The sequence below is a fragment of the Chiloscyllium punctatum genome, chromosome 21 (assembly GCF_047496795.1).
Source record: "Chiloscyllium punctatum isolate Juve2018m chromosome 21, sChiPun1.3, whole genome shotgun sequence".
Lineage (NCBI taxonomy): Eukaryota > Metazoa > Chordata > Chondrichthyes > Orectolobiformes > Hemiscylliidae > Chiloscyllium > Chiloscyllium punctatum.
The window spans coordinates 37,649,080-37,721,168 of record NC_092759.1 but is presented as its reverse complement, the minus strand read 5'-3'; positions in this window follow the sequence as shown (position 1 = coordinate 37,721,168).

Below are 72,089 nucleotides of genomic sequence, written 5' to 3'. Positions count from 1 at the left end.
ACTGTTTTGATCATTTTCAGGTCACAGGATTATTCCCACACAATATTGACCATCCTCAAGAAACAGGAACGTTTACACAAAAATATGTCCATCCTCAGGCCATGGATCATTCACACTCAGTATTGACAATCCTGAAGCCACAGGATTTTTCCTACACGGTATTGACCATCCACAGGAAACAAGATTATTCACACACTGTATTGACCATTCTCAGGCCACAGGATTATTCACATACGGTATTGAACGACCTCAGGCAACACGATTGTTCACTCACAGTATTGACCATCTGCAGGCCAAGGGTTATACACACACAGTACTGATAATTCACAGCCCATAGCATTATTGACTGCCCTCAGGTCACATTATTATTCACGCACAGTATTGACCATCCTCCGTCCACATGATTACTCACACACAGTATTGATCATCCTCAGATCAATGGTTATTCACACACAATATTGACCATCCTAAGGCCATTAGATCATTCACACACTGTATTGACCAACCTGAGGCCACAGGATAAATGAACACATTCTCTTTACCAACTAACAGGTCACAGGAATATTCCCACACAGTACTGACAATCCACAGGGCACAGGATTATTCACACACAGTATTGACCACCATTCAGCCACATCATTAATGAACACACTGTCTTGATCATTTACACGTCACAGGATTATTTCCACGCAGTATTGACGAGTCTCAGAGCACAGGAATATTCACACACAATATTGACCATTCACAGGGCACAGGATTATTCACATACAGTATTGACTAGCACACGGCACAGGATTAATGAACACTTTGTCTTGACCATTTACAGGTCACAGGATTATTCCAACACAGGATTGACCATCCTCAGGCCATGGATTATTCATACACAGTATTGATAACCCTAAAGCCACAGGATTATTCCAACACAGTACGGATCATCCTCAGGCAACAGGATTATTTTCACACAGTATTGACCATTCTCAGGCCACAGGATTATTCCCACACAGTATTGACAAACACACGGCCACAGGATTAATAAACACATTGCCTTGACCATTCAGTACAAACAGTACTGAACATGCACAGGCCACAGTTCATTAACACCTAGCATTGACCATCCACAGGCCACAGTTTTATTAACAAACAGTATTGAACATGCACAGGCCACAGATTATTGATTCACAGTATTGACCATCCACATCACAAAGGATTATTATCACACAGCATTGGCCATCCACAGGCCACAGGATTATTATCACACAGCATTGGCCATCCACAGCCCACATTAATATCCACTCACAGTATTGCCCATCCTTAGAGAAAGGGTTATACACACACAGTACTGACGTTTCACAGCCCGTAGCATTATTCACACACAGTACTGACTGCCCTCAGGCCACATTATTATTCACACATAGTATTGAACATCCTCCGTCCACAGGATTACTCACACACAGTATTGATCATCCTCAGATCAAGAGTTATTCACACACAGTATTGACCATTCACAGGCCAGAGGATTATTCACACAGTATTGACCACCCTAAGGCCATAAGATCATTCACACACTGTATTGACCAACCTCAGGCCACAGGAGTATACACACACAATATTCAATATTCTCAGCCAACAGGATTATTCCCACACAGTATTGACCAGCCTACGGCCACAGGGTTAATGAACACACTGTCTTGACCATTTACAGGTCACAGGATTATTCCCACACAGTATTGACCATCCTCAGGCCATGGATTATTCCCACACAGTATTGACAACCCTCAAGCCACAGGATTATTCCTACACAGTATTGAACATCCTCAGGCCACACAAGTACTCACACACAATATTCAACATTCTCAGCGGACAGGATTATTCCCACATAGCATTGACTCGCATACAGACACAGGATTAATGAACAAAATGTCTTGACCATTTGCAGGTCACAGGATTATTCCCACACAGTATTTACCATTCTCAGGCCACAGGATTATTCACACACAGTATTGACCATTCTCAGGCAAAGATAATTCACACACAGTATTGATGATTCACAGATCACAGAATTATTCACACCCAGTATTGACCATTCTCAAACCACAGGATTATTCACACACAGTATTGTCCATCCACAGGCCACAGTATTATTTGCAATCAGTATTGACCAAGCACAGGCCAGAGATTATTAACACATAGTATTGACCATCCATAGCCCACAGGTTTATGATCACACAGCATTGAACATTCACTGGCCATATTATTATTCACACACAGTATTGTCCATCCTTCGCCAAAGGACTATTCAGACACAGTCTTGACAATTCACAGGCCACAGGATTATTCACACAGTGTATTTACCATCCTCAGGCCGCAGGATTATTCATACAGTGTATTTGCCATTCACAGTTCAAAGGATTATTCACACACAGTATTGACCATTCTTTGGCCAAGGGTTATTCACACACTGTATTGACAATCCTCCGTCCACAGGATTACTCTCACACAGTATTGACCGTTCACAGTTCACAGCATTTTTCAACACAGTATTGACCATCCTCAGACCACACGAGTTTTCATACACATCATTGATTATCTTCACGCCACAGGATTACTCCCACACAGAATTGACCATCCACAGGCCACATTATCATTCACACACAGTATTGACAATCATTAGGCAAATGGTTAATCACACACAGTATTCAGCATTCACAGTGCACAGGAATATTCACACACTATATAGACCATCCTCAGTCCACAGGATTACTCACAAGCAGTATGGATCATCCTAAAACCATAGGATTCTTCACACACGGTATTGACCATTTACAGTCCACAACATTACTCATACACAGCATTGACCATTCACAGGCTAGAGGATTATTCACACACAGTATTCTACATCCTGAGGCCTCAGAATTATTCAAACACAGTACTGAGGATGGTCAGTCGACAGGATTACTCACGCACAGTACTGATGATTCAGAGGCCAGAGCATTATGCATACATGGTACTGACAATTCACTGTCCAAAGGATTATTCACACACAATATTTACCATCCTCTGTCCACAGGATTTTTCACACACAGATTATGACCACACTCAGGCCACAGAATTATTCACACAAAGTATTGATAATCCTTAGGCCACAGGATCATTCGCACACTGTCTTGCCCAACCACAGGCCACAGAATTATTCACACACAATATTCAACATTCTCAGCCAACAGGATTATTCACACACAGCATTGACTAGCTTATGGCCACAGGATGAATGAACACACTGTCTTGACCATTCTCAGGCCATAGGATTATTCGCAAACAGTATTGAACATCCACGGAGCACAGGATTATTCCCACACAGTATTTTCCATTCGCAGTCAACTGGATTATTCCCACCCTGTTTTGACCATCCTCTTGCAACAGGACTTTTCACACACAGTATTGAACATCCTCAGGCCACAGGATTATTCACACACATTATTGACCTTTCTCAGCCCAGAGGATTATGCACACACTGTATTCAACATCCTCAAGCCACAGGATTATTCTGACACACTATTGACCATGCTCAGGCCACAGGATCATTCACACATAGTATTGATCATACTCAGGCCAAGGTATAGTCACACACAGTAATGACCATTCACATGCCAGAGTATTATTCACACACAGTATTGACCAACCTTAGGCCACAGGAGTATTCACACACAATATTCAATATTCTCAGCCCAGGATTATTCACAAAGTATAGACCAGCCTACGGCCACAGGATTAATGCACACACTGTCTTGATCATTAACAGGTCACAGGATTATTACCACGCAGTTTTATCCATCCTCAGGCCACAGGGGTATTCACAAAGTATTGAACATCATCAGGCCACAGGATTATTCCCACACAGTATTGACCATCCTCCGTCCACAGGATTACTCACACACAGTATTGATCATCCTCAGGTCAAGGGTTATTCACACACAGTATTGACCATTCAAAGGCCACAGGATTATCATACACTATATTGATCATGATCAGGCCACAGTATCATTCACACACTGTATTGACAAACCTCAGGCCACAGGAGTATATACACAAAATATTCAATATTCTCAACCAGCAGGATTATTCATACAGAGTATTGACCAGCATATGGACACAAGATTAACAAACACACTGTCTTGACCATTCACAGGGCACATTATTATTCCCACACAGTATTGACTATCCTCAAGGCACGGGATTATTCACACACAGTATTGACCATCGTCAGGCCATGGATTGTTCGCACACAGTATTGTCCAACCTTCAGCCACAGGATTATTCGCACACTTTATTGACCATTCTCAGGCAACAATATTTTTCACACGGTATTCACCATCCTCAGGCCGGAGGATTATTCAACACAGTATTGATCATCCTCTGGCCACAGAACTATTTACAGTATTTCATAATCCTCAGTCCACTGGATTATTCTCACACAGTATTGACTTCTTAGGCCAAAAGGTTATTCCAACACAGTATTGGCCATTCTCAATCCACATGATTATTCGCACACAGCATTGACTACCCTCAGGCCACTGGATTATTAACACACAATATTGACCATCCACGGCTCACAGGATGATTATCACACAGTATTGACAATCCACAGTCCACATTATTAGTCACACACAGTATTGCCCATCCTTATGCAAAGACTTATTTACACAGTATTTACGATTCACAGGCCACAGGATTAGAGACACACAGTATTGACTGGCCTCAGTCCACAGCATTATTCACACACTGCATTGAGCATACACACAGTACTGAACATTCACAGCGCACAGGATTATTCACACAATGCATTGACCATGCACAGTCCAAAGGATTATTCCCACACAGTATCAACCATCCTCCGTCCACAGGATTGCTCATACACAGTATATACCATCCTAAAACCATAGGATTATTCACACAGAGTAATGACCATTCACAGTCCACAGCAATATGCACACACACCATTGACCATTCATGGGGCACAGGATTATTCACACCCAGTATTGAACAACCTCAGGCAACAGGATTAATTACATACAGTTCTGACCATCCTCAGGCCACAGGATTATTCATACACAGTATTGACTATCCTCAGGCCAAGAGTATTTTTTTTACACACTGTATTACCATTCACACTGCAGAGGATTATTCACACACAGAATTGACCATCCTCATACCACATGATCATTCATTCACTATACTGACCAACCTCAGGCTACAGGAGTCTTCACACAGTATTCAACATTCTCAACCAACAGGATTATTCCCACACAGTATTGACCAGCCTATGGCTACAGCATTAATGAACACGCTGTATTGACCATTTACAGGTCACAGGATTTTACACACAGAGTATTGACAAAACTCAGGCCACAGGATTATACACACACAGTATTGACCATCCTCAATCCACAGGATTGTTCACACACAGTATTGACAAACCTCAGGCCACAGGATTATACACACACAGTATTGAACATCCTCAGGCCACAGGAGTATACGCACACATTATTGACCAGCCTCAGGCCTCAAGATTAATCACACACAGTATTAAACAACCCCAAGCCAGAGTAATATTCACACACAGTACTGACTATCCACAGAACACAGGATTATTCCTACACAGTATTGTCCATCTCAGGCCAAAGGATTTTTCACACACATTATTGATCATCCTCAGGCCACAGGATTATTTTTATACAATATTGACAGTACACAGGCCACAGGATTACTCACACACAGTCTTAACCATTCACAGGCCAAAGGGTTGTTCCTACACAGTATTGATCATCCTCAGGCCACAGGATTATTCACACACAGTGTTGACCATTCACAGGCCACTGTCTTATTCACACACAGTATTGGTCATCCTCAGACCAAAGGCTTATTTACAAACAATATTAACCATGCACAGGCCACAGGATTACTCACACATAGTATTGACCATTCACAGGCTACAGGATTATTATCACACTGCATTGACCATCCACAGGCCACAGGATTATTCACACACAGTATTACCCATCCTTCGGCAAAGAGTTAGTCACACACAGTATTGACCATCCTCGGGCTGCCGGATTATTCACACTGTGCATTGACCATTTACAGTCCAAAGGATTATTCACACACAGTATTAACCATCCTTAGGCCAATGGTTATTCACACACAGTATTTACAATTCACAGGCCATAGGGTTATTTACACACAGTATTGACTGCCCTCAGGCCACAGGATTTCTCACACTCTGTGTTGAGTATTCACAGTGCACAGGATTATTCACACATAGTACTGAATAACCTCAGGCAACAGGATTAATTACACAAAGTTTGGACAATCCTCAGGCCAAGGGTTATTCACACACAGTATTGACCATTCACAGTCCAAAGGATCATTCACAAACTGTATTGACCAATCTCAAGCCAAAGGGGTATTCACACACAATATTCAACATTCTGAGCCCACACGATTATGCACACACTTTATTGACCAGCATGTGGCCACAGGATTATTCCAACGTAATATTGACCATCCTCTGGCGACAGGATTATTCACATACCATATTGTCCATCCACATGCCAAGGGTTATTCACACAGAGTACTGGCCACACAAAGTGAGAGCGTTAGAGGTGCTCGGAGGAGCAAACAGAGATGTGGAGTGTTGTTGTGACTGGAAAAGGGTCTGAAAAGGATTTTACAGTGACAGTGTGGACTGTAGTTATTGTGAAAAACTACAGAAATAGCGATTATTGTACTGAGTGCAGGATGAGATTATTGAGATTCGGCATGTTAGCAAGACTAGAGCAATTTACAAATATGAAGAATCATCAGTATTGGAGTAGGGATCAAATTAATAGTGGGATTGTGGGCAGGGTTAAGGTTACAGAAATAAAAACTTTTCTGGGAATTACAAGCATTCAAGTCCCTGGCACAGATGAGTTGGACCGAAAGGTATATTCCCCCTCCAGATCTGTATCGATATCATGTCTTGTTAACAGAGGTTTGGAGCCTTCTCATTCCTCTCTTCTCAGTTATCGAAACTGGATGAAGTTATCAATACTGAGGGTTGAAGAATTAGTAAGGACTCTTCAGACTGGCCAAGGTTACAGGTAGAGAGAGCTGTTGGGACTGGAAGAGGTGACAGTCCTCAATAGGATGGTACACATTCACGGATGATTTTAGTGACTGCAGGAGGTTACAGAGTTAAGAAGGCTAGTGGTGATGGGAGGAGGTCACAGAGATAGATAAGATTGCAGAGATTGGCCAAGGTTACAGATCTGGGGAACGGTCATGTGGCTTCATAATGTTACACAAAGGGAGGATGGGCAGGAATGGCTGTGGGAGCTGGAGGGGTTTACACAGATGAGGAGGTTTATAGGGATGGTAGAAGGTTCATGGGAGTGAGGTGCTGTAGGATAGGATGGAGGAGTGCTGTGTGGACTGGAGAAGTTTGCAGTGATATATGATGGAAAGGCTTGAGGAAGGTACAAGCCTTTGGTAACGGCTGGAGGATATTAAAGAGACAGGGTGGGCTGTAGGTACTGAACATTTTGACAGAGATAAGGATAAGGTAGTGTTTGGGGATAATGACCATAATTCTGTACGTTTTGAAGTCATGATGGAAAGAGCTAAGGATCATGCAGAAGTTGTGTGTCCAAATTTGGGGAATGCTACTTATCATTTCATTATCACTATCACTGATCATTATTACTAGCATTAGACAGGATTTGAAAAATATAGACTCAGAGGAACTATTTGCAGTCGAGCCTACAATTGGAAAGAGGGAGTATTTTCAAGTGATACAGTGAGAACTCAGGGCCAGCGTGTACCATGAACAGTGAATGACAAAGGCACCAAGTTCAGCGAACACTGACCAAGTGATATTGTGAGTTTGGTAAAGAAAATACAGTGCAATAAAACCAGGTGAAGCCCTTCAACAACTATAGAGAGTGCAAGGGGGTCCTTAAAAATGAGGGGCACTCAATGGCCATGAAACCTCCTTGGCAGACACTAGTTTGGAAAAGCTACAAGATATTTTATGACGAGAGTCAGAGTAAGAAGATTCCCAGCTAAAGAGTGCGGCCTGTTGGAAACCAAAGGGACGATCTGCGCATGGAGCCAGAGGAAGTAGCTGAGGTCTTCAATGTATGATTCCCATCTGTATTCACACAGGAGAAAGACACTGTAGCTGGGGATTTCAGTCGGGATGGTGAGACTCGAGAACATGTTCAGATCAATAAGGAGGCATTAAATGCTTTCATAGGCATAAAGGGGGAGACATCCCCAGAGCCCACTGAAATGTATTGCAGGCTGCAGTGGGAGGTAAGGGAGGAGATTGCTGAGGCCCTTTTGGATCTTTTTAATACTTTGCTGGCCACAGGGATATTGGGTAAAAATTGGGAACAATTCTGAGGGTCAAGATGTATCAACATTGAAAAGGAAGGAATAGATTCAGGACAGATTTTGTAAAGGAGAATCCTGTCTGATGAATTCAATTGAGTTTTTTTGAAAAGTTATCTAAAAATATTTATGAGACCAGTGCAGATGATGTGGTTATCATGGCGTTCGGGAAGGCCTTTGACAAGGTCTCAGTCAATATGTAAATGGCCCAACTGGAGAAGGGAGCGAAACCTGACCTCCCCTTTGGAAACAAGGTAGGGAATAGGACTGAGGTGTTAGTGAGGGAGCACTTGGGCAAAGTGACCACAATTCTATTACTTTGAAAATAGCTTTGCTGAAAGACAGACCTGATCCAAAAGTTAAAGTTATAAAATGTGGCAAGACAAATCTTGATAGTATTAGACATGAACTTTTTTTTAAAGTTGATTAGAGAGTCTATTTGCAGGTAAAGGGAATTCTGACAATTGGGAATATTTTAAATGTGAGATAAAAGGACCGTTCAGCACCAGCATGTTCCTGTTTGTGTGCAGCTCAATGCTGACAGCTTTCGGAAACACTGGCTGTCGACTGAGATTCTGCTCAAGGAAAAGGGGGCACATGTCAGGTATAGCCAGCTGGATCAAGGGAATCCCTGAGGAGCATAGGGGCTGTAGGAATACTCTTTGGATGGAAATCAGGAATGCAGAAAGAGGACATGAAATAACTTTGGCACATAAAGTTAAGGAGAATCCAAAGTGTATTAAGAGCCAAAGAAGAGCTAGGGACAAAACCGGTATTCTTAATGATCAACAAATCCAACGATGTGTGAAACTACAAGATCCTAAACAAATATTTCACTTTGGAACTTACTGTGGATAAGGTCTGGGGCGCTCAGTGTTTGGCCTGACCACTATTGGAATATTATGTGCAATTCTGGTCTCAATGCCATCGGAAGGATGTTGTGGAACTAGAAAAGGTTCAGAAGAAATGAATAAGGATGTTGCCAGGGTTGGAGGGTTTGCGCTACAGAGAAATGCTGAAGAGACTGGGATTATTTATACTTTAACATGGGACGCTGAGGAGTTATCTTATAAAGGTTTCTTAAAATCATGGTGAGCATGGATAGGGTCAATAGATAAAGACTTTTCTCTGGTCGTGGGGGGTGAGTCCACACCTACAAGGCATAGCTTTAAAGTGAGAGGAAAAGATTTAGAAGGGACCAAAGGGACAGCTGTTTCCTGCAGAGGTTGGTAAAAATATATGATATAAACTGCCAGGAGAAATGGTGGAGGCTGACAGAAATATATTTAGCAGGCATCTGGATGTGTATATAAATCGCAGGATTTTAGAGGGATATTGACAAAGTTCTGGCAAATGGGTTTGGAAAACGTCATGGAGGAGTTGGACCAAAGGTCAGTTTCCGTGCTGTACATCTCGATGACTCCATGTCTTGAAATGAGTCCACATTATAGAAGAGGCGGTGTTGGAAGTTTTAAAACATAGAGGTAGATAAATCCTCAGGACCTGATCAAGTGTATCTCAGAACATTGTGGGAAGCTGTGGAAGAAATTGTAGGGGCCTGAGCAATGATATTTGTGGCATTCTGGGCAGTGATGGAGGTTTTCTGAGTTTACAAAGGGATCTTGATGAAATGCGTGAATGGCTGAAAAACTGCAGATGGAGTTCAATTCGGGTAAATGCGAGGTAATGCATTTAGGTTACAACAAACAAGGGTGGAGCTTTCACAATTAACGGTAGGGTCTTCAGTAGTGTTGTACGCCTTGGGGTTCAGGTACGTAGTTCTTTGAAGATTGCCACATGGAGAGACAGGATGGTTATAAATGGTACTTGCCTTCATTGTTCAGTCATTCGAGTTTAGGAGTTTGGGAAGTCGTGTGTAGATTGTACAGGACATTGGTAAGGCCTGTTCTGGAATACTCTGCCCAGTTATAGGAAGGATATTAAGCTGGAGAGGGTTCAGATCACATTTACCAGGATGGTGATGGGTATAGAAGGTTTCAGTTATAAAGGAAGGTTGTACAGTCTGGCACATTTTTCACATGAGCCTGGAGATTGAGAGGTGAGCGTATAGAAGTCTATAAAATAATGAGGGGTATGGATAGAGTTAACGTGACTTGTCTTTTCCCAACAGCAGGTCATTTTAGAACTAGGGGCTACATTTCTTAAGGTTAGAAGGGAGAGATTTAAAATCAGAAAACATAAGGAGCAAACTGTTAGAGTGTGTTTTGTGTGTGGAATGAAATTCCCAAGGAAAGGGTGACTGTGTGTACAATTACAAAGCTTGAAATATTAGTACAGGAATAGGAAAGGTTTGAAGGGATGTGATCCAGGAAGAGGCAGGAGGGACGAGGTTAGTTTAAGATTATGGTCGGTATCAACCCAACAGTCAGTTTCTGTGCTGTATGACTGTCTGACTATGAAAATAAGTTTGTGCCCTTATTTAAGAAAGACTGCAAGGGGAAGCCAAGGAACTGCAGACTGAGGAGACAGAAATCAAGGATGGGTAAGGTGTTGGAGATCATTCTGAGACGTAGGATTTACATATTCATTTGGAAAGACAGGACTGATTACAGACAGTTAGAGTGGCTTTGTGCGCAGGAAAACATGTCTCACAAACTTGCCTGAGTTTGTTGAAGATGTGACCAAGAAAATAGATAGAAGCAGAGCAATAGACATTGTTTCTGGGTTCAGCAAGGCCTTTGACAGGGTTGAGCAGGTTTCATGGGTTAGTAAGGTTCGGTCACATGGGTTCAGGGAGAGCGACCCAACTGGATGCACAATGGGTTTGATAGGAGGAGGTAGAGGGTTGTTCAGACTGGAGGCCTTCGACCAGCAGTGTGCTGGAGGCCTTCGACCAGCAGTGTGCTGTAAGGATTGGTGCTGGGGACACTGATGTGCATCATTTATATAGAGGATCTGGGTAAAAATATAGGAGTCACTGTTTGTATGTTTGCGGATACCAAAATTAGTGGAAGAGTGGGCAGGGAATATAGTTATCGAAGGGGATGGTAATCAACTGGGCCAGTGGGACAAGGAATGAAAGATGGAATTTAATTCATGTGTTGGATTTAGTTAAGACAAACCAGGGAGGACTAACACAGGTAATGGTCGGGCCCTGGACAGTGTTGTTGAACAGAGAGAGACCAAGGGGTGCAGTTACACTGTTTTGGAATGGAAGGGGGCCAGGGTGGGGAAAGCAGCATTTGGCACACTTGTCTTCATTGGTCAGAGCACTGAGTACATGAGTTGGAGATATTTGTAACATTGTCGTCAATATTTCTCCTGGGAAAAGGAGGCTACGGGGTGGCCTTATAAAGGTTTATGAAACCATATAGAGCCTAAGTAAGGTGAAAAACCAATGGTAGGCGAGTGCGAAGCTTGAGGCATAAACGTGAGGTGAGAGAGCAAGGATTTAAAGAGGGAGCTGAGGGGCAATATTTTCCACAGAGGATGGTGCATAGACGGAATGGACAGCCAGAGGAAATGGTAAAAACAAGTACAATTACAACATGGAAAAGACACTCGGGCAGGTACATGGAGAGGAGAAGGTTTAAAGGGATAAGGGCCAAACACAGGCAAATGCAAATCATTCCATTTAGGAAACCTCGAACAAAGAGTCATGCAGCACAGAAACAGACCCTATGTCTCCAGTTGTTGGAGGAGGAGACTATCGAGACAAGGCATGTTGTAGAGACTGAAGCAAGTTACAGCGATACGGATGGTCGTCTGGACTGGAGGTTTCAAATATGTCAATTAATTGGTAAGAGGGAAGGAGATGACAGAGATAGGAACTGTTATAGGAGTTAGAATGATTGAAGACACTGGTCCATAAGATGACCCATAGATACAATGTTGGAGAGGGAATAGAGAACAGAAAGATCCCAGGCAGCATTACCACTCTCTCATGTGAGGCCTGCACTCCCTTCTTTTGTCCTGGTGCTCACCAAGATAGCCCACGTCTAGATTGAAAACTGGGAATTCCCGATGCTGTCTCATTACAACAAAACTTAAAGTAGGGGTGGTGATTGAGCCTGGGGTGTGCCTGTACTGTGCTCCCCCTCCAGCACGATGTCTATGTCATGTCTTGTTAGCTGATGTTTGGAGCCCTCTCATTGCTCTTTTCTCTGTGCACTGTGAGTGATCTTACCTGGCAGCAGGATTTATTAAAGGCTCCCGACCTCCCTGACCTTCATCTCACTGGCTGACCAATCATCTTTCCAACCAGCAGTTGGCAAGTCTATTGAGTCAGGAACTCCCCGAGTACCTCTAGAAGACACAGAAATAAGCAGAATTCGGAAATTAGACTGATGCTGTGAGGGTTACACATGTAGAATTGCCCACAGAGATCTGGGAAATTCTAGTCTCCATCCCTGGCCTGTGCTGCCTCATCTCTCTGGAGTGGAGAATTCTGTTGGCTCAGGATCTGGAATAGGTGCAAGAGTGAGAGACACTGACAGAGGCAGCAATTAGACGCATACAGTGAGGGTTCACACATGGAAAAATACTGACTGATATCACCAGAGTTCAGGATCAAATAATTGTGTGGGAAGAAAGGGTTTTGATTCATGTTGCACTTAGATATACAAACTGTGAGCAGGCGAAGTGATGGCCTAGTGGCATTATTGTGTGACAATTTATCCAGAAAGTCAGCAAGTGTTCTCTGGACACAGGTTCAAATCCCACCATTGCAAATGATTGAATGTGAATTAAGTGCTTCAAAAAAGATGTAATTAAAAACTTGTAAGTGAGTATTAAACAATTGCTGATGTTAAGAAAAATCCATCGGGTGCATTTAAGTCTTTCGTGAAGTAATCAAAGATGGGACTGGGATATCACAGGTATTACAGAAACAACAGCTGATGGAGGGACAGGACAGGCAGCTCAATGTTCCAGGGGACAGATGCTGCAGGAAGGACAGAAGGGGAGCTGAGAGAGGAGGAGAACTGCTGGTTCTGATGGGGTGAAACATCCCAGCAGGACTGAGAGAGGATATTCCTGCAGGATCGCCCAGTGAAGCTGTGTTCGTGGAATTAATCAACAACAATGGGGCTTCCCTTTCCTCGGATTGTTCTACAGACCCCTAGAGCCCCGCCCTCCTGCACCTTGACCTTCTCAAGATGGCGGCCCTCAGGCCCGCGCTCCCTCTTCCCTCAAACAAATGGCGGCCGTGACCCTGGGCCCCTTCCCTGATCAGAGACCGCCGCCTCCTTACCCGGGCCTGGAGGGTCTTTTCCAAGATTTTTTTTTAACCTTTATCCGGGATTTGTGAATTCTCTCCGCTCCTTTCTCCCAGCGAGGCTCCCTCACACCGGCTCTGAGCGCCGCTCTCTGAAGCTGATCGCAGCCGCTGCCGGAGAAAGTAGCTCCATGTCTCTCTCTGTGCCCTGACCAATGTGACACTGCGCATGCTCTGCATAGAAACCAAACTATGCGTGCGTCTGAGGTTATCAGTGAGTTCATAGAGAATATTCATAACTGCACAGACTGATGGGTAAAATATTAGTCATTAACAATTGCTTTGTCGAGTTATAATCATGGAGATGTATAACATGCAAATTGTCTGGTCCAAATCAACCATACCGGCCAGGTATGTAAATCACTAACTGTTCTGGGAGTTTGAAAAGAAGTTTCTTACTCGAGTTGTGCAAATCGATTGGAAATATGTACATTATCAGATTTACATTTCAACTACAGTATTTTTAAAAATCTCACATTGATTTATGAGAGACGTTTAATTCTCCACGAGGTCGTGAGAATGATCAATCATGCAAAATAGTTTGCTCTCTGACCAATCTTGAAGCGTTCACTCCCGAGAATGCTTTGGCCCCTCTCCTCATTCACTCTGGTTGGAGGACCGGCCACTCCTCGGTCCTCCTGTTCCGCCCCTTCCTCCCAATTGTAGAGTTGATTCGGGCGTGACTGAGCAGGCAAGGGACAAAGGAAGTTCGAGTCGATGTTTTTTGACGCGGTGAATATATCCCGAATCTTGAACGACAGGCCTGGGTTCAATTCACAGCTTGTGCAGATGTGTGTAATAATAACTTTAGCAGGTTCATTAGGAAAACTAAGGGAAGTCAGGAAGACAGTGAAAACAAGAGAAAATGCATGCAATGTGATGGGGCTTTCAATGCTCAGATGATTTGACTCTTTACCAAGCGTTTCAGGGTCCCAGTACAGACTGTTGCACTGCTCTTCGTGCACAGCCAGATACCACGATTGTGGGGGCAAAATGTTGTGGTGGGATATAGAGATGCTTTTCTGGAAGGCGCTCGGTTTTTGTGGTGAAAATAGTTGAGAAGGAGTCGGGTTTTGGATGGAGCTCCCTGTCTCCCTCCTGTTGCAGCCTCTTATTATTGCTCTGACTCTACCTCGTACGTGGAGAAAGTAAGGACTGCAGATGCTGGAGATCAGAGCTGAAAAATGTGTTGCTGGAAAAGCACAGCACTTCAGGCAGCATTCGCTACCTTGTACATGTTTGGTTGAGATCAGTGACACTTCGTAAGCTCACAATACAAGATCCATCACTCTGTTTAAGACAGTAAAAATCTCTTGTAGCACAATAGCCAGAGAAAAACACAGCGCAGAACAGGCCCTTCAGTCCTTGATGTTGCGCTGACCTGTGAACTATTCTCAGCTCATACCCCTACACGATCCTGAAATCACCCATGTGCTTATCTAAAGGACTGTTTAAATCTCACTAACGTGGCTGAGTTAACTACATTAGTAGGTAGTGGATTCCACGCCCTAACCAGTCTCTGAGTAAAGAACCTGCCTCTGACATCTGTCTTAAATCTATCACCCCTCAATTTGTAGTTATGCCCCCTCGTACACACTAATGTCATCATCCTAGGAAAAAGACTTTCACTGTCTACCCTATTTAAGCCCCTGATCATCTTGTATGTCTCTATCAAATCCTCTCTTAGCCGCCTTCTTGCCAATGAGAACACGTTCAAATTGCTCAAACTTTCCTCATAAGACCTTCTCTCCAGGCCACACAACATCCTGGTAAATCTCCTCTGCACCTCTTCCAATGCTTCCACATCCTTCCCGAAATATGGGCATGAGAACTGCTCACATTATTCCATATATGGCCGCACCAGTGTTTTGTATAGTTGCAGCATGATATTGTGGTTCCAGAACTCAATCCATCTACGAATGAAACCTAACACACTGTATGCCACCTTAACTGTACACCTGGGTGGCAACTTTCAGGCATTTATGAACGTGGACTCCAACATCCCTCTGCACATCTACATTACCAAGAATCTTTCCATTGACCCAGTACTCTGCCTTCCTGTTATTCTTCACATCGTGCATCACCTCACATTTAGCTGCATTGAACTCCATTTGCCACCCTTCAGCCCAATTCTGCAGTTTATCCAAGTCCCCCTGCAACCTGTAATATTCTTCCACACTCTCCACTATTCCACTGACTTTCGTGTCATCTGCAAATTTACCAATCCATCCACCTATGCCTGCATCTAAGACTTTTATAAAAAATTACAAACAGCAGTGGTCCCAAAACAGACCCTTGTGGCACACCACTAATAACCGCACTGGAGTCTGATTATTTTCCATCATCCACCACTCGCTGCCTTCTTTCAGAAAGCCAGTTTCTAATCCAAACTGTTAAATCACACTCCATTCCATGTCGCTGCATTTTATCTAAGAGCCTACCATTTGGAACCTTATCAAAGGTTTTACTGAAGTCCACGTCAACTGCCCTACCCTCATCTATATGCTTGGTCACCATCTCAAAAGTACTCAATGAAGTTTGTGAGACACGACCTGCCCTTGACGAAACCATATTGACGATCTGAAATCATATTGTTGTTTGCCAGATGATTACAAATATTGTCTCTTATAATCCTTTCCAAAACCTTTCCTACAACAGAAGCAAGGCTCACTGGTATATAATTACCTGGGTCATCTCGTCTGTCCTCCTTGATCAAGGGCATAAAATTTGCAATGATCCAGTCCACTGGTACTGAACTTGTAGGCAATGACAGCTCAATATCAAAGCCAAAGTCTTTGCTATCTTCTCCCTAGCTTCCCAGAAAATCCATGGATAAATTCCATCCAGCCCAGGGGAATTGTCTACTTTCAATCCTTCTAGAATTGATAACACCTATTCATAACTAACCTCGATCCTTTCTCATCTAACATCTTCTACCTCATTATTGTCTGCAATATTCTCATTTTCCTGAGTGAAAACTAATGAGAAATATTCGTTTAGCACCTCTCCAATTTCCACAGTGTCCACACTCAACTTCCCACATCTGTCTTTGATTGGCCCTATTCCTACCCTATCCTTTATTCCTCACATACCTGCTGAAAGCTGTAGGGTTCTCCTTTATTCTACTCGCTAAAGACTGTTCGTGCCCTCTCTTTGCTCTTCTAAACTCTCTTGAAATCCTTCCTAGCTGATCTGTAAGTCTCCATCACCTCATCTGTACCATTTGCCTCATCAACACATAAGTCTCCTACTTCTTCTTAACAAGAGATGCAATTTCTGTGCTAAATCACGGTTCCCTTACCTTATCACTTCCTCCCTGCCTGACAGGGACATACCTATCAAGGACACGCAATATCTGTTCCTTAAACCAGCTCCACATTTCCATTGTCTGCATCCCCTGCATTTTGCTACCCCATTCTATGCATCTAATTCTTGCTGAATTGCATTATAATTGCCACTGCCCCATCGATAATTCTTCACCTGTGGCACGTACCTATCACTTTCCATCGCTAAACTAAACATAACTGAATTGAAATCACTCTCTCCAAAGTGCTCACCTACAACTAAATCAAACACATAGTCCGGTTCATGACCAAGCGCCAGATCCAATGTGGCATCCCCTCTTGTCGGCCCTTCGACATATTGTGTCAGGAAACCCTCCTGTACACGTTGGACAAAAACTGATCCATCCGATATACTAGAGTTATAGCATTTTCAGTCAATGTTTGGGAAGTTAAAGTCCCCCATAATGACCACCATGTTACTTTCACTCCTACCCAGAGTAATTTTGCTAATACTCTCTTCCCCCTCCCTGGAACTCTGCAGCAGCCTATAACAAAATCCAAGCAATGTGACCTCCCCTCTCCTGTTTCTAACCTCAGCGCACACTACTTCAGTAGAGAAGTCCTCATCAAAAGTTCCCTCAGCTACCGTTATCCTATTCTTGACTAATATGACATGAACGGGCCCATTGCGGTGCTTCAAACTCCATGAAGCAGCCATACTCTCTATGACAGACAGACTCAGTCCAGAACCTCCTCTGTCCTTAAGACCTTATGCACTGCCTGCACTCCTCGTTTTCCCGTTTGCACGTTCCCTTTTCAACCCACCCCACCTGCATCACTCCACGATTGGAGCTGCCAAGGACAGAAATCTGTGGAATACATCCCTAACCTTCTCAATCGTCCGTTAAGATGTATTTTAAAATCATTCTCTTGAATCAATGTTTTGATCATCCATGAAGCACCTTAGGAGATTTGCTATTGTGAAAGTTCCATACAATGCAAGCAGTTGTTGTTATTGCCATACATTAGGAGAAACAGGAATGATCCTTTCAAAATGTTAACAAGAAAGTCACTGATAGGCACAGTGTGTAGGCCAAATAATAACGTCACGTTGGGATGGGCAATAAACAAAAAAATAACTAAAGCCTGAAAAAATGGCATGTCTATTACCATGGGTGATTTTAATCTACATGTAGATTGGTCGAACCAGCTCAGTCAGGGTAGCCGTGAGGAGTTCATTAAGTGTATCCATGATAGTTTTTTTGAACAGTATGAAATGGAACTGACAAGGAGCAAGCTATCCAAGATCTGACCCCTGTGCAATGAGACAGGAATAATTAATGACCTCAGTGTTAGGGATCCTCTTGGAAGAAGTGATCACTGTATGGTTGAAGTTAGAGTACATATGGAGAGTGTAAAGATAAAATCTAATACCTTGGTCCTGTGCTTGAACATGGGGAACTAATATAGAATGAGGGAGAACCTGGATAAAGTAGACTGGAAACAAAGATTTTATGGTGGGACAGTTGATGAGCAGTGAAAGATTTTCAAAGACATTTTAGGAAGTGCTCAGCAAAGGCATATTCCAGTGAAAAGGAAGGACTGTAAGAAAAGGTGGTGGACAAAAGATAGGGAATTCTACACCAGTTAGTTTATTCTCTGTAGTTGGAAGGATGCTTTGGTCTATTATCAAGGAAGAAATAGCAGGGAATCTCGACAGAAATTGTCCCATTGGGCAGACAGAGCATGGAATCATAAAGGGCAGGTCATGCTTGACAAATCGTTTGGAATTCTAAGAAGATATTTCGAGCAATGTGGACAACGGGGACCCTGTGGATGCGGCGTGTCTGGATTTCCAAAAGGCCTTCAACAAGGTGCCACGCAAGTGGCTGTTGCTTTATATAAAGGTGCATGGGATAGAGTATTAGCATGGATAGAAGATTGGTTGACTAACAGGAAGCAAAGAGTGGGGGTAAATAAGCCTTATTCTGGCTGGCAATCAGTAACTAGTAGCATGCCTCTAGGATCAGTGTTGGGACTGCAATTATTTAGAAGTGATTCAGATGATTTGGAGTTGGCGACCACATGTAGGGTGTCAAAGTTTGCATCTGACACTAAGATGAGTAGCAGAACAAAGTGTGTGGAGGACTGGGAAACTTTGCAAAGGAACAGAGATACAGAGAGTGAGTGGGCAATGGGCTGGCAAGTGGAATATTATGTACATAAATGTAATGTCATACTCTTTGGTTGGAGTAATATTAGTAAAAAGAGTATTACTTGAATTTTTTTTTAAAATGCATTATTTGCTATGCAGAGGCAACTTAACATCCTTCTGTAGGAGGGTTGGTCACCAGGTACAACAATCAATTCAGAAGACAAATGGAATATTGTCCTTCATTGCTGAAGGGATTGTATTTAAAAGCAGAGGTGGGCCATAGTGGGTACTGGTGAGCCCACACCTGGAGTACTGCAAGTAGTTTTTATCTCCTTTCTTGCTCAAGGATGTACTGGCACGAGAGGGGATGCAGAGGAGGTTAACTATGTTGACTCCGGAGGTGAGGGGTTTGGCTGAACAGAGACTGAGTAGATTGGGATTATATTCATTGGAATTCAGAAGAATGGAAAGATATAAAATAATGAATGGAATGGATAAAATAGAAGTAGAGAGGATGTTTCCACTGGCAGACGAAGCTAGGACAAGAGGGCATCACCTCAAGATTAGAGGCAGCAAATTTAGCACTGAATTGGGAAGGAACTTCTTGACCTCTATGGAATGCATTGCCCAAGGAAGTAGTTGATGCTAGTTCAGTAAACGTTTTTAAAGCAAAGTTAGTTTTTAAAAAAAAAATAATTAATTAAGGAATACGGTAAGAACGTGAGTAAATGGTTCTGCACCCACAAAATGATCAGCCATGATCTTATGAATAGTAGAGCAGGCTCGAAGGGCAGGACGGCCTTCTCTTTTTCCTAGATCTTTTGTTTTTATATTATGCATGCCTCCATCACTCGTGACTTGAAGGTGCTGGTGTTGGATTAGGATGGACAAAATTAAAATTCACAGAACACCAGGTTATAGTCCAACAGGTTGATTTGGAAGCACTACTTTGCTGGTCCTTCATCAGGTGGTTGTGTGATTTTTAACTTTGTCCCTCACTCTTGTTACTGAGAAATAGCAACAAAAGCCACGAAGCAGTGCGCAAGCTCCAGGCAACAGTTGGTATTGTGGACAATGAAGAAGGTTATCTCAGAATACAATGGGATATTGATCAGATGGGCCAATGGGCTGAGGACAGGCAGATAGGATTTAATTTAGATAGATTAGGTTAGGATAGCTGGTTGTCAGAGACAGGTTGGACCGAAGAAGTGATTGGTCCGCCGCTGACATCAATGCCTAGGAAGGGGCGGAGCTGGAGGACCTGGCGGGGCAGTTGGTCCTCCGGCCAATCAGTGAATGAGAGGGGGGAGTAGACTTTCTTGGGGCGCGGATGTTCAGAGTGTGTGTGTGCGGAGAGCTGTCGGTAAGGAAAGAAATAAAAGCAGGAAGCGGGAGGGAAATGGTGTTGGTATGGTCTGAGAGGTTTTCCAATCATTTGGTACACATCGGAAAATACAAATTTGAAACTTTTGCAGCAAACGGGAATATGCCTCGTTGAGTAATCGGTAAGGTAAAAACAATGACTGCAGATGCTGAAAACCAAATACTGGATTAGTGGTGCTGGAAGAGCACAGCAGTTCAGGCAGCATCCAACGAGCAGCGAAATCAACGTTTCGGGCAAAAGCCCTTCATCAGGAATAAAGGCAGTGAGCCTGAAGCATGGAGAGATAAGCTAGAGGAGGGTGGGGGTGGGGAGAAAGTAGCATAGAGTACAATGAGTGGGGGAGGGGATGAAGGTGATAGGTCAAGGAGGAGAGGGTGGAGTGGATAGGTGGAAAAGATAGGCAGGTCGGACAAGTCAAGGAGACAGTAACTGAGCTGGAATTTTGAAACTCGGATGAGGTGGAGGAAGGGGAAATGAGGAAGCTGTTGAAGTCCACATTGATGCCCTGGGGTTGAAGTGTTCCGAGGCGGAAGATGAGGCGTTCTTCCTCCAGGCGTCTGGTGGTGAGGGAGCGGCGGTGAAGGAGGCCCAGGACCTCCATGTCCTCGGCAGGCCCGATTGAGCGCCGCCATCTTTATTCGGGGCAATGATTCACTGGACACGTGGGCGGCTGCCAACTTTGTAGTGGGCAAAGTTCAGCGGGATGTATGTGCAGCCTTCCCTGGTAAAAAGAGTCATAGGGCAGGATTTACACAGAGCACATTCAAACCCAGAGAAATTGATTTATTTTTCTGGATTTATTTAGTCATTCATTTAAATGATTTGGATGTGAATAGAGGCCGTATAGTTAGTAAGTTTGCAGGTGACACCAAATTTGGAGGTATTGAGGACAATGAAGGAGGTTATCTCAGAGTACAGTGGGATATTGATCAGATGGGCCAATGGGCTAAGGAGTGGCAGATAGGATTTAATTTAGATAGATTAAGCTAGGATTTCTTGTTGGCATATGTTGGACCGAAAAAGCCTGTTTCCGTGCTAGACATAGAACATCGAAGAATACAGCGCAGTCCAGGCCCTTCGGCCCTCGATGTTGCGCCGATAAAAGCCCACCTAACCTACACGAACCCACTATCCTCCATATACCTATCCAATGCCCGCTTAAATACCCATAAAGAGGGAGAGTCCACTACTGCTACTGGCAGGGCATTCCATGAACCTACGACTCGCTGAGTGAAGAACCTACCCCTAACATCAGTCCTATATCTACCCCCCCTTAATTTAAAGCTATGCCCCCTTGTAATCGCTGAGTCCATACGTGGAAAAAGGTTCTCACTGTCAACCCTATCTAACCCCCTAATCATCTTGTACACCTCTATCAAGTCACCCCTAAACCTTCTTTTCTCCAATGAAAACAACCCCAAGTGCCTCAGCCTTTCCTCATAGGATCTTCCTACCATACCAGGCAACATCCTGGTAAACTTCCTCTGCACCCGTTCCAGTGCCTCCACATCCTTCCTCTAGTATGGCGTCCAAAACTGCACACAATATTCCAGATGCGGCCGCACCAGAGTCTTATACAACTGCAGCATGACCTCAGGACTCCGGAACTCAATTCCTCTACCAATAAAAGCCAGTACGCCATATGCCTTCTTCACTGCACTATTTACCTGGGTGGCAACTTTCAGAGATCTGTGTACATGGACACCAAGATCCCTCTGCTTATCCACACCACCAAGTATCCGACCATTAGCCCGGTACCCCATCTTTTTATTACTCTTACCAAAGTGTACTCTTACCTTACACTTACCTACATTGAACTCCTTTTGCCACCTTTCTGCCCAGCTCTGCAGCTTATCAATATCCTGCTGTAACCTGCCACATCCTTCCTCACTGTATACAACTCCTCCAACTTTCGTATCATCCGCAAACTTGCTCACCCAACCTTCTAACCCTTCCTCCAGGTCATTTATAAAAATGACAAACAGCAATGGTCCCAAAACAGATCCTTACGAAACACCGCTAGTGACGGCACTCCAAGATGAACCTTTGCCATCAACTACTACCCTCTGTCTTCTTCCAGCCAGCCAATTCCTAATCCAAACCTCCAACTCACCCTCAATGCCATATCTCTGAATTTTCTGCAGTAGCCTACCATGGGGGACCTTATCAAATGCCTTACTAAAATCCATATATACCACATCTACCGCTTTCCCCTCATATACCTCCTTAGTCACCTTCTCAAAGAATTCAATAAGGTTTGTGAGGCACGACCTGCCCTTCACAAAACCATGCTGACTATCCTTGATCACATCATTCTTATCCAGATGTGCATAAATCCTATCCCTTACAATTCTCTCTAAGACTTTGCCCACAACAGAAGTGAGACTCACTGGCCTATAGTTACTAGGATTATCCTTACTCCCCTTCTTGAACAAGGGAACCACGTTTGCTAGCCTCCAGTCCTCTGGCACTACTCCTGTAGACAAAGAGGACACAAAAATCAAGGCCAATGGCTCTGCAATCTCCTCCCTTGCTTCCCAGAGAATCATAGGATAAATGCCATCAGGCCCAGGGGACTTATCTATTTTCACCCTTGCCAGAATTTCCAACACCTCTTCTCTACATATCTCAAAGCCATCCATTCTACTTATTCGTGCCTCAGTATTCATATCGACAACAATGTCCTGTTCCTGAGTGAATACTGACGAAAAGTATTCATTCAGTGCCTCCCCAATCTCTTCAGCCTCCACACGCAACTTCCCATTACTATCCTTGATTGGACCTATTCCTTCCCTAGTCATTCTTTTATTCCTAACATACCTATAGAAAGCCTTAGGGTTTTCCCTAATCCTACCAACTAAGGACCTTTCATGTCCCCTCCTTGCTGCTCTTAGCTCTCTCTTCAGGTCCTTCCGGGCGACCTTATAACTATCAATCGCCCCTATTGAACCTTCACGCCTCATCTTTACAAAGGCCGCCCTCTTCCATTTAACAAGGGATTCCAACTCCTTATTAAACCACGGCTCCCTCACACGACCCTTTCCTCCCTGCCTGATAGGTACGTACTTATCAAGGACACTCAATAGTTGCTCCTTGAACAAGTTCCACATATCAATTACGCTCTTGCCTTGGAATCTACTTTTCCAATCCACACATCCTAAGTCATTCCTCAACGCATCATAATTTCCCTGCCCCCAGCTATAACTCTTGCCCTGTAGTACACACTTATCCCTCTCCATCACTAGAGTAAAAATCACCGAATTGTGGTCACTGTCCCCAAAGTGCTCACCTACCTCAAGTTCTAATGCATGGCCTGGTTCGTTACCCAGAACCAAATCCAGTATGGCCTCACCTCTTGTTGGCTTATCTACATATTGTGTCAGGAAACTCTCCTGCACACATTGCACAAACACTGACCCATCTAACGAACTTGAGCTATAGCTTTCCCAATCAATATCAGGAAAGTTAAAGTCTCCCATAACAATCACCCTATTACTGTCACTCTTCTCCTGAATCATCTTCGCAATCCTTTCTTCAACGATTCTAGGACTATTAGGAGGCCTGTAAAAGACTCCTAACACGGTGACCTCACCTCTCCTATTCCTAACGTCAACCCAAACTACCTCAGATGGCAAATCTTCGTCCATCTTCCTTTCCACCGCTGTAATACTATCTTTGACAAGCAAAGCCACACCCCCCCCTCTTTTACCCCCACCTCTGACCCTACTAAAACATTTAAACCCTGGAACCTGCAACAGCCAATCCTGTCCCTGATCTAGCCACGTCTCTGTAATAGCCACAACATCGAAGTCCCAGGTACCAACCCACGCTGCGAGTTCACCTACCTTATTTCGTATACTTCTGGCATTAAAGTATACACACTTCAAGCCACTCTTCTGTTTACAGGCAGCCTCCTTTAAGATTGATGCCATATTCCTAAACTCCCAACACTCCAGGTCCTGCAACCTAAAGCTACAGTTTGGGTTCCCATGCCCCTGCAGAGTTATTTTAAACCCCCCCCCCCCAAGAGCACTAGCAAACCTCCCCCCAAGGATACTGGTGCCCCTCAGGTTCAGGTGCAGACCATCTTGTTTATAGAGGTCCCACCTTCCCCAGAAAGAACCCCAGTTATCCAAGTACCGAAATCCCTACCTCCTGCACCATCCCTGTAGCCACGCATTTAGCTGTTCTCTCTCCCTATTCCTCGACTCTCTATCACGTGGCACGGGTAACAAACCAGAGACAACAACTCTGTTCGTTCTAACTCTGAGCTTCCAACCTCGCTCCCTAAAAGCCTGTCTAACATCCTCAGCCCTTTTCCTACCTATGTCATTGGTGCCAATATGGACCACGACTTCAGGCTGCTCCCCCTCCCCCTTCAGGACCCGGAAAACACGATCAGAGACGTCACGTACCCTTGCACCTGGGAGGCAACATACCAAACGTGAGTCTCTCTCGTTCCCACAAAACTGCCTATCTGTGCCCCGAACTATCGAGTCCCCAGTTATTATTGCTCTGCTCTTCTCCACCCTTCCCTTCTGAGTAGCGGGTACAGGCTCCGTGCCAGAGGCGTGAGCCCCGTTACTTACCCCTGGTAAGTCCCCCCCCACCCCCCCAAGTATCCAAAACGGTATACTTGTTCTTGAGGGGAACGACCACAGGGGGTCCCTGCACTGGCTGCTTCCTCCCAGTCCCCCTCACTGTCACCCATCCATCTGCCATCTTCAGCTGCGCGCTTTTAAAGGGGAAACAAACCTACCCAGGTAAGCTTACGTTCTACCTGCTTCCGGGTCTCGGCTGCCTCTCTGGTGGTCGTCACTTCCCCCTGCTGCTCCTGCTCTTTCTGTGAAGAGAGAGTGAAAAAAAAACACCGCTGCCCGCTACCGGTAAGTACTTTTAAAACAAACAGTCTTACCCTAGCTGCTGCTCGCACATCTTTGACTGTGGGATCATAAAAGTAAACTCTGCTCTGGTTCACCTCTGGGTTCTCTGATATCCACTTGTTCATTATCTAGCTTCCTCAGTCTCTCATGGGTGTATTTTTGCTCTGTATAGTATTTTACTATTACTTTCACAGCTGTTTTGTAAATTAATTGAAAAATGTAGAGCAGGCCAGGCAGAGGTTGAGGAGCAGGAGTATCAACGTTTTGGGCATAAGCCCTTCTTCAGGAAGGTAAATGAATTGTCCACTGCTGCCCGGCTCCTGACCATACGCTGTTCCATTATCAGGTTATTTTTTTCCACAATATCTTTGACAGTCAAGAATCCTTTTGTCCAATAAGCGAGTGTATTTTCCTTCCATTTCTGACAGTCAAATTCTGCACCATTTTCATTTCCTGTAATTCATATTGCACTCCCTGAAACATCAACTGTGTATTTCCCCTTCCACAGAAACCAGTAAACAATGGCAAAGCCTTGTTGCCTGTGGAGAGGGTGATGTTTGACTTCCTTGTACTGCTGCACTTTGTATGGTGAAGGTGGTTGGGTAAGAGACATTACAGATTATTCACTCAGCGATATTGAAGAGTAGAAGATATCTGTACAAATCATCATGGTTTTAATTTCACAAAAATATTATTGAGAAGTTTTGACATAAGGCTACAGATGGAGAATATTGTGTCCAGTGACCACAACCATTGCCAAATAAGCAGTTTTTCAAGAATGCCTTAACGGAAGAAAGCAGATCTTAGGGGGTTAGAGTAGGGATTCCAGACCATGTTCCCTTGCAATCTATAGAAACAGTCACACAGGTGAACTCAAAAATAAACACATCATTGAGAGTCTGAACTAAAATGAGTTATTGAGATATGAAAGGGTGTGTGGTGCAGAGAGATAGGAATGATTACAGCCAGGAATTAATTCAAAGGTGCGAAAGTAAATTGTTGTTGCTTATAAATGGGAGTCTTTTGATTGATCAGCAAGTTTTGGTACAAGTGAGCACTTCGGCAGTAGAGTTTTCAATATTCTTGAGATTATCGGGAGGGTGAATGTGGAATGTTGGTTTAGATAATGAAATCTAGAGTTAATAAATGGAATGAATGAGATTTTCAGCAAATGAGCTGAGACTGTGGTAAGGTCTGGTGATATCACTGAAGTCGAAATAGTGGACTTGGAGGGGGTCTGGCCTGTCATCCTCACCTCATTCAGCTGTTTGTCAGTTTGTGAATCAAGTCTGTAACAAGCTCAGGAACTGAGTGGCCCTGGCATAACCCAAACTGGGCATCGCTGAGTAGGTTAATGCTGAGCAGGTGCATCAGCCTTCCATCACTTCACTGCTGAGTGAGTGTGGACTGATGGAGGGGAATTGCCTGAGTTGGATCTGCCCTGTGTTTTTGTGTTGGAACATCCCTGAGCAATGTTCCACAAAGTCAGTCGGTGCCAGTGCTGGAGCAGTACTTGCCTTGGTGGGCAGCAGGTTCTGGAGCACAGCCAACAGTATTATTGCCAAAATATTGGCAGGGCCCATACCTTTACACTGCTTATCCATTTCTTGATCTGATTTGAAATGAGTTTTCAACCAAGTCGATTCATATCTGTGATGTCAGGGACCAATGGAGAAGGCTCATCCACTTGGCACTGCTGGCTGAAAAGCGCTGCTAATGCTGTCCTCTTTTCTGTTGCATGAATGTGTGAGACCCCTCCATCAGTAAGGGTGGGGATATCTGTGATGCTTCCTCCAGTGAGTTGTTTAATTGTCCATCACTATTCTTGACTAGGTGTGGCAGAACTGCAGAACTCACATCTAATCTATTGGCTATGGGATCACTTAGTTCTATTTAGTGTTGCTTGTGCTATTTGGCATGCCGGTTTGGTAGCTGCACCAGGTTGGCACCTCATTTTTAGGTATGCCTTGTACTGTTCCTGACATGCCCTCCTACATTCACCATTGAACCAGGGTTGATTCCCCTGCCTTGATGTTAATGGTTGAGTGGTGGATATCAGGCCATGAGATTTCAGATTGAGCTGGAGTACAGTTCTGCTGCTGTTGTTGGCCCACAGTGAGGCGGAAGTTGCAGGGTCAAGAGGGCTGATTGTGTGGTTGTATTTTCCAGTGCATTGGTAGATGTAATGTGGTCCATCCAGTTTCATTCCTTTGTTGAGACTGTGCAGTGATTAATACAATGAGTGATTTGATGGCTTACTGTCGGGTTTCTTTCCCTCAAGGACATTGTCAATGGCAGAAAAACATCCCCAATGGTTCCATGGCAAACGGTAGATTCTTCATTCCAGTTATTTTTTTTCTTGAATTCAGAGCCACCCTCTACCGATTTGGGATTCGAACCTGAACTTCAGTTGTATATTTTAATATTCTTGATAAATGATAAATACGACAGGTTTGTTCACTTATTTTTAGAATCACTATCAAGGTTTTGTTTATTGTTTTGGAAATAAAAACACTGTCCATTATCCTGTCTCCTCCATCCTCCCCTCCAACATGAGTGAGGGGCACATGGAGTTTCTCTGTCCATAACATTGAGACAATCCGATCAGCTGCCTCTGCTTCTTTCCTCCCTCTCCACGAGCCCACCGAGCCAAACTGCCTCACAAGGGTCCTCCCCATTTTAGTCCTAAACTTGCATTTCCTCGAGTCCCTTGTCAAGCCTTATTAGAGGTCATCTTGACCATTTACCCTAGTGTAGCTAAATCATGGACATTCCAAATCTCTGTCTCATCCTCCTGCTTGTCACCGCCCTCCCAACTCCCCCTCACAATTCACAGATATTGTTCCATGATCTGTCTGTCTGTCTTTTCTAGTTATATCCTTCTCTCCCATTCTGCTAAAACCTAATATTTGACCTCACCATCATTGGAAAATCCTGCTCCGTCTCCACTCTCCCTTTCCTTTCTGAATTCATTGTATTTGGTGTCCCTCCAGGGTCTATCCTTGGCTTGTCCTGTTTCTCACCTACATACTGCCAGGAGGTAACATTGCCCAACAGCACCATGTTAGGTTTCACATGTACACTGACAATGCCCAGCTCTCCCTCCCCATCATCCATCTCCATTACTCCACTATTACTCAGTTATCAAACTGCTTACCACGCTTCGATTAGCTGCAATTCACTCCAATGAAACACTGTAATTGTTAAACCCATTGCCTTCAGTCACTATTCCAAATTCATTTCCCTTACTGCTGTGTCCCTCCCTTTCACTGGGAAGTGTCTGAGGCAGAACTACATTCTTCACAATATTGCTCTCATATCTGACCCCAAGGTGACCTTCTGATCAGACATCTACACAATCACAAACACCACGAATTCCAATCTCTAAAACGTTGCTTGTCTCCTTCTCACCCCAGCTCCATTGCTACTGAATCCCTAACCTGTGTCGGTGTTGCCTTGAACTTGACAAATCTGAAACAGAACCCTTGATTCCGCAACTGACCCAGAATCTGGTTCCAGACTCACCCGATATGGGACACATCCTCTCCATATTTACCCTGTCAAACCTTGACAGAATCCTGTATGTTTCAAAGAGATCACCTCTCATTCTTCCAAAGTCCAGTGAGTATATTCCCAACTTATTCAGCCTTTGCTTACAGGATAATCCCTTCAAAACAGGGATCATCCCAATGGATCTTCTCTGAAATGCCTCCAATAAACTGCTCTATTTCATGAACTAAAGTGACCAAATCTGTTCACGTTACTCCAGATGTGGTCTCACTTGCCATTTGTTTAGTTGCCCTAAGGTATATACTCCAAACTCTTACATTGCAAACTCTTTGAAATAAGGGACAGCATTCCATTACCCTTCCTGATTCCATGTTGTAACTGTGTGCTCGCTTTCTGTGTTTCCTGCTCATTTTCCCCCAGTCCCCTTGTGGTGCAGCTTTCTACAGTTTATCCCAAGTTATACTTTATTTGCCAACTAGTTGCCCAGGTTTCCTGTGAATATCTCTCTGTAAACTGTTTTATAATCCTTTTGGAACTTTCCTGTTATGCCTTTTCGAGGAGATTTCCCCCCTCATTATTCGAAACATGTACTGTGAGCAGTGGGCAGTGGGAAGCATGCTCAGTTGCTATCTTTCAGGGATACTCTGTTTAATGATTGGGAGGAGCTTGTTGCCCATTGGTCAGAATGGAGACAACTTGCCCATCAAGGTGCATGAGCCTTTCACACCCCATGTCTTATTGAGAAGGCACAGCGGCAGCACGGAAGGAAAGAAAAGGAAGCAAATCCTGCTCGCCACATCTCACTGAATCTTGGGACATTCTGTCTCATGTTCAGTCACATGAAGTCCCAAGGTGGAAACTCATAGAAACTCACATAGATTTGTCCTTGAAGTTCCTGCTAACCTCCACCAGGGGTAATGTGTACAGTCCTCCTGGGCCAGGAGGAGGGGATTGTATGAGTTTCAAACTTGAACTGACAGTGACGGATGTTATAAACTTGTATTACAGGCAGATATTCAGATGGAAATCTCAGTCATTGTAACGCCAAACTCTGACAGAATTACTCAACACATCAGGACCTGGATATTCATATTGTGTGAGAGTATTGTGTTCCAGATCAATACCATTTGCTGAATAAAAGTTCTCCTTTGAATCAAACCATCCTCTCAATAGATCTTCCCAAATCTTCAACCTGTGTCCTGTAACCCTTGTATAATGAGCTGATGGGTGTAAGGTTTATTATTACAAAGTGTAACTTTTGTAAACCGCTTTGTCACAACTCCCCAAATTTCCTTTGCTACAAGGAGAACACCTCAGTTTCCCCAAAGCCCTGATTCCCCAATGTCTGTTTGCTCTCTATAAGGTACACATCAGGATTGTGTTGGAACATTCTCCACTTGCCTGCATCAGTGCACCCCCTCCCCACCACCCAACAATATTAAGGAAAGTGAACATCCTCCAAGGGAAAGTACTGTACCCGAGCGGTTTCCCATCCACCGCCTTCAGCATTCCCTCTCCCGAACCTCGAGGCACAGTGGCATCACTGTGTAAAAGATCAAGTCAGCATTGTCCTACCTGACCATAGGACTGCTCTCTCATTAGAGAGAGATGTCTGGTAGTGGTTAACCTGAATATTATCACAGCACAGGCAAAGGGAGAGGTTGAAAAGGAGAGTCCATTAATTACGGATGGTTATTCTTGATGTGTATTAGCAACACACATGTCACGTGAACAATTAATGTTAAAAAAGCCCCACAAATTCTGCAACTAAAATCCCCCATTCCTTGAACCATCCTGGTAAATCTCCTGTGCCCTGTCTCAGGGACCCTGCCATCCTTCACAATGTGTGGGCGATCTGTGGTTCGCACAGACCCAGCTGCTCTGAACTGTGTGGGTGATAGCATAGAGCAACAGTTGCACTTAACCTCACTGTCTGGAAGAGAGTGAGAGACCGAAATCCCGAAGGCATTTAAAATCTATTTAGGAACATACTTGCAAGCCCAAGGCTGACAGGTCGATGGGCTCTGTGCTGGAAAATGGGATTAAAATAGTTAGCTGGGAGATTTCTTTACAGCATAAACCCAATGGACCACAAAACCGTTTTCGGTCATGTAGACCACAGACACGTAGTATAGGAATATGACAAGCCACAATAGAAACCAGGTCAGAGAAGGTGATATTAGAATAGATGATACGTGATTGATTAATGTCTATTGGAGGAAATATGACAGAGGTTAAGCGGGACATTGTGGAGCTCTGGGTGCAGGAATCTGAAATTAAAATGGGTTCTCCTGAAAGCTGGAATTAAAGAAAGGCACATCACAGAGATTTGAGAGGGTGGACAAGATTAAAGATAGACAGTGTGTTGAGACTGGAGGAGATTAGAGATTGGAGGATGTTGCAAAGATTTTAAGATGTCTTTGATACAGAGATAGTGATAGTTCTGAGGCTAGAGATGAATTATAGAGATAAGGATGAGTTGTTAGTTTTCCCGACACTACCTCTTTACTGATAATGATTGTTTCTCTGTCCTCATCTGCCATTGCCTCAATAGGCCTGTGACAATGAGAGTATGCAGATAGTATGTTCCCGTTAAGGCCAATGCTGGGAGGCATCGAGAATGCTGCATGACCTGAGAAATTGAGGCTCTGGTCAAGAAAATGAAGGAAGGATATGTCAGGTACAGACCCCACTGTGTTTGTGTGAATCCATAGAGGATGATAAGGGCAGTAGGAGTATACTCGCAGAAAACCAGGAGGCAAAAAAGGGGACATGACATAGCTTTGGGAAATAGGTTTAAGGAGAATCCAAAGAGATTCTACAAATACACTAAAGACAAAAGAATAACTAGGCAGAGAATAGCGACCCTCAAAGATCAACAAGACTGTCTATGGAACAGCAGGAGCTGGGAGAGATCCTTAGTATTTGATGTCAGATTTTACTGAAAGGGGATATGAAAGTTCGAGAAGTTGGAGAAATAAATAGTGATAACTTGGCAAGTGTACATATTACAGAGGAGGAGGTACTGGATGTCTTAAAATGCATAATGGTGGATAAATCCCTGATTCTGATCAGGTGTATCCCAGAACTTTGTGGGTAAATAGGGAAGCTTTTGCCGGACCCCTCGCTGCAATATTTGTATCATCGATCACCACAAGTGAGGTGCTGGAAGATGGGTGCCATTATTTGAGAAAGGTGGTAAGGAAAAGCCAGGGAACTATAGACCGGTGAGCCTGAAGTCAGTGGCAGAGAAGTTGTTGGAGGGGATTCTCCGGGACAGGATTTACATGTCATTGGAAAAGCAAGAAATGATTAGGGAGAGCCAGCATGGCTTTGTGCATTGAAATCATTAACTTGGACTTGAGAAAGACACAAGGTTTCACACAACACACTGGTTAGCAGGTTCAATACCATAGAATTCTGGCGGAACTAGCTGTTTGGATATGGAATTGGCTGGAAGGTCAACGAGTCATAGATGGACAGCACAGAAACAGAGACCCGTTGGTCCAACCAGTACATGCTGATCAGATATCCCAATGCAATCTAGTCCCCCCTGTCAGCACCCGGCCCATATCCTTCCTATTCATATACACATGAAGATGCCTTTTAAATGTTGCAATCGTAATGGCCTCCACCACTTCCTCTGGCAGCTCACTCCATACACGTACCACCCTCTGTGTGAAAACGTTGCCTCTCAAGTCTCTTTAAAGTCTTGCCCTCGTACTATAAACCTATGTCTTCTAGTGCTGGGATCCCCCACGCCAGGGAAAAGACTTTGTCTATTTATCCTATCCATGCTCCTCTTGTTTTTATATACATCGATAAGATCACCTCTCAGCCTCTGACTCTGCAGGGAAAACAGCCCCAGTCAATTCAACCTCTATTCAATCCCCAGCCTAGCTCAAATCCTCCAACCCTGGCAACATTCTTGTAAATCTTTTCTGAACCCTTTCAAGTTTCACAACATCCTTCCAATAGGAGGGAGACCAGATTTGTACGCAACATTCCAAAAGTGGCCTAACCAATGTCCTGTACATCTGCAACATGATCTCATAACTCCTGTACTCAATACTTAGTCCGATAAAGGCAAGCATACCAAATGGCGCCTTCACTATCCTATCTACCTGCACTCCAAGGTCTCTTTGTTCAGTAACACTCCTCAGGACCTTACCATTAAGTGTATAAGTCCTACTAAAATTTGTTTTCCCAAAATGCCAATCCTCAGCCATTCACCCATCTGATCAAGATCCCATTATACTCTGAGGTAATCTTTTTCACTGTCCACTACACCTCCAGTTTTGGTGCCATCTCACTAACTATACCTCCTATGTTCACATCTAACTCATTGATATAAATGAAGAAAGGTAGTGGATCCAGCAGTGATCCTTGTAACACTCCACTAGTCACAGGCCTCCAGTCTGAAAAGCGACCCTCCATCACCACCCTCTGTCTTCTGCCTTTGAGCAAGTTCTGTATCCAAATTGTTAGATCTCCCTATATGCCATGAGCTCTAACCTTGCTGAGCAGTCAGTGTCATAGTGGAGGATGCTTTTTGTACTGGAAGCCTGTGATGAGCAATATGCTGTCAGGCTGGGTGCTGGGTCCACTGCTTTTTGCCATTTATATAAATGATTTCTATGTGAATATAGGAGCTATGGTTAGTAGGTTTACAATAGACACCAAACTTGGAGGTGCAGTGGACAGCAAAGTTACCTGAAAGTACAATGAGACTCTGATCAAATGGGCTGAGGAGTGGCAAATGAAGTTTAATTCAGATATATGTGAGGATCAGCATTTTGGTAAAGCAAATCAGGGTGGGACTTCTACACTTAATGGGAGGGTCCTGGGGAGTGTTGCTGAACAAAGAGATCTTGGAGTGCAGGTTCATAATTCCTTGAAAGTGGAATCATAGATAGGCAGGGTAGTGAAGAAAGTGTTTGGTGTACTTGCCTTTATTGGTCTGTGCATTGAGTACAGGGGTTGTGACATCAGTGTGCAGCTGTACAGGACATTCATTCAGCCACTTCTGGAATTCTGCTTTCAGTCCTGGTCTCCCCGCTATCGGAATGATATTGTGAAACTTGAAAGGATTCAGAAAAGATGCAAAGATGTTGCCAGGGTTGAGGGATTGAGCTATAGGGAGAGGCTGAATAGACTGAGGCTGTTTTCACTGGAGAATCGGATGCTGAGAGGTGACCATAGTGGTTGATAAAATCGTGAGGGGCATGGATAGGGTCAACAGCCAGGGTCTTATTCCTGTTTAGGTGAGTCCAAAACCAGAAAGTATAGGCATGAGGGAAAAGATTGAAAAGGGATATTAGGGGCAAAGTTTCAAGCTGAATGTAGTATGTGTATGGAATGAGCTGCCAGAGAAAGTGTGGAGGCCGGTACAGTTACAACATTTAAAAGGCATCTCACTGGATATGTGATTGGGAAAGTTTTAGAAGGCTATGGGCCAAGGGCTGACATATGGGATGAGATTAATTTAGGATATCTGGTTGGCATGGACAAGTTGAACTGAAGGGTCTGTTTCGGTGCTGTACATCTCTACGGCACTAATAAATTAAAATTAATATAGGTTTCTCTTTTATGGAGAGTTAGCAGAAGGCCAGACAATTCTCCTTGGAGCTGAGAAGGTTAAGCAGTGATTTCGACCAGGAGTTGATTTGTTTCTAGGGTATAGAGTGAGAAATTTTTAGTAACTATTTTCAGGTAACTGGCAAATAATGCAAAGAAAAATGTGAAGATTATTTTGCTCACTAAGTTCTGAGCATCTGCAACAGTATGACCGACAGCTGGATGCAGATTCAGTAGTTATTGTCAAAACAAATTTGAAATTTAACAATTTTAAGGAAGGATTTGGAGCGCTATGTCCAAATGGGAGGTGAGTTGGGATAGACTGGCACCATCTCCAGAGGGAGAGAGTACAGTCCCAATGGGCTGAATAGCCTCCAGCCCCTGTGCTCTGTGATACTGACCCATTCACTGTGAATGATGAAGCTCATCCCAGGGCAGAGCCGTAGAGATGTACAGCATGAAAATAAACCCTTTGGTTAAACTGGTCCATGCTGACCAGATATCCCAACCTAATCTAGACCCATTTGCCAACACTTGGTACATATCACTCTACACCCTTCCTGTTCATGTACCCATCCAGATGCCAAATGGTATAATTGTACCAACATCCTCCACTTCCTGACAGAAGACTCCATACATGCACCAACCTCAGTGGGGGAAAAAAACTGCCCCTCAGATCCATTTTAAATTCTTCCCCTCTCACCTTAAACCTATGCCCCCTCATTCTGGACTCCCCGACCCCAGGGAACTGACCTTGTCTATTTATCCTACCCATTGCCCCTCATGGTTTTATAAACCTCTATGAGGTCACCCCTCAGCCTCTGATGCACCTGAGAGGATCCCAACACTCATGTCACAATGGGGCCTGGCTGATTGACACAGCTTCAAACCAATAGGAGAGTTGGCGTGATCCTCCAGCCAATGGGAGTGAATGAGGGGTGGGTCCAGCAGGCCAACACATGACCATCAGCTTTGCAGGTGCAGTGTCACTGTGAGGGGGGACTGAATGTGAAGGAGTGGGAGAGACAGCAGATACTGGGAGAGAGATGGAGTTAGTGTGGACTGGGAAGGTTGATAAACACTGTTTCAGTCTGCTAGACCTGAATTAGATACTCCGGGTAAATTAGAACCAGAAGAACTGCGGATGCTGTAAATCACACACAACAACCAGAAGGTACTGGAAAAGCTCAGCAGATCTGGCAGCATCTGTGAAAAGAAATCAGTTCACATTTTCAATCCAGTGACGCTTCCTCAGGAACTGATTTTACTGAGAAAAAGAAGTCTGTTTTTATGCAGAAGGTAGGGGTTAAGGAGTAAATGATAGGTGGGGATAGAGTCCGAAGAGAGAGATAGGAGCAGTTGGACAAAGGAGTGAATAACGATCGGATGGGGGGTGGGGGGGGGAAGGAGAATAACTGTTTATGGGGACTGTTAGTGGCTAACCATAGGTAATGTGTAATGGTAGGCTACGTAATAACAAGGCCTGGTATGTGGGGTAGGGGGCAAAGACACTCGGACGTGGGAGAGTTCAGGACCTAAAATTATTGAATTTGATGTTGAAGCCAGAGGGTTGCAGGGTCCCCGAGTGGGAAATGAAGTGTTGTTCTTCCAGCTTGTGTTAAAGTGTGGCTCTGGAAAAGCACAGCAGGTCAGGCAGCATCCAAGGAGCAGGAGAATTGACGTATTGGGAATGTCAGCACTTCATCAGAAATGTGGGTGGTCGAATACGGCTGAGAGATAAATTGGGAGGGGTGTTTGGGGTTGGGGGAAGCGAGCTAGGGAGGCAATAGGTGGTTGTGGATGGAGGGTCGTGGTGAGAGGGTGGAATAAATAATTGGGAAGGAAGATGGGCAGGTGGGACTGTTCAAGAGGCCAGTGCTGAGTTTGAGGGTTGAATCTGAGATAAGTTGGGGAGTGGGAGATGAGGAAACCTTGATGCCGTGTGGTTGAAAGTTCCCAAGATGGAAGATGAGGAGTTCTTCCTCCAGGTGTCGGGTGGCTCGGATTTGGGATGGAGGGCTTGCATGTCCTTTGCAGCGTGGTGACGGAGGGGGTGAGGGGTAGCCGAAGTGGTCGGCCACAGGGAGGTGGGGTTGGTTGGTGCATGTGTCCCAGAAATGTTCCCTGAAATATTCCACAATTTGGCGTCCTGAGAGCAAGGGACACAATAGGTGAGGTGTTTGGGTAGGCAGGGAAATCTCTGCTGGATGTAGGAGGATCAAGTGGTGCCTTGGATGGAGGTGAGGGGAACGTGTGGGCACAGGTTTTCCACCTCTTGCAGTGACAAGCGAAGGTGCTTGGAGTGGAGGGTGGGTTGGTGGGGACTGTGGATCTAACGTGGAAGTCACAGAAGGTATGGTCTCTGTGGAATGCTGAAAGGGGTGGGGAGGGAAATATATCTCAGGTGGTTGGATCTGATGGTGGAAAGAGCAGAGGATGATGGGTTGTATCTGGGTGGAAGGTGAGGATGGTGGGATTCCATCTTTGTTGCATTTGGAGGGGTGGGGTTCAAGGGCAGTGGTGTGGGAAGTGGAGGAGATACACTGGAGGGCATTGTTGACCACATGTGAGGGGAAATTGCAGTCCTTGAAATAGGAAGCCATTTGGGTATGTTCTGAAGTGTTCTTCCAGCTTGCATCAAGCTTCACTGGAACACTGCAGTAAGCATGAGACAGAGATGTTGGACAGGGAACAGTCTTGTGTGTTAAAGAGCAGGCAACTGGAAGCTCAGGGTCTTTTTTGCAGGCACAATGTAGCTACCATTTCCACCACCGCCACTGAAATGCTAGAAGGTTCCTGTCTCCTCCATTAACAACTTTCCACCTTCCCACTCCTTTATCTTTCCAAATGTTCCTGTGTCTCTTTGGGCTCTGTCCCCACCTATTATTTACTCTTTAATCCCTATCTCCTGTAGCCCAAAGATCTGTAGGTTCGGTGAATTGGCCCAGCTAAGGTTCCCGTAGGGTTCAGGGATGTGCATTAGTTCGGGGGAAATGGAGAGTAATAGACTAGGAGAATGGGTCTGGGTGGGATAAACTTCGGAGGGTGGGTGTGGAATTGTTGGGCCAAAGGGCCTGTTTCCTGAAGGGATTCTAATTTTCCCAGCTGTCATCTGTTCTGAGGAAGGGTCACTGGACCCGCGGTAACCCATGGTGTGTGTAGGAGGCGGAAAGGGGAGAGTGGCAGCAGAAACCGGATGGAATGTATCAGTGTAGACTGGGTGGGTTTAGTTACACTCTGGGCAGGTCGTTAGTCTGAATTAGAAACTCTTGGTCCCACATTTGCAGCAAAGGGCCTCAGGCAGTGAGAGGTCCTGGGTTTTAGCCACCATCTTTATTTGGGGCAAGGTACAGCAAGGAGCATGAACGTGTCCTCTTCCTGGGTGGGGGAGGGGTGATTTGAAGAGGAGCATTTACACATTAAACACGTACGAAGAGAAGTGTTTGTCTTCACTATTCATCTTGCACTGACTGTGAGCTTTGTTTTGTGAATTCATTTTATAGGATATTAATTGAGAATAATTGAGACTGGGATCTCAATAAACAAGTTTCGACAATCAGCGGAGTCCTCAGGATCTGAATATCATTGGGATTTCACTGTGGAACGAGAAAGGTTTGTCTGTTCTGTTTGTGGGAAAATATCTTCAATATTTTTGTCAAGCCAAAAGCAGAAAGATGTTCGAGTTCATGGTTGGATCACCCTTGGGCTGTGTGTTCAATTCTTGGCCCCCTAGCTGTGGAAGGAGGTATTGGCCTGAGAGAGAGCACAGATTTATCCAAATTACACCTCGTCTTTTTGCAGGAACTGTCAGATTTAGTCTCAATCATCCACTTTATAATGTTAATCTGTAATCTGTACCTGTGGAGTATTTAAGTGTTTAAAGTATGACATATCAGCTTAAGTAAAGATTTTTTTTTGTTATTATAATGGACATGTTTGAAGTGAAGGAAGGTTACTCACTCATTTAAATTCTCTTAATGGGAGTAACTACATGAATGTAGAGAGACGTTGTGACAGGAGCCCTCAGACCCGTGGTGTGCTCCTCTTGCACAATGTGGGAAATAAGGGCCGCTTCCAGTGTCCCTGACGGCTATTTGTGCAGCAAGGGTTCCCATCTGCAGCTACTGGGAAACTGCTTTTCAAAGCTGGAGCTTGGAGTGGACTCACTGTGGAGCATCTTCAATACTGAGAATGTTATGGACAGCACGTTTAGTGAGTTAGTCACCCTGCAGATGAGGGTTACACAGGCAGAAAGGGAATGGGTGAACATCAGATCAAGTAAAAGGCTCAGGAAGTGAGTACAGTAGTCCCCCGTTGTTATCCCCTTCTCATGCAGATACTGTATACCACTTGGGATTCTGTAAGGGTGGGAATGGGTGGGTGCCTTCTCGGGAAATCAGCAACAGCCAGGTTCATGACACCACAGAGAGCTCTGCTCAGAACAAGAGGACTGAGAGTGGCAGGGTTATAGTGACAGGGGATTCAATAGTCAGGGGTACAGCCAGGCACTTCTGTGCCCACAGACATGAATCGAGGATGGTATGTATTCTCCCTGGGGCCAAGATCCATGATATCATGGAGTGGCTGCAGGACATTCTGGAGCTGGAGGGTAAACAGGCCGTGGTGGTACAACACACAGATACCAACAACATCGCTAAACAGAGGGATGACGGCCTGAAAGCTGGACATAGGGAGAGCAGAGATACATTAAAATGTAGCTCCTGAAATGTAATAATGTCAGACTTACTCCCAGTGCCATGTGCTAATGAGAGCAGGAATGAGAAGGTAGATCAGCTGGATGTGTGGCTGGGGAAATGGTGTACCAGAGAAGGGTTTTGATTCTTCAGGCACTGGGACTGTTTCTGGATGGGACCTGTACCAGCCTGACCGTTTACCCCTGGGCAGAGCTGAGACAAATCTGGTGGGGGCTTTTGCCAGTTCTATTGGTGAGTTTGTAACTAGTCTGGCAGGGGTTGGGAACTAAAGTGTAGGCTTAGATGGGTCAGATTCAGGACAGGGAATAGGAGGTAGAATATTAGTGATGTAGTTAGCGGCTCAGAAAGCCAAAGGAAAGGAGGATTAAACGAAGATTGAGTCCCTGTTCAGCCATCAATCCTGACATCCCAGAAATGTGAGTCAACAAAATATGGAGCTGTTTACATGTCTATTACACTGTGTGTTTCTCGAAAAACTCAATGAGGTTTGTGAGACACGACCTGCCCTTGACGAAACCATATTGACGATCTGAAATCATATTGTTGTTTGCCAGATGATTACAAATAGTGTCTCTTATAATCCTTTCCAAAACCTATCCTACAACAGAAGTAAGGCTCACTGGTATATAATTACCTGGGTCATCTCTACTGCCCTTCTTGATCAAGGGCATAACATTTGCAATCATCCAGTCCTCTGGTACTGAACCTGTAGGCAATGACAACTCAATATCAAAGCTGAAGTCTTTGCTAACTTCTCCCTAGCTTCCCAGACAATCTACGGATAAATCCCATCTAGCCCAGGGGACTTGTCTACTTTCAATCCTTCTGGAATTGATAACATCTGTTCGTAACTACCTCGATCCTTTCTAGTCTAACATCTTCTACCTCATTATTTTCTACAATATTCTAATTTTCCTGAGTGAAAACCAATGAGAAATGTTTGTTTAGCACCTCTCCGATTTCCACAGTGTCCACACTGAACTTCCCACTTCTGTCTTTGATTGGCCCTATTCCTACCCTATCGTTTATTCCTCACATACCTATAGAAAGCTTTAGGGTTCTCCTTTATTCTATTTGCTAAAGACTGCTCATGTCCTCTCTTTGCTCTTCTTAACTCTCTTTAAATCCTCCCGAGCTGATCTGTAAGTCTCCATCGCCTCATCTGTACCATTTGCCTCATCAACACATAAGTCTCCTACTTCTTCTTAACAAGAGATGCAATTTCTGTGGTAAACCACGGTTCCCTTACCTTATCACTTCCTCCCTGCCTGACAGGGACATACCTATCAAGGACACACAATATCTGTTCCTTAAACCAGCTCCACATTTCCATTGTCTGCATCCACTGCATTTCGCTACCCCATCCTATGCATCCGAATTCTTGCAGAATCGCATTATAATTGCCACTGCCCCATTGATAAGTCTTCACCTGTGGCATGTACCTATCCATTTTCATTGCTAAACTAAACATAACTGAATTATGATCAATCTCTCCAAAGTGCTCACCTACACCTAAATCAAACACCGAGTCTGGTTCATGACCAAGCACCAGATCCAATGTGGCCTCCCCTCTTGTCGGCACTTTGACATACTGTGTCAGGAAACCCTCCTGTACACATTGGACAAAAACTAATCCATCCAATGTACTAGAGTTATATCATTTCCAGTCAATGTTGGGGAAGTTAAAGTCCCCATAATGACCACCATGTTACTTTCACTCCTACCCAGAGTAATTTTTCTAATCCTCTCTTCCCCCTCCCTGGAACTCTGTGGTGGCCTATAAAAAATCCAAGCAATGTGACCTCCCCTCTCCTGTTTCTAACCTCAGCCCACGCTACTTCAGTAGACAAGTCCTCATCAAATGTTCTCTCAGCCACCGTTATACTATCCTTGACTAACATGACATGCATGGGCCCATTGCGGTGCTTCAAATTCCATGAGGCAGCCATACTGTCTATGACAGACAGACTCAGTCTGGAACCTCCTCTATCCTTAAGACCTTATGCACTGCCTACGCTCCTCCATTTCCCTTTTGCACGTTCCCTTTTCAACCCACCCCACCCCACCTGCATCACTCCACAATTGGAGCTGTCAAGAGCCGAAGTCTGTGGAATACCCTCCCTAACCTTCTCTACCCTCCGTTCAGATGTATTTTAAAATCATTCTCCTTAATCAATGTTTTGATCATCCATGAAACACCTTAGGAGATTTGCCATTGTGAAAGATTCCATATAAAGCAAGTAGTTGTTGTTATTGCTGTACATTAGGGGAAACAGAAATGATGCTTTCAAAATTCTAACAAGAAAGTCACTGATAGGCGCAGTGTGTCGGCCAAATAATAACATCACATTGGGATGGACAATAAACAAAGAAATAACTGATGCCTGTAAAAATGGCATGTCTATTACCATGGGTGATATTAATCTACATGTAGATTGGTCGAACCAGCTCAGTCAGGGTAGCCTTGAGGAGTTCATTAAGTGTATACATGATAGTTTTTTTGAACAGTATGAAATGTAACCGACAAGGAGCAAGCTATCCAAGATCTGGCCCCTGTGCAATGAGACAGGAATAATTAATGACCTCAGAATTAGGAATCCTCTTGGAAGAAGTGATCACTGTATAGTTGAAGTTAGAATACATATGGAGAGGTGTGAAGATAAATTACCTGCCCTCGATCTCTTCATAGCCAACTGCCGCTGCGACATTAACCGCCTCAACTTCTCCACGCCTCTCACCCACTCCAACCTCTCACCTCGGGACGTGCAGCCTTCCACTCCATCCGTTCCAACCCCAACCTCACTATCAAACTGGCAGACAAGGGAGTAGTAGTTTGGCGCACCGACCTTTAGACCGCTGAGGCTAAACGCCAGCTTGTGGACACCTCCTCCTACTGCCCTCTTGAACATGACCCCACCTCCCACCACCAAACCATCATCTCCCAGACCATCCATAACCTCATCACCTCAGGGGATCTCCCATCCACTGCCTCCAACCCCATAGTCCCTCAACCCCACACTGCCAGTTTCTACCTCCTGCTCAAAATCCACAAACATGACTGCCCCGGCCGACTCATTGTCTCAGACTGATTCTACCCCACCGAACTCATCTCTGCATACCTCGACACGGTCCTGTCCCCCTTAGTCCAAGAACTCCCCACCTATGTTCGGGACACCACCCACACCCTCTACCTCCTCCATGATTTTCGTTTCCCCGACCCCCAACGCCTTATCTTCACCAGTTCCTATACACCTCCATTCCCCGTCACGAAGAACTCAAAGCCCTCCGCTTCTTCATTTCCCACTGTACCAACCAGTATCCTTCCACTGACACCCTCCTTCGACTGACTGAACTGGTCCTCACCCTGAACAACTTCTCTTTCCAATCTTCCCATTTCCTCCAAACCAAAGGAGTAGCCATGAGCACCCGCATGGCCCCAGCTATGCCTGCTTCTTCGTAGGATATGTGGAACATCTTCCGCAACTACACTGGCACTACTCTCCACCTTTTCCCCCGCTACATCAATGACTATCGGCGCTGCCTCATGCTCCCACGAGGAGGTTGAACAGTTCATCCACTTTACCAACACCTTCCACCCCGACCTCAAATTCACCTGGACTGTCTCAGACTCCTCCCTCCCCTTCCTAGATCTTTCCATTTCTATCTCGGGTGACCGAATCAACACGGACATTTACTATAAACCGACCGACTCCCACAGCTACCTAGACTACACCTCCTCCCACCCTGCCCCCTGTCAAAAACGCCATCCCATATTCCAAATTCCTTCGTCTCCACCGCATTTGCTCCCAGGAGGACCAGTTCCAATACCGTACAACCCAGATGGCCTCCTTCTTCAAAGACCGCAATTTCCCCCCAGATGTGGTCGACGATGCCCTACACCGCATCTCCTCCACTTCCTGCTCCTCCACCCTTGAGCCCCGCCCCTCCAACCACCACCAGGACAGAACCCCACTGGTCCTCACCTAACACCCCACCAACCTCCATATACAGCGTATCAACCGTCATCATTTCAGCCACCTCCAAATGGACCCCACGCCCAGGGATATATTTCCCTCCCCTCCCCTATCAGCGTTCCGAAAAGACCACTCCCTCCATGACTCCCTCGTCAGGTCCACACCCCCCACCAACCCAACCTCCACTCCCAGCACCTTCCCCTGCAACCGCAAGAAATGCAAAACCTGCGCCCACACCTCCCCCCCCCTTACTTCCCTCCAAGGCCCCAAGGGATACTTCCATATCCACCACAAATTCACCTGCACCTCCACACACATCATTTACTGCATCCGCTGCACCCAATGTGGCCTCCTCTATATTGGGGAGACAGGCCGCCTACTTGCGGAACGTTTCAGAAAACACCTCTGGGACACCTGGACCAACCAACACAACCACTGTGGCTCAACACTTCAACTCTCCCTCCCACTCCAAGCACATGCAGGTCCTTGGACTCCTCCATTGTCAGACCATAGCAACACGACGGTTGGAGGAAGAGCACCCCATCTTCCGCCTAGGAACCCTCCAACCACAAGGGATGAATTCCGATTTCTCCAGTTTCCTCATTTCTCCTCCCCCCACCTTCTCTCAGTCAAATCCCTCGAACTCAGCTCCGCCTTCCTAGCCTGCAATCTTTTTCCTGACCTCTCCGCCCCCACCCCCACTCCGGCCTATCACCCTCACTTTGACCTCCTTCCACCTATCGCATTTCCAACGCCCCTTCCCCAAATCCCTCCTCCCTACCTTTTACCATAGCCTGCTGGACACACTTTCCTCATTCCTGAAGAAGGGCTTATGCCCAAAACGTCGATTCTCCTGTTCCTTGGATGCTGCCTGACCTGCTGCGCTTTTCCAGCAACACATTTTCAGCTCTGAGCTCCAGCATCTGCAGTCCTCACTTTCTTCTCCAGTGCGAAGATAAAATCTAATACCTTGGTCCAGTGCTTGAACATGGGGAACTAAAATAGAATGAGGGAGAACCTGGATAAAGTAGACTGGAAACAAACATTTTATGGTGGAACAGTTGATGAGCAGTGAAAGATTTTCAAAGACATTTTAGGAAGTGTTCAGCAAAGGCATATTCCAGTGAAAAGGAAGGACTGTAAGAAAAGGCAGTGGACAAAAGATAGGGAATTCTACACTAGTTAGTTTATTCTCTGCAGTTGGAAAGATGTTTGGGTCTATTATCAAGGAAGAAATAGCAGGGAATCCCGATACAAATTGTCCCATTGGGCAGACAGAGCATGGATTCACAAAGGGCAGGTCATGCTTGACAAATCGTTTGGAAATCTATGAAGACATTTTGAACAAGGTGGACAACAGTGACCCAGTGGATGCGGTGTACGTGGATTTCCAAAAGGCCTTCAACAGTGTGCCACGCAAGTGGCTGTTGCTTTATATAAAGGTGCATGGGATAGAGTATTAGCATGGATAGAAGATTGGTTGACTAACAGGAAGCAAAGAGTGGGGATAAATAAGCCTTATTCTGGCTGGCAATCAGTAACTAGTAGCGTGCCTCTCGGAACAGTGTTGGGACTGCAATTATTTAGAAGTGATTCAGATGATTTGGAGTTGGGGACCACATGTAGGGTGTCAAAGTTTGCATATGAGACTAAGATGAGTAGCAGGACAAAGTGTGTGGAGGACTGGGAAACTTTGCAGGGGAACATAGATACATGTGAGTGGGCAATGGTTTGGCAAGTGAAATATTATATTCATAAATGTAAAGTCATATTCTTTGGTTGGAGTAACATTAATAAAACGATTATTACTTGAATTTTAAAAAAGTTACATTATTTGCTATGCAGAGGCACCTGAACATCCTTCTGCAGGAGGGTTAGTCACCAGGTACAACAATCAATTCAGAAAGCAAATGGAATTTTGGCCTTCATTGCTGAAGGGATCGTGTTTAAAAGCAGAGGTTATGTTCCAGCTGTATTGGGTGCTGGTGAGGCCACACCTGGAGTACTGCATGCAGTTTCTGTCTCCTTTCTTGCTCAAGGATGTACCGGCACTAGAGGGGGTGCAGAGGAGGATAACTATGTTGATTACAGAGGTGAGAGGTTTGACTTAACAGAGACTGAGTAGATTGAGATTATATTAATTGGAATTCAGAAGAATGGACAGATATAAAATAATGAATGGAACGAATAAAATAGAAGTAGAGAGGATGTTTCCACTGGCAGGTGAAGCTAGGACAAGAGGGCATCACCACAAGGTTAGAGGCAGCAAATTTAGGAGTGAATTGAGAAGGAACGTCTTGACCTTGATGGAGTGCATTGCCCAGGGAAGCATTTGATGCTGGTTCAATGAACGTTTTTAAAGATAAGTTAGTTTTTTTTAAAAGAAATAATTAATTAAGGAATACGGTGAGAACGTGGGTAAATGGTTCTGCATCCACGAAATGATCAGCCATGATCTTATTGAATGGTAGAGCAGGCTCGAAGGGCAGGATGGCCTTCTCCTTATCCTCGATCTTTTGTTCTTATGTTATGCATGCCTCCGTCACTCGTGACTTGGAGGGGCTGGTGTTTTTTTTTATTTCAAAAATATACTTTATTCATAAAAAGATTTGATGGTCTGTACATTTGATCATGCCATACATATGTCCACATTTACAAACACAGATTCGAATTTATCCTTGTCATTTACAATCCTGTGCATTTTTCAATCTTGTACATATTTTTGGCTGAGGCATCAGCAGAGCCCAAAAAAACGTCCGCATGGGCCCCCTGTTCTTCTTTAGGCAGGCCGATCTTACACGGTGGTCTTTCCCCACCGCACCTTGGCGGCAGCTGCCCCAAGCTTCAGCGTGTCCCTCAACACGTAGTCTTGGACCTTGGACTGTGCCAGTCTGCAACACTCGGTCGGGGTCAACTCCTTCAGCTGGAAGATCAACAGGTTTCGGACCGCCCAGAGAACGTCCTTCACCGAGTTGATGATCCTCCAGGCGCAGTTAATGTTCGTCTCGGTGTGAGTCCCGGGGAACAGGCTGTAGAGCACGGAGTCCTGCGTCACGGCGCTGCTCGGGACGAACCTCGACAAGCACCACTGCATTCCTCTCCAGACTTCCTCTCAATAGGCACATTCCAGAAGGAGGTGTGTGACAGTCTCTTCCCCCCCGCAGCAACTTCGAGGACAGCGTGCGGTGCGGCAGAGAGTCCGCGCGTGCATAAAGGATCTCACAGGCAGAGCCCTTCTCACCGCCAGCCAAGCCACGTCTTGGTGCTTGTTGCAGGGGCTGGTGTTGGATTAGGAGGGACAAAATTAAAATTCACAGAACACCAGGTTATAGTCCAACAGGTTAATTTGGAAGCACTATGTTGCTGGTCCTTCATCAGGTGGTTGTGTGATTTTTAACTTTATCAGTTACAAAAGTGAGGGACAAACAGCAACAAAAGCCGTGTGCAAGCTCCAGCCAACACTTGGTTTGTGGACAATGAAGGAGGTTATCTCAGAGTACAGTGGGATATTGATCAGATGGGCCAATGGGCTGAGGACAGGCAAGATAGGATTTAGTTTAGATAGATTAGGTTAGGACAGCTGGTTGTCATAGACAGGTTGGACCGAAGAAGTGATTGATGTCAGCGGCGGACCAATGGAAAGGCAGGGGCGGAGCTGGAGGACCTGGCGGGGCAGTTGGTCCTCCGGCCAATCAGTGAATGAGGGCGGGACTAGACTATACCACGTGATCATCCTCGCGGTGGGCGCGGATGTTCGGAATGTGTGTGCGCGGAGAGCTGTCGGTAAGGAAAGAAATAAACAGCAGGAAGCGGGAGGGAAATGGTGTTGGTATGGTCTGAGAGGTTTTACAATCATTTGGTACACATCGGAAAATACAAATTTGAAACTTACAGTTCCGTTTTTGCAGCAAACGGGAATATGTCTCGTTGAGTAATCGGCCCGAGTGAGCGCCGCCATCTTTATTCGGAGGCAATGATTCACTGGACACGTGCGCGGCCGCCATCTTTGTAGGGGGCAAAGTTCAGAGGGATGTATGTACAGCCTTCCCTGGTAGAAAGAGTCATAGCGCAGGATTTACACAGAGCACATTCAAACCCAGAGAAATGGACTTTTTTCTGGATTTGTTTCGTCATTCATTTAAATGATTTGGATGTGAATAGAGGCCGTATAGTTAGTAAGTTTGTAGGTGACACCAAAATTGGAGGTATTGTGGACAATGAAGAAGGTTATCTCAGATGTTAGAAACGTAAATCGCTTCTTAATAATTGCTCTAGACAAATTCAGGAAAACAAAGTTTTATTAGCAAGTCTGCAGAGTTGGGCACCCTTCTGAGAAAAAGGCGCGCCGAGGCTTACAAAGTTTCTCATTATATACAGCATAATTCCCTCCCCTCTTTGGCTCTAAAGAGCCACGAGGTTCATATTCTAAACCGTCAGTATTTTCCATTTTGCACCCTTGTCACAAAGTCTGTAGCAGATGTCTCCAGAGTTGTTTTTTACCCTGTAGTCTTATCAGTCAAGGACTCATTCTTCTCTGTCTGTGTTAGTGGTCTCATCAATCTGTAGCGGATGTCTCTCGAGTTGTTTTTCTATCCTATAGTCTTATCAATCAAGGACTCATTTTTCTCTGTCTGTGTTAGTGGTCTCATCAATCAAGGACTTGTTTTTACTCTGCTCACAAAATGTCAGCATTTACACAATTTAAATTATCCCACTTTTGAGTATACAAAATGTTCTTACAAAAAGAAGCATGTCTTGTCTTTTATTATAGAGAAGCCTGTTGGGTCATGCACATCTTAATTGTTTGAACCGAAATCTCCTCTCACATCAGAGTACAGTGGGATATTGATCAGATGGGCCAATGGTCTGAGGAGTGGCAAAAAGGATTTAATTTAGGTAGATTAGATTAGGATATCTGGTTGGCATAGGTTGGACTGAAGAAGTCTGTTTCTGTGCTAGACATCTTTGACTATGGGATCATAAAAGTGAACTCTGCTCTTGTTCACCTCTGGGTTCTCTGATGTCCACTTGTTCAGTATCTAGCTTCCTCAGTCTCTCATGGGTATATTTTTGCTCTGTATGGTATTTTACTATTACTTTCACAGCTGTTTTGTAAATGAATTGAAAAATGTAGAGCTGGAAAAACACAGCAGGCCATGCAGCATCCGAGGAGCAGGAGTATCAACGTTTCGGCATAAGCTCTTCTTCAGGAATGTAAATGAATTGTCCACTGCTGCCCGGCTCCTGACCGTATGATGTTCCATTATCAGATTATTTTTTCCACAATATCTTTGACAGTCACGAATTCTTTTTTCCAATAAGCGAGTGCATTTTCCTTCCATTTCTGACAGTCAAATTCTGCACCATTTCCATTCCCTGTAATTCATATTGCACTCCCTGAAACATCAACTGTGTATTTCCCCTTCCACAGAAACCAGTGATCAATGCCAAAGCCTTGTTGCCTGTGGAGAGGGTGATGTTTGACTTCCTTGTACTGCTGCAGTTTGTATGGTGAAGGTGCTCCTACAACGTGGTTGGGTAAGAGACGTTACAGATTATTCACCCAGCGATATTGAAGAGTAGAAGATATCGGTACAAATCATCATGGTTTTATTTTCACAAAAATAGTATTGAGAACTTTTGACATAAGGCTACAGATGGAGAATATTGTGTCCAGTGACCAAAACCATTGCCAAATAAGCAGTTTTACAAGAATGTCTTAAAGTAAGAAATTAGATCTTAGAGGCTTAGAGTGGGGATTTCAGACCATGTTCCCTTTGAGTCTATAGAAACATTTACACAGGAGAACTCAAAAATAAACACATCATTGAGAGTCTGAACTACAATGAGTTATTGAGATACGAAAAGGTGTGTGCTGCAGGGAGATAGGAATGATTACAGCCAGGAATTAATTCAAAGGTGCGAAAGTAAATTGTTGTTGCTTATAAATGGGAGTCTTTTGATTGATCAGCAAGTTTTGGTACAAGTGAGCAGTTCAGCAGTAGAGTTTTCAATATTCTTGAGATTATTGTGAATGTGGGATGCTGGTTTAGATAATGTAATCTAGAGTTAACAAAAGGAATGAATGAGAGTTTCAGCAAATGAGCTGAGACTGTGGTGAGGTCAGGTGATATCACTGAAGTTGAAATAGTGGTCTTGGAGGGGGTCTGGCCTGTCATCCTCACCTCATTCAGCTGTTTGTCAGTTTGTGAATCAAGTCTGTAACAAGCTCAGGAACTGAGTGGCCCTGGCAGGACCCACACTGGGCATCACTGAGCAGGTTATTGCTGAGCAGTTGCTTGACAGCACTGTTGATGACACCTTCCATCACTTCACTGCTGAGCGAGTGTGGACTGATAGAGGGGAATTGGCTGAGTTGGATCTGCCCTGTGTTGTTGTGTTGGAACATCCCTGAGCAATGTTCCACAAAGTCAGTAGGTGCCAGAGCTGGAGCAGTACTTGTCTTGTTGGGCAGCAGGTTCTGGAGCACAGCCAACAGTATTATTGCCAGAATATTGGCAAGGCCCATACCTTTACACTGCTTATCCATTTCTTGATCTGATTGGAAATGAGTTTTCAACCAAGTCGATTCATATCTGTGATGTGAGGGACCAATGGAGAAGGCTCATCCACTTGGCACTGCTGGCTGAAAATCACTGCTAATGCTGTCCTCTTATCTGTTGCATGAATGTGTGAGACCCCTCCATCGGTAAGGGTGGGGATATCTGTGATGCTTCCTCCAGTGAGTTGTTTAATTGTCCATCACTATTCTTGACTTGGTGTGGCAGAACTGCAGAACTCCGATCTCATCTGTTGGTTATGGGATCACTTAGTTCGATCTGGTGTTGCTTGTGCTGTTTGGCATGCAAGTTTGGTAGCTGCACCAGGTTGGCACCTCATTTTAGGTTTGCCTTGTACTGTTCCTGACATGCCCTCCTGCATTTACCATTGAACCAGGGTTGGTTCCCCAGGCTTGATGTTAATGGTTGAGTGGTGGATATCAGGCCATGAGATTTCAGATTGGGCTGGAGTACAGTTATGCTGCTGTTGTTGGCCCACAGTGAGGCGGAAGTTGCAGGGTCAAGAGGGCTGATTGTGTGGTTGTATTTTCCAGTGCATTGGTAGATGTAATGTGGTCCATCCAGTTTCATTCCTTTGTTGAGACTGTGCAGTGATTAATACAATGTGTGACTTGATGGGCCACTGTCGGGTTTCTTTCCCTCAAGGACATTGTCAATGGCAGAAAAACATCCCCAATGGTTCCATGGCAAACAGTAGATTCTTCATTCCAGTTATTTTTTTCTTGACTTCAGAGCCAACCTCTACTGATTTGGGATTCAAACCTGAACTTCAGTTGTATATTTTAATATTCTTGATAAATGATAAATACGACAGGTTTGTTCACTTAATTTTAGAATCACTATCACAGGTTTTGTTTATTGTTTTGAAAATAAAAAGAACGTCCATTATCCTGTCTCCTCCATCCTCCCCTCCAACGACAAGAGTGAGGAGCACATGGAGTTGCTCTGTCCATAACATTGAGACAATCCGATCAGCTGCCTCTGCTTCTTTCCTCCCTCTCCACTAGCCTGCCGAGCCATTCTGCCTCACAAGGGTGCTCCTCATTTTGGTCCTAAACTTGCATTTCCTCGAGTCTCTTGTCAAGCCTTATTAGAGGTCATCTTGACCATTTACCCTAGTGTAGCTAAATCATGGACATTCGAAATCCCTGTCTCATCCTCCCACTTGTCACCGCTCTTCCACCCCCCCCCCCCCACCACCACCACCTCCAACACCAACATTGCAATATTTTTCCATGATCTGTCTGTCTGTCTTTTCTGGTTATGTCCTTCTCTCCCATTCGGCTAAAACCTAATATTTGACCTCACCATCATTGGAAAATCCTGCTCCATCTCCACTCTCCCTTTCCTTTCTGAGTTCATTGTATTTGGTGTCCCTCCAGGATCTATCCTTGGCCTGTCCTGTTTCTCACCTACACACTGCCAGGAGGTAACATCGCCCAAAAGCACAGTGTTAGGTTTCACACTGACAATGTCCAGCTCTCCCTCCCCTTCATCCATCTCCATTACTCCACTGTTACTCAGTTATCAAACTGCTTACCACGCTTCGATTAGCTGCAATTCACTCCAATGTAACACTGCAATTGTTAAACCCATTGCCTTCAGTTGTTATTCCAAATACATTTCCCTTACTGCTGTGTCCCTCCCTCTCACTGGGAAGTGTCTGAGGCAGAACTACATGCTTCACAATATTGCTTTCATATCTAACCCCAAGCTGACCTTCTGATCAGACATCTACACAATCACAAACACCACGAATTCCAATCTCTAAAACGTTGCTTGTCTCCTTCTCACCCCAGCTCCATTGCTACTGAATCCCTAACCTGTGTCGGTGTTGCCTTTAACTTGACAAATCTGAAACAGAACCCTTGATTCTGCGACTGACCCAGAATCTGGTTCAAGACACACCCGTAATGGGACACATCCTCTCCAAATTTACCCTGTCAAACCTTGACAGAATCCTGTATGTTTCAAGGAGATCTCCTCTCATTCTTCCAAAGTTCAGTGAGTATATTCCCAACTTATTCAGCCTTTGCTTACAGGATAATCCTTCCAAAACAGGGATCATCCCAATGGATCTTCTCTGAAATGCCTCCAATAAACTGCTCTATTTCATGAACTAAAGCGACCAAATCTGTTCACGTTACTCCAGATGTGGTCTCACTTGCCATTTGTTTAGTTGCCCGAAGGTATATACTCCGAACTCTTTGAAATAAGGGACAGCATTCCATTCCCCTTCCTGATTCCCTGTTGTAACTGTGTGCTCGCTTTTTGTGTTTCCTGCTCATTTCCCCCCAGTCCCTTTGTGGTGCAGCTTTCTACAGTTTATCCCAAGTTATACTCTATTTGACAACTTGTTGCCCAGGTTTCCTGTGAATATCTCTCTGTAAACTGTTTATAACCTTTTGGAACTTTCCTGTTATGCTTTTTCTAGGAGATTCCCCCCCCCCCTCATTATTCGAAACGTGTACTGTGAGCACTGGGCAGTGGGAAGCATGCACAGTTGCTATCTTTCAGAGATACTCTGTTTCATGACTGGGAGGAGCTTGCTGCCCATTGGTCAGAATGGAGATAACTTGCCCATCAAGGTGCATGAGCCTTTCACACACCATGTCTTGTTGAGGAGGCACAGCGGCAGAATGGAAGGAAAGAAAAGGAAGGAAATCCTGCTCTCCATATCTCAATGAATCTTGGGATATTCTGTCCCATGTTCAGTCACATGAAGTCCCAAGGTGGAAACTCATAGAAAGCCACATAGATTTGCCCCTGAATTGCCTGCTAACCTCCACCAGGGGTAATGTGTACAGTCCTCCTGGGCCAGGAGGAGGGGATTGTATGAATTTCAAACTTGAACTGACAGTGACGGATTTTATAAACTTGTATTACAGGCAGATATTCAGATGGTAATCTCAGTAACTGTAACGCCAAACTCTGACAGAATTACTCAATACATCAGGCCCTGGATATTCATATTGTGTGAGAGTATTGTGTTCCAGATCAATACCATTTGCTGAATAAAAGTTCTCCTTTGAATCAAACCATCCTCTCAATAGATCTTCCCAAATCTTCAACATGTGTCCTGTAATCCTTGTATAATGAGCTGAAGGGTCTAAGGTTTATTATAATGTGTAACTTTTGTAAACCGCTTTGTCACAGCTCCCAAAATTTCCTTTACTACAAGGAGAACACACTCAGTTTTTCCAAAACGCTGATTCCCCAATGTCTGTTTGTTCTCTATACGGTACACATCAGGATTGTGTTGGAACATTCTCCACTTGCCTGCATCAGTGCAGCCCCCCACCCCCAACAATATTAAAGAAAGTGAACATCCTCCAGGATAAAGTACTGTACCTGAGAGGTTTCCCATCCACTACCTTCAGCATTCCCTCTCCCCACCCCCGAGGTACAGTGACATCACTGTGTAAAAGATGAAGTCAGCATTGTCCTACCCGACCATCGGACTGCCCTCTCATTAGAGAGAGATGTCTAGTAGTGGTTAACCTGAGTATTACCACAGCACAGGCAAGGGGAGAGGTTGAAAATGAGAGTCGATTAATTGCGGATGGTTATTCTTAATGTGTATTAGCAACACACATGTCACGTGAACAATTAATGTTAAAAAAGCCCCACACATTCTGCAACTAAAATCCCCCATTCCTTGAACCATCCTGGTAAATCTCCTGTGCCCCGTCTCAGGGACCCTGCGATCCTTCACAATGTGTGGGCGTTCTGTGGTTTGCACAGACCCAGCTGCTGTGAACCCTGTGGGTGATAGAATAGAGCAACAGTTGCACTAAACCTCACTGTCTGGAAGAGAGTGAGAGACAGAAATCCCGAAGGCATTTAAAATCTATTTAGGAACACACTTGCAAGGTCAAGGCTGACAGGTCTATGGGCTCTGTGCTGGAAAATGGGATTAAAATAGTTAGCTGGGAGATTTCTTTACAGCATAAACCCAATGGACCACAAAACCGTTTTCTGTCATGTAGACCACAGACGCATAATATAGGAATATGACAAGCCACAATAGAAACTGGGTCAGAGAAGGTGATATTAGAATAAATGATACGTGATTGATTAATGTTTTTTGGAGGAAAATGTGACAGAGGTTAAGCGGGACATTGTGGAGCTCTGGGTGCAGGAATCTGAAGTAAAAATGGGTTGTCCTGAAGGCTGGAATTAAAGAAAGGCACATCACAGAGATTTGTGAGGGTGGACAAGATTAAAGATAGAATGTGTGTTGTGACTGGAGGAGATTAGAGGTTGGAGGATGTTGCAGAGATTGAGATGTTTTTGATACCAGAGATAGTGATAGTTCTGAGGCTAGAGAGGAATTATAGAGATAAGGATGAGTTGTTAGCTTTCCCAACACTACCTCTTTACTGATAATGATTGTTTCTCTGTCCTCATCTGCCATTGCCTCCATAGACGTCCAACAATGAGAGTACACAGACAGTATGTTCCCGTTAAGGCCAAGGTTGGGAGGCGTCGAGAATGCTGCATGACCTGAGAAATTGAGGCTCTGGTCAAGAAAATGAAGGAAGGATATGGCAGGTACAGAACACTGGGTTTGAGTGAGTCCCTAGGGGACTATAAGGGCAGTAGGAGTATACTCTCGGGAAACCAGGAGGCAAAAATGGGGACATGAGATAGCTTTGGGAACTAGGTTTAAGGAGAATCCAAAGAGATTCTACAAATACACTAAAGACAAAAGAATAACTAGGCAGAGAATAGCGACCCTCAAAGATCAACAAGACTGTCTATGGAACAGCAGGAGGTGGGAGAGATTCTGTAAGTATTTCATGTCAGTTTTTACTGAAAGGGGATATGAAAGTTAGAGATGTTGGAAAAATAAATAGTGACAACTTGGCAAGTGTACATATTTCAGAGCAGGAGGTACTGGATGTCTTAAAATGCATAAAGGTTGATAAATCCCTGGAATCTGATCAGGTGTATCCCAGAACTTTGTGGGTAATTAGGAAAGCTTTTGCTGGGCCCTCGCTGCAATATTTGTATCATCGATCGCCACAGGTGAGGTGCTGGAAGCTGGGTGCCATTAGGGAGAGTCAGCATGGCTTTTGCATTGAAATCATTAACTTGGACTGGAGAAAGACACAAGGTTTCACATAACACTCTGATTAGCAGGTTCAAAACCATAGAATTCTGGTGGAACTAGCTGTTTGGATACGGAATTGGCTGGAAGGTCAGCACAGAAACAGAGACCCGTCGGTCCAACCAGTACATGCTGATCAGATATCCCAATGCAATCTAGTCCCCCCTGTCAGCACCCGGCCCATGTCCTTCCTATTCATATACACATGAAGATGCCTTTTAAATGTTGCAATCGTAATGGTCTCCACCACTTCCTCTGGAAGCTCATTCCATACACGTACCCCCTCTGTGTGAAAACGTTGTCTCTCAAGTCTCTTTAAAGTCTTTCCCCTCCTACTATAAAACTATGTCCTCTAGTGCTGGGATCCCCCACGCCAGGGAAAAGACTTTGTCTATTTATCCTATCCATGCACCTGATGTTTTTATATACATAGATAAGATCACCTCTCAGCCTCTGACGCTGCAGGGAAAACAGCCCCAATCTATTCAACCTCTGTTCAACCCCCAGCCTAGCTCAAATCCTCCAACCCTGGCAACATTCTTGGAAATCTTTTCTGAACCCTGTCAAGTTTCACAACATCCTCCCAATAGGAGGGAGACCAGATTTGTACGCAACGTTCCAAAAGTGGCCTAACCAATGTCCTGTATAGCCGCAACATGATCTCACAACTCCTGTACTCAATACTTTGTCCGATAAAGGCAAGCATACCAAATGCCGCCTTCACTATCCTATCTACCTGCACTCCAAGGTCTCTTTGTTCAGTAACACTCCTCAGGACCTTATCATTAAGGGTATAAGACCTGCTAAGATTTGCTTTCCCAAAATGCCACTCCTCAGCCATTCACCCATCTGATCAAGATCCCATTGTACTCTGAGGTAATCTTTTTCACTGTCCACTACACCTCCAGTTTTGGTGTCATCTCACTAACTATACCTCCGATGTTCACATCCAAGTCATTGATATAAATGACGAAAGGTAGTGGATCTAGCAGTGATCCTTGTAACACTCCACTCGTCACAGACCTCCAGTCTGAAGAGCCAGCTCTGTATCCAAATGGTTAGTTCTCCCTGTATTCCGTGAGCTCTAACCTTGCTGAGCAGTCAGTGTCATCGTGGAGGGTGCTTTTTGGACTGGAAGCCTGTGATGAGCAATATGCTGTCAGGCTGGGTACTGGGTCCACTGCTTTTTTGCCATTTATATAAATGATTTCTATGTGAATACTGGAGCTATGGTTAGTAGGTTTACAATAGACACCAAAATTGGAGGTGCAGTGGACAGCAAAGTTACCCGAGAGTACAATGAGACTCCAATCAAATGGGCTGAGGAGTGGCAGATGCAGTTTAATTTAGATAAATATGAGGTTCTGCATTTTGGAAAAGCAAATCAGGGCAGGACTTCTACACTTAATGGGAAGGTCCTGGTGAGTGTTGCTGAACAAAGAGATCTTGGAGTGCAGGTTCATAGTTCCTTGAAAGTGGAATCATAGATAGGCAGGGTAGTGAAGAAAGTGTTTGGTGTACTTGCCTTTACTGGTCAGTGCATTGAGTACAGGAGTAGTGACATCAGTGTGCAGTTGTACAGGACATTCATTCAGTCACTTCTGGAATTCTGCTTTCAGTCCTGGTCTCCCTGCTATCGGAATGATATTGTGAAACTTGGAAGGATTCAGAAATAATGCAAAGATGTTGCCAGGGTTGAGAGATTGAGCTAAAGGGAGAGGCTGAATAGACTGAGGCTGTTTTCACTGGAGAATCGGATGCTGAGAGGTGACCATAGAGGTTGATAAAATCGTTAAGGGCATGGATAGGGTAAACAGCCAGGGTCTTATTCCTGTTTAGGTGAGTCCAAAACTAGAAAGCACAGGCGTGAGGGAAAAGATTGAAAAGGGATATTAGGGGTAAAGTTTCAAGCTGAACATGGTACGTGTATGGAATGAGCTGCCAGAGAAAGTGTGGAGGCGAGTACAGTTACAACATTTAAAAGGCATCTCACTGGATCTGTGTTTGGGAAAGGTTTCGAAGCATATGGGCCGAGATTAATTTAGGATATCTGGTCGGCATGGACAAGTTGAACTGAAGGGTCTGTTTCTGTGCTGTACATCTCTATGACACGAATAAATTAAAATTAAGATTTAGCAGAAGGTCAGGCAATTCTCCTTGGAGCTGAGAAGTTTAAGCAGTGATTTCGACCAGGAGTTGATTTGTTTCCAGGGTATTTCATTTACAGAGAGACAGAGTGAGAAATATTTAACGTCACAATTTTTAGTAACTATTTTCAGATAACTGGCAAATAATGCAGGTTAAAAATGTGAAGATTATTTTACTCACTAAGTTCTGAGTATCTGGAACAGTTTGACCGACAGCTGGATGCAGATTCAGTAGTTATTGTCAAAACAAATTTGAAATGTAACTTTGTTAAGGAAGGATTTGGAGGATTTGTACCAACTTCCTAACAGAAGACTCCATACACGCACCAACCTCAGTGGGAAATAAAAATGCCCCTCATATCCATTTTAAATTATTCCCCTCTCATCTTAAACCTATGCCCTCTCAGTCTGGACTCCCCGACCCCAGGAAAATGACCTTGTCTATTTATCCTACCCATTGCCCCTCATGGTTTTATAAACCTCTATGAGGTCACCACTCAGCCTCTGATGCACCTGGGAGTATCCCACCACTCAGGTCACAATGGGGCCTGGCTGATTGACACAGCTTCAGACCAATAGGAGAGTTGGCCTGATCCTCCAGCAAATTGGAGTGAATGAGGGGTGGGACCTGAATTAGATACTCCGGGTAAATTAGAACCAAAAGAACTCCAGATGCTGTAAATCACACACAACATCCAGAAGGTACTGGAAAAGCTCAACAGATCTGGCAGCATCTGTGAAAAGAAATCAGTTCGCATTTTTGATCCAGTGACGCTTCCTCAGGAACTGATGTTACTGAGAAAAAAAAGTCTGTTTTTATGCAGAAGGTAGGGGTTAAGGAGTAAATGATAGGTGGGGATAGAGTCCAAAGAGAGAGATAGGAGCAGTTGGACAAAGGAGTGAATAATGATCGGACGGGGGGGAGAGTGAATAGCTGTTTACGGGGACTGTTAGTGGCTAACCACAGGTAGTGTGTACTGGCAGGCTACGTAATAAAAAGGCCTAGTATGTGGGGTAGGGGGGCAAAGACACTAGGATGTGGGAGAGTTCAGGAGCTAAAATTATTGAATTTGATGTTGAAGCCAGAGGGTTGCAGGGTCCCCAAGTGGGAGATGAGGTGTTGTTCTTCCAGCTTGTGTTAAAGTGTGGCGCTGGAAAAGCGCAGCAGGTCAGGCAGCATCCAAGGAGCAGGAGAATTGACGTATTGGGCATGTCAGCATTTCATCAGAAATGTGGGTGGTAGAATACGGCTGAGAAATAAATAGGGAGGGGTGTTTGGGGTTCATGGGGACTTCAACTCCCACAGTCCCTGAGGCAGGGACCACACGTGTGTGGGGAAACCCAGCACTGTACACGTACAGAATGTGGGCGGGTTTTGGAGCATGTTCTTTGGGGTAACTAGCGGAAAGCATTTCACACTGTGATTGGCAGGAGAAGGGACGCATCTGCCAATGGTATTGATCAGTTAGTGGGGGGGGGGGAGGGGGGGCAAAGTGTCACTACGCCCAGATGGGACCAAGTTCCATTCGCAACTTCTTCTAACACTGGGAATTGACCAATGGGAAACAAGGAAGAATCTGACCCATTCTCCCAGACTGAAGGTTCCTCTTCTGTCCAGGATCTGCCACCTCCCTTTCTGTTTCCTTTTGTTTCATTCTGCTGTTACATTATTGACTTGCAGCAACTGAAGGAAAAGGAAGTGAATCCAGAAAGGGTGCAGAGTCTAACCAGGGACGGGAAGTGGTGGCATGGATCTGTTTATCAACAACTCCATGAGAGTGGGGAGGGTGTACATTAGGGGGCAGTAGAGTCAGAATGATGGGAGAGAGTAAGTGGGCTGCAGGGTTACAGCTTTAGGGGAAGAAAGGGGAAATAGATATTCCAGAGAAACTAGAATTGTCTGTTCTGAATTTCTAATCTGTACGATATTCCTTTTATACAGGGTGCTAGATGGTGAAGATTTGCAGACTGAAATCTCAAAATCATTTGCCGATAGTGATAAAGTTAACCAGCATTTGATGAACCAAAGATGGAGAATCACTGGGCCAAAATCCAGCAACACTCTCCCTCCCAGCATTGTCGGTCTCTCTGCGCCAAATGGACTGTGAATGGTCCAAGACAGCAGCTCACTACCATCTTCTCGAGGGTAACGAGAGATGGGGAATAAATGCTGGCTGAGCCAGTGATGCCCATATCCTGGAAATGGGTTCTATCTCTCGTTGCTGAAACCCATTTGATGTTACTGCAGGATGATGAGGGACGCTGGGTGCATCCTCCAGGAGGCAGCACCATCATATTACCCCACCTACATCCACACAGTAACACCGCAACGCCACTGGAACAAAAGGCAGTGAAATAAAGGAGGACTGAGACATAGTTCTTCAAGGTAAAGTCATGAAAGGGGATTGGAACACAGCAGGAACAGGAGACTGAGCTGGATGGTCAGCTGTTTCCCATTGAATGGTGGAGCAGGATTGAAAGGCCGAATACCCTCCTGCTGCTATCTCCCAGGTATGTATATAGCCATGGAGCCCGGGTAGGAAGAAGGGACAGGGATTCTCCAGGAGATTGCACTTCCACAACAGTTTTCAGTGAGGGATGGTTTGATGGATTTTATTTAACATTTATCTTCAACACAAGGTTTGTGAATTTGGTTTTAAAATGTTGTAAGAGCTTTTTGCACAGCAAATAAAATTATAGAAAATAAATTGAACTGTTTGAATATAACAGTTTTCAATCTTTCAACCTCCTGTAAAACAAAATCCTGTCTATTCCCAGACACCATCACTTTCCAGCTACTCAAACTCCAGGGAAATATTCCCTCCCTGTCTGAACCTTTGGTTTGATTTAACTGCTTTTCAGTTCTCGTTCTGTTAGCTGTGAAGCGTTCTTTTCCCCATTTCTCTGACCCAGAAATGTGAGCACAGCAACCTTCCCACCATCAAAATCATCATTACACCATTTTGCTTTTGGTTAACATATAATCACCAGCCGTGCAAAAGTGTGGACTGCAGATGCTGGAAAACAGAGCCGAGGTTAGAGGGGTGCTGGAAAAGGCCTCTCGCCAAAACGTTGATTTTCCAGCTCCTCGGATCCTGCCTGACCTGCTGTGCTTTTCCAGCACCACTCTCGTCGAGACATATAATCACCAGCAGTAAACCATTTGTGTAACCAATTGAATATTTCCAAAGAAAGCCCATTACGGGTCAAGCAAACCATTACAAGTGACAGAGTGAGAAGGGACTAAATCAAAGTAGAGTTGTGGGGAGGGGGCAGCGGTGGAGATAAAGCACTATATCCCCTGCGGTGCCCACCTCTATCTAAAGGCATCGAGAGCATTGATCCACACTACATGCTCCTTCTCCAAGGACACCCTGCTGTGTAGCCTTTATCCTCAATCATAGAATAAAATCCTTACAGTGTGGAAGGAGAGCATTGGCCTATCAGACCCCACCAACCATCCGAAGAACATCACTCCCAGAGTACTCCATCACTGTAACCCTGCATTTCCCACGGCTGATCCACCTAGTCTGCACAATCCTGGATACTGTGGACAATTTAGCACGACTGATCCACCTGACCTGCACATCTTTGGACTGTGGGAGGAAACCAGAGCACCTGAAGGGGACCCACACTAACCTGGGGAGAATGTGGGAACTCCACACAGGCCGTTGATCAAGGCTGAACTCCAACCTTGTACCTGATGCTGTGAAGCAGCCGTGCTATAATCCCAATTTAAATCAAAACAGATGATCCCTGTTTATTGTCACATTGCTGTTTGTGGAGACTTACTGCCCAGAGAGACATCCTGAGGTTCAGAAAGTGGCAATGTAAGTTCAGTCACCTCCAGCCCAGTTAATGTGGTTAACAACAACATCATCAATACTCCAGCAGTGTCATCATGTACAAGGTCCACTCCTGACTCTGATGGACAGTAACATCAGAATCAGAGTCCTTCAGTCCACATGGAGCAGGGGGATGACCACTTCCCTGTGAGCACTCACTGGGCTCTCAATCGTGTTGAAGACGCAGCAAATCCTTTGTCTCACAGAGGGGTGAACAACTCCTACCCAGTGTGAATCCGCTGGGGTCTCGGGGGCGGGATGAATCACTGAATCCCTTCTCCCACACTGACCATCTGAATGTCCTCTCGCGTGTATGGGCTCACTGGGGACTTCACAGGTGCTGCATTTGAGTGAATCTGCCCCCACACTGGGAACAAGTGAATGATCTTTCCCCAGAGTGAGCTCGCTGGTGTTTAAGCAGGTCAGAGGACTGAGTGAATCATTTCCCACACACTGAGCAGGTGAATGGCCTCTCCCCGATGGGAATGCACTAATATCTCCGCTGGTGAGAGATTTGAATGAATCCTTTCTCTCGCATGGAGCAGGTGAAGGGTCTAAATCCGCTGTGCCCTCTCTGGTGCCTCAGCAGATTGTAAGATCGAGTAAATCCCTTCCCATACGTGGGGCAGGTGAATGGCCTCTCCGCAGTGTGACTGTGTCGGTGGGTGTCTCACTGGGAGGGGTGAGTGAATTCCTAATTCTGATTGAGTACATCCTCCTGTTTTCTCGTTTGTTATTGACAATCGCATTCCCCTCGCACCAGAACCTGTTCCAGTGTTACAGAAACAACAGAATGGTCAGCTGCAGCTGGTCACCTGACTGATCACTGGACACAAACGGTTCACTCTCCACAGATGCTGCCAGACCTCCTGAATTTTTCCAGCAATTTCTGATTTTGTTTCTGATGTACCAAAGTTTGCAGATGCTTAGTTTTCCAATACTCATCTTGTGTGTTGCAGAGGAGTTTATTGATGAAATGAGAGGGGTTTGAAAGTTGTACGTTATGTCACACATCAGCTATGATCATCATGAATGGCAGAGCAGAGTTGAGGGGCTGAATGGCCTCCTCCTGTTCCAATAAAAGTTACCCATCGGCAGCTTGTGGTAACATTTCCCCTCACTGCTCACTTCACCTCCATGTCGAACACACTGTTACTGACTGAACAAACCTCCTGTGTTTGAACTAAACCTGCTCATGTTCAGTGGCTCCCTCTCCTCCCACCCGGGTTTAACTCTCATCATGGAATGCTGTCTTGTATTACTGTGGGAATGCCCACAAAGGACTAATGCTGGAGTCTGTATCCCCTGGGATCCACAATCACCGTTTATTTCCTTCTTCCTCTTTTATTTTGGCTATTGAACTCTCTGTTTCAATCCTTTCTCCTGTCATGCTCTTCAATATGCCCATGTGGGTGGGCTAGAGGCAGCTGGGATTTAATGAAGGGAAGTGGGGATTAGGCGGAAACACGAGGAGAGGCGACAGCAAAGACAGTTCTCATTGTAACGGCAGAGTTTCTCCGTGACCCAGTGAGTGGTGAGGCACCTGAGTTTATGGGCGGTGACAGATTCAATCAGGGATTTGGTAAGACACTCAGACACTGACCTGTCCATCTGATTGTTAACTCAGACAGATAGAAAGAAAGATGCACATTTAGATAGCACCTTTGATGATCTAGTGCAATGAAACATGCTTCCAACCCAATGATTTCAAACACATCTCTGAAAACACAAACACAAAGCTTTCTACTTGTACCAGGCGGTCTTTGAGCCTCCTCTTTTCTTGAGAAAAGCATTTTGAGCTGTTCAGCCTTTCCTGGGTGATTATAACCGCTATGTTCCTGTAAGATTTGTGACGGAACCTTTACTTTCCTGTTCCTTGTGAGTGATGAAAGGAGCATAAACAGTTCCTGACCTGTTTGGGGTTTCGGTTGGAGTATTTATATTTACAAATGCATTCCCACCCTCACATACAGTGTGAAATTGATGTAAAACTGAAGGGAAGGAGTGAGTGAGTACCCACAGAATCATATGTGTGACTTGAATGAACCTGGCATGAGGAAAATGGGACAACATTCGCAACTAGTTAGAATCACAGAATCTAGAGGTTGCAGAAAGAGACTCTTCTGCCCATCGTGTCTGCAATGACCTGCTCACCCACCCTACCCCCATGACCCCACGTTAACCATGGCTAGCCCAACCCACATAAATTGCACACTGCAGCCATGTTAGCATGGCCAATCCAGTAACGTTACACATCTGTGGGAGGGTCACAAATTACATCCAAATGCTCGGAATTGTGGATGAAGGTTCACAAATACTTGAGTCTGACACAAATGCACTGCTTTTCAAAATAAAATCAGGGGGAAACTGCAACCGGAAAGATTTCTGATTATCTCAGGAAGAAGAGAATTCAAAACTCGTGCCATTGACCCAGGGGGCGCAGTGATAGTAACAGAGGTCTGGGAACCATCAGAAATGTAACAGGTTGTGAGCAAGGTGGGGATGAGACAAGGACATAAAGACACTCTGTCACACAGGGGAAGGCAGGAGAGATTAAATAGCAGAAATGGTCGACCCCCAAGGTCACGGGGGACAGAATTAGGACTGGGAAAGAAACAAGGAAACAAGGTGTGCAGCTGTCAGAGAAATATGTTAAAAACAGATTATAAAAGCATAGAGGGCAGAGTACAGTCTGAAATAGTTGCTCTCAATGGTGAGTACAAAAAGCTGCAAAGCCTGGGGAGTTTATAGCCTACACATACGGGATGGGCCAAGTGGCCTCTATCTGTGCTGTAACTTTCTGATAATTTTTTTCCTGACATTTGTAGTTCAAGTCTGATGACGCTAGTAACTTTTCAAATTGGACTGGATTTTAATATTCTGGAGGAGTGTCAAATAAATCACATTGATCACATTCTGCAGATCTTAGTCCATTACCCTGTATGTTCCAGCATTTCAGTTACATCCATGTCCCCTGCCGGTGGGACAGGATGTACAGGGATGGTGACGATGGTGTCTAGGGCATTGTAAGCTATGATTCTTTGCGTATGATTGTGTCAGCTTGTTGCTTGACTAGTCTGCGTTCCAGCTCACCCAATAAGATGTTGGCAGGGTGAGACACTACAGTTAGAGCTCCTCTTCTCGCCAGTTCCTTTCATTTCTCCTTTTTAAAAATTTCTTTCTCCCTCACTCTCCATTTTGCTAACTCTGACACAAGTGTCTCAACATTGAATCATGACAATTTTTTTTTTAAAGAACATGTCTCTACAAGAAAACCAATGGAGGAAAATATATTTTTCTTGCATCAACTGCATTTTTAAACAAAAACAATCTTGTTCAATAAACACTCTCATTTTTTTCCTTTCAATTCTATCAAACGAGCTATTATATTTGATCCCTCAGTTTACCGATCTTAATAAATATCCAATCAATTTCAGAGCAACATGCTTACAAAGTATTGAACCAATGTATCTGTTTAGGTTTTAGCATTAGTTATCAAGTCATTACCATTACAATAATTGCATAATAATTGGTCTGGGTAACAAGTTTACTGAGGTTCACAATTTAATTTATTGACTGTTTGAAAAATGGTACAGTATATCCTTTTTTCAGGATTCTAATAGTAGTTATTAAAGAATTTGCATGACAATAATTATTATATAGTTTAGTTTATCTTACTAACAACCACAGTGAAGTTTATATTTGAATTTAATCCAATCTTCCCTAGTACCTAAACAGTAATATAAAAATCCATTTTATTTCCAATCAACACACCGACAAAAGAATCCATTATTTCTGATGGAACACGCACTATTAAAAATATGACTTTTGCTCATTTGAATGATCTGTGTTATCCCAGCCTTATATATTTAGAAAAACCTAATTACTTTTCCCTGCAACAATTCCTGTTCATTTTTGCAGATAGCACAGTCAAATAGCAAGATGAAATTTATCATTATTCGTAAGTATGCTCATACAATTTTGAAAATCTAAGTGTTGCTAATATATAAATGTTCATTTCCGTCCATAGAATATAGAATAGTACAGCACAGTACAGGCCCTTTGGCCACGATGTTGTTCTGACCTTTTATCCTCCTCTAAGATCAAACTAACTAACATGCCCTTCATTTACTATCATCCATGTGCCTTTCCAAGAATCGCTTAGATGTCCTTGATGGATCTGAATCTACTATCACCACTGGCAGTGCATTCTATGAACCCACCATTACCTATAAAGAAACTATCTCTGACATCTCCCCACAACTTCCCCCATTCACTTTAAAATGCCATTTTGTGGGGAAAAGTCTTTCATTATCCATTCTATCTATGCCTCTCATCATCTTACACAAAGCTATCAAGTAAACTCTCATCCTCTTTCACTGCAATGATCAAAGCCCCAGCTCCCTCAACCTTTCTTCATAAGACATGCCTTCCAGTCCAGGCAACATCTTGATAAATCTCATCTACACTTTCTCTAAAGCATCCGCATCCAATGTGTAATGAGGTGATCAGAACCGAACACGATATTCCAAGTGTAGTCTCACCAGGGATCCATAGAGGTGCAGCATAACCTGGTGGCCCTTTAACTCAATCTCCCTGCTAATGAAAGCCAACAAACCATGCAACATCTTAATAACCCTCACACCTTTTTTTAGATTAGATTAGATTACTTACAGTGTGGAAACAGGCCCTTCGGCCCAACAAGTCCACACTGACCCGCCGAAGCGCAACCCACCCATACCCCTACATTTACCCCTTACCTAACACTATGGGCAATTTAGCATGGCCAATTCACCTGACGTGCACATCTTTGGACTGTGGGAGGAAACCGGAGCACCCGGAGGAAATCCACGCAGACATGGGGATAACGTGCAAACTCCACACAGTCAGTCGCCTGAGGTGGGAAATGAACCCGGGTCTCTGGTGCTGTGAAGCAGCAGTGCTAACCACTGTGCCACCGGATGTCAGTTATGAGGGATCTATGGACGTGAACCCCACGATCCCACTGTTCCTCCACATTGTCAAGAATCCTGCATTTAATCTCAAAATATGCATTCAAATTTGAATTTCAAAAATGAATAACTTCATATTTTCCCAGGTTGAACTCCATCTGCCACTTCTCAACCCAGCTCTGCAATCCTGTCAATGTCCTCCAGCAACCTACAAAAGTCCTCCACACTATCCACAACTCCACCAATCCTCGTGTCATTGGCAAACCTCCTAACTCATCCTTCCACTTCATCATCCAAGTCATTTGTAAAAATCACAAAAGAGCAGAAGTCCCAGAACTAATCCCTTCAGAACACCATTGGTCACTGTGCTCCAAGCTGAAAACTATCTATGTAATCTCACCCTGTCTTCTAAAGGCCAGCCAATTTATTATCTAACCAGACAGGTTTCCCTGTATCCCATGCCTCATTACTTTCTAAATGAGCCTACCATGGGGAACCTTATCAAACACCTTGCTAAAATCCATATACACCACACCCACTACTCTGTCCTCACCAATGTGTTTGTCACATCCTCAAATAATTCAATAAGGCTTGTGAGGCATAACCTGCCGCTCACAAACCCATGCTGACCATCTCTAATGAATCTATACTTTTCCAAATAATCATCAATCCTGTCTCTCAGAATGCTCACCAATAATTTGCCCACAACTCTTATAAGACTGACTCATCGATGATTCCCAGGATTATCTCAATTGCCTTTCTTGAATAAGAATAATTTGCCACCCTCCAATCATCTGGTATGACTCCAGTGGACAGTGAGGTTGCAAAGATCATCGCCAAAACACAGTAATCCCTTGCCTCCCTTCTCACAACAACCTATATTATATCCTTTCTAGCCCAGGGGACTTATCTATCCCCATGACTTTTCAATATTTTCAGCACATTCTCAGACTTAACATCGACCTGTTCGACCATATCAGCCGGTTTCATGCTGTCCTCACAAAGAACAACGTCCCACTCACTCGTGAATACTGAAGCAAAGTACTCATTAAGAACCTCCCCTACCGCCTCTGACTCCTGGCACAAGCTTGCTTAACATAACGGGTATAAATGTGGAATTACGCCTCAGCACTGAATTAATGTAAAGATAATGCAGTGTACAATCACTCGATTACTTTGAATATTGAACTGTATTTTAACCAAGAAAACACAGTTGAATTGATTTGATTTTATTTCACTTCAAGCTAACGTTTATTGTATTTCGAACCACAATAAGAGTTTCATTTTTACATCTATAAAGCTTACTTAAAATTCATCGCACGTTTATGTACAGAAAATAGAATTATCATCTGCTTGTTCCTTCCTTTTTCAATGACTGTTCATTTTGAAATAGTGGAGGTTATACATTGTTGAAAGGAAGGGAAATTGTCATCAGCTGAATATTCACATTGAATGACTGACGCATTTTTAAATCAAAGTACAATGATCGCGCAGTTTTGTCAATTTGTCTTGCAAAGAATTGTCATGAGATTCCTGTTTATTTAAGAGTAACATTCATTTATTTTATTGTTATTGTAAAATATTGCTTAAGTTTCAGTTCATTACACACAGAAACTACCTAATTAATTCCCATTCAAATTACAACAATAAACAGCTGATTAGTTTTCATTTGAGAAACCAGATGAAACACAATATTGCAGTCCTGCCGTCCTGAGTGGGAACATTACAAAAGGAGCCTGTGGAGCTGTGGTAGTGTCTCTATCACTAGACCCGAGGGAAGGTTTCAAATCACACCTTCACCAGAAATATATCAAGAGCTATCTGAATGGTGATTAGAGAGTACCTGAGCACAGACTGAACTGCTTTTCAATCCCACATTAGATCTGCTTTTATCTATTATATCAAAAATCACAAAATCTGATGCTTATTTGTATCAGGTTACCAAGAAATATGTGTTGGAAAATTCGCTTTAGCCACTTTGCTTTTACAAAAGACTTATATCTGTCCCTGGTTTCTCTAACTGAAAGAAATATGAAGAGGATTTTCACTTTTATAAAAAAAGGGGAGATGTTTCCCTTATAAATTAATGCTTCTTCAATTTACGCCTTTTCAGCTTATGAAAGGTTTCATAATAACGCTCTACTTTCGGATAGTGGGGATACCTGTATCCATTTCTGTCGCTTATAAGTTCCTGGAGAATATTTGAAAATGTTGCAGAATTCAAGATTACGATGTCTAAGTAATTAGATTGATTTTTTTGTTGCAAAGGGGCAAGTCGAAACAATTGAAACACATGAAACATTATTATCTCGTGCTATAAATTGGAAATAAAGTTGATAGCTTCTTCAGTAAACCAACAAATGCTACCACCTGTTACTTGTCAGTCAGCTGTTTGCCTAATTTGTAACTAATTGTTGTGATTCAGCTAAATATTACTCTGTCCTTTGATCAAAGTGAATTTGTAATTGTTGTTCAGTTTATGAATTGTCAGAAACTTGTTTTTACTTTTCCATTCACCTGTTCATTTTGACCGTAAGGTTGAAATGCTTTAAAAATTTTGGAGTTTATTCGTTTAAAAATAAGGTTTGCACATCTCTCACATATCTCATTTCTTGTATTATGATTCAAGAATGTTTCCTGGTGGAATTCAAGTAAATTCCATACATTTGTTCACTTCAAATAAGGTCTTTAACACCCAGTTATCAATCTGTTATTAATGTTTCAGTTGTTTATATTGACATTGATTAGATACTCATTCAGAGAGATCAACTGACAATTATAAACTATTTGCAGGATTATTGAATTGAAAGAAAGATGCAGACGTCCAAACATTTTTTGGAAGGAATTGCTTTTTCATTCAAATGTGTAGGCTGTTCAAGAATTCTATATCGCCTTCCACTGGTTTTCTTGTCGAGAAATCAAATTTATAATTCATGTGAATTTTAATGTGTTCTGTATTTTGAAAATTGTATCAGATTTTAGAAGAAAAAGAGGAGCAATTAACATGAAAACTTCAGTGAATAGAAAGCACAGTAAATTAAATTGACAGAGGCAACTTTTAGTATTATCTCTGAATATTCAGTCAAACATTTCTAATGTCAAAAGAGTGTGGTGCCGGAAAAGCACAGCAGGTCAGGCAGCATTCGAGAAGAAGCAGAATCGACGTTTTGGGCATGAGCCTTCGTCAGGAATCTTTTCTGATGATGGCCTAATGCCCGACAGGTTGATACACCTGCTCTTTGGATGTGCCTGCCCTTTTCCAATGCTACAGCTTTCCTCACTTTCTCCAAATATGTTTAATGAACACGAACTGAAAGTGTTCGCATCAGCATTTGAACAAGACCAAATTAACACATTTTTTTGCAATATTTGCAGTGAAAACCTGTTTCTTTGTAGTGAAAACCTGTTTGAGAACATGCAACAAATCAGATCGAACAACATCTCTTGCCGTTAGAACCCTTGGCCATTCATAATAAAGAATAACCATGCTTTGAACAACCAGTATGGTGTATAACTACTGAACTGAAATACCTGAGGACAACGATTGCATTTATTGGAGGGAATGATAACCAGATCCTTACTGTGATAGTGGTGATTGATCTCAGGAACAGTAAGATATTTACTGTGATTATTCCACTGAAGAGTAATTAGATGGTCATGAAGATCTTTGTGTGGCTTCATGTGCAGTGTTTTGTTTGAACATTGATTTCAGTAAAATTGAGATATTTTACAAGATTGACAATTGCCTGTTAAAGATAAGTTTTAAAGACAACATTTTTAAAAAATTGTCAGTTTTGTTTAGCGAAACACAATTCTAATTATATGGAATCCCCCGACTGTGTGGAAACAGGCCATTTGACCCAACAAGTCTACACTGACGTTCCAAAGAATAATCCACTCAGCACCATTCTGCTCTCAGATTACTGGACATTTACCCCTGACTAATGCACCTAACCTACACATCCCTGAACAGAGCGTGCAGTTTAGCATGGCCAATTTACCTAATCTGCGCATCTTTTGATTGTGGGAGAAAACCAGAACATGCAAACTCCGCACAAACATGTGGCCGAGGATGGAATCAAACCCAAGTGCATAACACTGTAAGTCATAAGTGCTAAACACTGATCCTCTGTTCTCAATGCCCAGCCCCCATGCAAGAAGTGAAACAAGTGAGAGATGTGCAAAATAAAAACCCCTGACAAATTATGAATGAACAATAATTAGAAAATTAATATGATCAAAGGACACAACAATATTCAGGTGAATTGCATTGTTTTAACAACAAATTTGGGAATGAGCTAAACAAAATCAGTACAATCACATCGACTTCTTCATCCTTAAGACTCAAACATTCTCAATTACTTTACTGATCCTCTGTTCTCAATGCCCAGCCCCCATACAAGAAGTGAGATAAGTGATAGACGTGCAAAGTCAAATTTCAAATGAACACTCTGATGTTGCCAAAGCGTACCAATCTTACATTCAATATGAATAGGCGAATGGAAAACAAAAAATTGAAATCCCTGACAAATCATGAATGAACAATAATTAGAAAATTAATATGATCAAAGGGCACAACAATATTCAGGTGAATTGTATTGTTTAATGACAAATTTGGGAATGAGCTAACTAATGGATAACGGGAAGTGACCTTTGTTTACTTCACTGATGATGAAATTGACTTGCTTTTCATCTTTGTAACACTGCAGAATAGCAATTTATGTGCCTGAAATGTTTGAATTAAGCTGTTTCCAATAAAAAAAACAGTAAATTCACATTGACTTCTTCATCTTTAAGACTGCAAAAATATCAAATACTTTCCAGTAATTTAGAACCAGCAGAATTAGTTAATTTGGTTGCTTGGGAACTCGAGGAGAATAAACAGCAGATACTGTGAATTAGTCATTCAATGTGAATATTCAGCTGAAGACAACATCCCTTCTTTGCAAAAATGCTCAGTTTCGAAAAATTCAAAATGCATTGTCATTGTTTAATGAAACAATACAGAAATGTTAATTCTTTTTCATTTGACTTAACAAAACGCAGGAATTTTACATGATTTTGTGTCATGAAAAATACTTAAATCTTATGATGATTAGAAATACAGTAAATGTTCGCATCAAAGTGAAATATATTTAACTGAATTCAATTATGTTTCCACGGGTAAAATAAGAATTAATATAAGCAATGAATGAGATGTTGCACACTATGTTAGTTATTCATGTAAAGAGCCGTAATTCCACGTTCACAGCACGTACTGGATTGAATGATTATTAGGTATGAGCAACAACTGAATTATAAAATTCGATCAATGAATTTAGAAATAATGAGAAATTTCGTTTTGCTATGTGACTGAGGAATATGTGCAAACAAACAGGAATTATTGCAATGAAAAGTAATTGCAGGTCTGTGAATTTAAAGTCTGTGATTACGGAGATCATTCAAATAAGCAAACATTAGACATTCATAATTAATGTTAGATGGAAAGTCCTTGGATCCATTGTGGGAAACTTGAACTGAAAATAAAGTTTCATATTGCAGTGTTGCTACTCAGAAACAATTGGTTAAATTAAAATGTGAGTCTCACTTTAGTTGTTCAAAATGCTTTCTTAAATAATTGTGCAATTATTATCATGACAATGACGTGATAATGTTGTTATACGAGCAATTAAAATGATTCAATATTTCAAAAATACTTTGCTGTTATGTTGATTAAAATTGGTAAATTGTGGAATCAAATATAGTAACTCCCTTTATGAATTGAAGAAAAAATGAGCCATTCAGTGATTATAGAAATTGTTTTCCTTTCTTTACTAAAAAATGAAGGTAATACAAGAAATATGAATTTCTGTCAAACGGTTTCATCATAGAGACATGTTATTTTAATTGAGATGATTAATAGTATGATCAGAGTTCAGATGTTTGTGTAAGAATTTGGAAGAAAGTTCATAGATAATGAAAGTGAGCATGAAAGTGAACAAATGATGCAGTCAATGCCATTTGGTACATAAAGGAATTATAATAATTGTTCATTATTGTACAGTGATGAATAATGTTGGAATAGAAAAGACAAAAAGAATCAACATGTTCAAAACAGTTCTTTTCTTACAATTAAATTAACCCAATAATCATTTTGCAGAGCGCGTGGTTTTGAAAAAAAACAATCATTTACTGTGTTATATAAATTGAAAACTACTTCCATTTTGCAAAAATGGAGATTTTCCCAAATTCAAAATTTAGGTTTGCTGAATTATACAACAAAAATGGTTGTAATATGAAATATGTCTTGACACAAATTTAAAA